Source organism: Euphorbia lathyris, chromosome 1, assembly GCF_963576675.1.
Source record: "Euphorbia lathyris chromosome 1, ddEupLath1.1, whole genome shotgun sequence".
NCBI classification, from domain to species: Eukaryota; Viridiplantae; Streptophyta; class Magnoliopsida; order Malpighiales; family Euphorbiaceae; genus Euphorbia; species Euphorbia lathyris.
Window position 1 is genome coordinate 132,780,199 of NC_088910.1, and position 72,089 is coordinate 132,852,287.

The window sequence follows — 72,089 nt, forward strand, 5'->3', positions numbered from 1 at the left end:
CATAATTTATCAAGAAAATAATATGAAACAACATATATTATTAGGAAATAATTTTCTTGATTTCTTTAAAGTCCAGCTAATCAAACCTGAAACCATAAGTCTTTTAACTCCTTGTAATAAATGGATTATCCTTAAGCGCGTCCTACCTTTATATCCACTCACAATACATAATATCAAAACAAACAGAGATACTAATTTAGAACTTTTAAAACAAAAATATTTAGACCATTTAAAGATCAACTTTGGAGAAAACCCTATAACGTTGTGGGAAAAAGAAAAGATATATGCTAAGATAGAACTCATAAACCCTAATGATGTTGTTCGCACTAGACCAATAAGATATAGTCCTGATGATCAAAAGGAATTTGAAATACAAATAAAAGAATTATTAGACTTAAAATTAATTCAAGAAAGTAAAAGCCCTCATAGTAGCCCGGCATTCTTAGTAAGAAAACATAGCGAACAAAAGAGAGGCAAAGCAAGAATGGTAATAGATTATCGAGAACTAAATAAGAAAACGATTTTTGATGGATATTTTTTACCTTATAAGAGAAATTTAATTAATAGATTATCAGGAAAAAAGTGGTTTAGTAAATTTGATTGTAAAAGTGGCTTTTGGCAAATTAAGCTTACTAAAGAATCAAGACCTTTAACAGCATTTAGTGCACCACAAGGACATTATGAATGGATTGTGTTACCTTTTGGTTTGAAAAATGCACCCCAGATATTTCAACGACGAATGGATACGATATTTAGAAAATTAAATGACTTCTGTGTAGTTTATGTCGATGATATATTAATCTATAGCAATAATATAGCAGACCATTTACAGCACCTAGATGCATTTATAAAAACAGTACGACAATATGGAATCCTTTTATCTGAAAAGAAATCAGAAATCTTTAAAAATAAAATAGAATATTTAGGATATATAATAGATAGTGAAGGATTACAACTACAAGATCATATCGTAACTAGAATCGAAAATTTTAAAGAAAAATTAGATACTAAGAAAGAAGTCCAACAATTTCTAGGAATAATAAATTATGCATCAGATTATATAAAAGACTTACCAAAATTACGACAACCCTTGCAAGAGCTAATTAAGAAACATAAAGTATTTGAATGGACGACAACTCACACTGATACTATAAGAAAAATAAAAGAAGCAGTAAAAGTTCTCCCAAAATTAAGACTACCTAAAGATAATGATCAATTAGAATTATATACAGATGCTAGTGATATCGGGTGGGGAGCAGTACTCATCGCATATAGAAAAGAAGATATAGACAAAGAAACTCCTTTAATATGTGGCTATAGATCAGGAACTTGGAAACCCTCAGAGAAAAATTATCATATCAATGAAAAAGAATTACTAGCTGTTAAAAATGGAATTAAAGGATTTAGGTATCATTTGTTACCCATAGAATTTATCATAAGAACAGATAATACACAAGTAGGAGCATTTATCAGAAATAAAATAGATCCCCTACCAGAATTGAACAAAAGAAGGCATTGGCAAAGTTTTTTCAATTGCTATAATTTTGTTGTTAAACCTATCTCTGGAAAACGAAATATCTTAGCTGATTTTTTGAGCAGGAATGGAGATAATGATCCAGCGAATATCAGAAATCAGAAATCAGAACCGCCAGATGCTGGCAATGATCAGAAATCATGAGAACTTTCTGGACAACCTTGAGGAAGAACTCAAGAAACTCCAGTCTCAGAACAATCAGAATATACGAACCATGACTCCTAGATCATCTTATGAGTTGTTAGGAGATCTTCATAAGAAGCCAATTGAGCTGCCAACTTCATCTAGTGGACTCTCAGGAGCCACCACCTTGAACCATTCTAAGCTGATTAATCAGAACTCATCAGAAATCACAACCTCCCAGGTTATACAATTCCCTCCAGAAATGACAGAAGCATATAAGAATATCATGAAATTTTTTACATATAAGAAGAGTCAAACCGTATATAGAACCATTAAGATGACCAAATACCCTAGGTATATATGCTCAGAAGACTGCAGTCCAGATGTTGTTCAGAAACTATTTCGATATGGATTTCTAGACAAAGTCATGACTGATGAGAGCCTTAATAGTGTTTCAAAACTCCCATCTATCATACCCAGATCCATTGACGAACTTGGATTAAGATTTGGAAGAGGAATATTTTGTGTTCAAATTTTTGATGCTGCTATGGACTTAGAAGGGAAACCGATAATAATTGCTCAGATTTTTAAGACTGGTAGAAACACTAAGATTGATGTAGATAATTCCGACCATCAATGGGACATTCCATGCAAATTAGAAAATTTTAAATCTTGGTTAGGAGAAAAACGAGCACATGGAATCCATACGATCAAATGTAGACTCGAAGACTATATTAGAAATAAAAAGGTGGCTATAATAGCCAGATCGAATCATGGAGAAGTTGAAGAAATGATAACTATCAACTATTTAATGGAAATGGGTGATGAAACGAGTCAACAAATTTTGATAGAAATGCATACGAAATTGATGGATAAGAAATATAAACATAGTTCAGATACATTAGCCCATTATGAATCTATATATGGCCCAAGAAAATCTTGTTTAATTAGAATTGAGCCCATAAGACCTGAGCCCATGAATATTGACTCCATAAGGCCCAAAGAAGAAGCCCATCCAAGAAAAGAGGAGGATCCATTTATTTAGAAAATGAGATAAAAATGGATAAGAAAAATAAGAAATATAAGAACGAGGTGTCAATACCTAAAGAAAAGGTGGCAATAAGATCAACACGTGGCAAGACATGAAGATATGAAGAGACATGTGTCCAAAGAAGAAGCATGAGGTGGAAACATTAGAGATTAGTGGCAAGATGTAAAGCTTGAGGTGGAAGAGCAAAATAAGAAGCATTCGACACGTGTAACCTAAAAGTTTGTACTTTTAACTTTTGTGATGATGTAATCTCCTTTTTGGTAATTTCACCTTTGATCTTCTACCTATATAAGGAGAAGACATATGATGTATGAGACATAACTTGCTTTGAGCAATAAAAGCTTTCTTTCTCTCTATATCCATGGCTTTCTAAACTTCCCCTTTTAGCATCCATAGTTGTTAACTACTTAAGTTTAACTTCCGTATAGCATATTAGTTTAAAAAGATCCAGAGTTATAAAGCAACAATAGTTAGCCTTCAGACGAATCCAAGAGGTGTGTAGAGATGCTGGAACACAGCCATAACCCATGATGATGATGAGAGGGTGTCAGGCAGAGTTCAGAAGTCTCCACTGAGGATTGCTTTGAAAGGTATACTAGAGTTCCTCTATAACTCTTGTTCTAATTAAATTAATTTGTTATCATTAGTTACACTTAAAGGTTTAATATATTATGGATGTTAAATTTCATTTAACAATGTTTACTTCAGCAGTCGTTTGTCTTCCTACCCTTTTTAGGGTCATAAGAGCGATCCTGCACACATTATACACATCAGAAAAAACGGTCCACATAATCCGAAAATATAGACGATATATGTGGATTCACGGAAAAACGGTTAGTTTTTGGTTGTGATGATAAAATTAGGAGAAAATATAGACGATATACTCCTAATCGCACTTATAGACATAATCCGACATATAAGAAGTCTTATACTAACAAGTATGATAATGGACGATTTCGACGAAAACGATTTAGACGATATAAAAATAATCCCGAAAATCGGAACAGATTTAGATATAAACGAAAATTTAGGAAAAGACGAGAAAGACCACTAAGGGATAAAAATACTAAACTTACAGAATGTAAATGTTGGAATTGTAATGAGAAAGGACATTATGCTAATAAATGCCCTAAATTAAAACAAAAAGGTGTCAAATATATAGGAACAACAGAATTTATAATGAGTCTAGAACAAATAAGAGCCAGCGATGATAAATGGCATAAAGAAGATGAATTTTATATTACTGAAACAGAAGGTGAGAACTCAGAAGAATTAGAACCAATAGAATATGAAGATAGTGAAACTAATAACTAATGGTAGCCATATATGTAGAAGCACCGGTAGAATATAAACCTAATAAGATTATAAAACGCCGCATATTTATAGATAGTGGAGCTGATATATGTTTAGCGAAGCAAGATGTACTAGTTCCCCATAAATGGAAAAGATCTAAAGGACATAAGGTCAGAGTTACAGGATTTAATGAACAAATGAAAGAATTAGATATTATAGCCGAAAATATGAGATTAATACTTAACAAGACAATCTTTCGATTACCCATAATTTATCAAGAAAATAATATGAAACAACATATATTATTAGGAAATAATTTTCTTGATTTCTTTAAAGTCCAGCTAATCAAACCTGAAACCATAAGTCTTTTAACTCCTTGTAATAAATGGATTATCCTTAAGCGCGTCCTACCTTTATATCCACTCACAATACATAATATCAAAACAAACAGAGATACTAATTTAGAACTTTTAAAACAAAAATATTTAGACCATTTAAAGATCAACTTTGGAGAAAACCCTATAACGTTGTGGGAAAAAGAAAAGATATATGCTAAGATAGAACTCATAAACCCTAATGATGTTGTTCGCACTAGACCAATAAGATATAGTCCTGATGATCAAAAGGAATTTGAAATACAAATAAAAGAATTATTAGACTTAAAATTAATTCAAGAAAGTAAAAGCCCTCATAGTAGCCCGGCATTCTTAGTAAGAAAACATAGCGAACAAAAGAGAGGCAAAGCAAGAATGGTAATAGATTATCGAGAACTAAATAAGAAAACGATTTTTGATGGATATTTTTTACCTTATAAGAGAAATTTAATTAATAGATTATCAGGAAAAAAGTGGTTTAGTAAATTTGATTGTAAAAGTGGCTTTTGGCAAATTAAGCTTACTAAAGAATCAAGACCTTTAACAGCATTTAGTGCACCACAAGGACATTATGAATGGATTGTGTTACCTTTTGGTTTGAAAAATGCACCCCAGATATTTCAACGACGAATGGATACGATATTTAGAAAATTAAATGACTTCTGTGTAGTTTATGTCGATGATATATTAATCTATAGCAATAATATAGCAGACCATTTACAGCACCTAGATGCATTTATAAAAACAGTACGACAACATGGAATCCTTTTATCTGAAAAGAAATCAGAAATCTTTAAAAATAAAATAGAATATTTAGGATATATAATAGATAGTGAAGGATTACAACTACAAGATCATATCGTAACTAGAATCGAAAATTTTAAAGAAAAATTAGATACTAAGAAAGAAGTCCAACAATTTCTAGGAATAATAAATTATGCATCAGATTATATAAAAGACTTACCAAAATTACGACAACCCTTGCAAGAGCTAATTAAGAAACATAAAGTATTTGAATGGACGACAACTCACACTGATACTATAAGAAAAATAAAAGAAGCAGTAAAAGTTCTCCCAAAATTAAGACTACCTAAAGATAATGATCAATTAGAATTATATACAGATGCTAGTGATATCGGGTGGGGAGCAGTACTCATCGCATATAGAAAAGAAGATATAGACAAAGAAACTCCTTTAATATGTGGCTATAGATCAGGAACTTGGAAACCCTCAGAGAAAAATTATCATATCAATGAAAAAGAATTACTAGCTGTTAAAAATGGAATTAAAGGATTTAGGTATCATTTGTTACCCATAGAATTTATCATAAGAACAGATAATACACAAGTAGGAGCATTTATCAGAAATAAAATAGATCCCCTACCAGAATTGAACAAAAGAAGGCATTGGCAAAGTTTTTTCAATTGCTATAATTTTGTTGTTAAACCTATCTCTGGAAAACGAAATATCTTAGCTGATTTTTTGAGCAGGAATGGAGATAATGATCCAGCGAATATCAGAAATCAGAAATCAGAACCGCCAGATGCTGGCAATGATCAGAAATCATGAGAACTTTCTGGACAACCTTGAGGAAGAACTCAAGAAACTCCAGTCTCAGAACAATCAGAATATACGAACCATGACTCCTAGATCATCTTATGAGTTGTTAGGAGATCTTCATAAGAAGCCAATTGAGCTGCCAACTTCATCTAGTGGACTCTCAGGAGCCACCACCTTGAACCATTCTAAGCTGATTAATCAGAACTCATCAGAAATCACAACCTCCCAGGTTATACAATTCCCTCCAGAAATGACAGAAGCATATAAGAATATCATGAAATTTTTTACATATAAGAAGAGTCAAACCGTATATAGAACCATTAAGATGACCAAATACCCTAGGTATATATGCTCAGAAGACTGCAGTCCAGATGTTGTTCAGAAACTATTTCGATATGGATTTCTAGACAAAGTCATGACTGATGAGAGCCTTAATAGTGTTTCAAAACTCCCATCTATCATACCCAGATCCATTGACGAACTTGGATTAAGATTTGGAAGAGGAATATTTTGTGTTCAAATTTTTGATGCTGCTATGGACTTAGAAGGGAAACCGATAATAATTGCTCAGATTTTTAAGACTGGTAGAAACACTAAGATTGATGTAGATAATTCCGACCATCAATGGGACATTCCATGCAAATTAGAAAATTTTAAATCTTGGTTAGGAGAAAAACGAGCACATGGAATCCATACGATCAAATGTAGACTCGAAGACTATATTAGAAATAAAAAGGTGGCTATAATAGCCAGATCGAATCATGGAGAAGTTGAAGAAATGATAACTATCAACTATTTAATGGAAATGGGTGATGAAACGAGTCAACAAATTTTGATAGAAATGCATACGAAATTGATGGATAAGAAATATAAACATAGTTCAGATACATTAGCCCATTATGAATCTATATATGGCCCAAGAAAATCTTGTTTAATTAGAATTGAGCCCATAAGACCTGAGCCCATGAATATTGACTCCATAAGGCCCAAAGAAGAAGCCCATCCAAGAAAAGAGGAGGATCCATTTATTTAGAAAATGAGATAAAAATGGATAAGAAAAATAAGAAATATAAGAACGAGGTGTCAATACCTAAAGAAAAGGTGGCAATAAGATCAACACGTGGCAAGACATGAAGATATGAAGAGACATGTGTCCAAAGAAGAAGCATGAGGTGGAAACATTAGAGATTAGTGGCAAGATGTAAAGCTTGAGGTGGAAGAGCAAAATAAGAAGCATTCGACACGTGTAACCTAAAAGTTTGTACTTTTTAACTTTTGTGATGATGTAATCTCCTTTTTGGTAATTTCACCTTTGATCTTCTACCTATATAAGGAGAAGACATATGATGTATGAGACATAACTTGCTTTGAGCAATAAAAGCTTTCTTTCTCTCTATATCCATGGCTTTCTAAACTTCCCCTTTTAGCATCCATAGTTGTTAACTACTTAAGTTTAACTTCCGTATAGCATATTAGTTTAAAAAGATCCAGAGTTATAAAGCAACAATAGTTAGCCTTCAGACGAATCCAAGAGGTGTGTAGAGATGCTGGAACACAGCCATAACCCATGATGATGATGAGAGGGTGTCAGGCAGAGTTCAGAAGTCTCCACTGAGGATTGCTTTGAAAGGTATACTAGAGTTCCTCTATAACTCTTGTTCTAATTAAATTAATTTGTTATCATTAGTTACACTTAAAGGTTTAATATATTATGGATGTTAAATTTCATTTAACAATGTTTACTTCAGCAGTCGTTTGTCTTCCTACCCTTTTTAGGGTCATAAGAGCGATCCTGCACACATTATACACATCAGAAAAAACGGTCCACATAAAATGGTATCAGAGCTTTCAAAGGATCTCACAAATAGTTAGAACTTTTTGAAATCACTATGTCATCTTCATATACCAGTATGTTTGCATCACAGCTTAATATTCATAGGAAAGCAGTTGATAAAATTACAAGCGGCATAATTGAATTAGATTTAAGCAATAGTTTAGAAATTTCTATTCTATTAGGCAAATTAATTATATTATTAGAATATTACCAACATCTCCTTAATATAGGAACTAGTGATCTAAATAGGCATATAATGTTAATAAGAAAAGTAGAAATGATTAAATGCCTAATTAATTTCACAATCGTGATTTTTCAGAATTATACACACTAGATAATGGATATACCAGTTGAAAGTCTTAGGATTATTGCTGAAAAACCATTAATTTATAATCAGGATATCAATCAACATATTATAAGTTGTAGAAGAGCATTACAAATTATGGAATTAAAAGATAGACAATTAGAAGTAGCACAAGGTGCTTTAGATGCTAAGCGTATTGAAAAGATAAAATTACAAAAAAGAGTTTTTGACTTAGAAGATGAAGTAAAACGATTAGAAGAAAAACATAGAGAGCAAGAAGAGACAATAGAAATTCAAAAACAAATAATTACTGAAAGTTACAGACATATTCAAGCTTTAATCAATGGAAGAGAATAAAGAAATAACAGAACAAACCCATACAGAAAATACTAATATCTACTATCAAATGGATACTTATGAAGGTGGTATAACTCAAACTTTAAGTTTTAAACCAGATATTTATCAGAAAATACAAGATGAAACTGAAGAGCTATCTGTAAATAAGATATTTAAAACAAAATGGTTTGAGAGAAATAAAAATATACGATATATTGTTCAGAAGCATGAGAATATTATAGATACAACTACTATAAATGGTAGAGCAAGGATAAATTTAATAACAAATGACGTAATAAAAAGAGAATTATCCAAATTATCACATAAAGAAGCAAAGAAATATAGGAATATTTACTTTGGAGGAATAGAATTCACTATAAAAGCATATTTTCAGAAAAATATCGATACTCCTATTCAAATATATGTATTAGATGATAGAATATTAGATAATATCCAAGATGCCTTAATAGCAGTAGTAAGAGGAAACTTAATTTATCAGAAACTTAAATTCACAATTCAACCAGATTTTAGTATCTCATTAGAAGATAAACATAAAGATCTAGCTTTAACACTCTATTATAAATTAGAAGGAATAAGAATGCCCCCAGGAAGTAAAGTAATTAGTATAGAAACAAAAATGATATATGCCCTTACAGGTAATCATCATATCAGAAAACAAAATGATAGGGATATATTAGTACCAAAATTATATCAGGAAATATTAGAACCACTAGAACATAAGGAAAATTCCATCATAACAATACCAGACGAAATATGTATAGATTTTAATTCTAGAAAACTACAACCAATCCAGAAATTATTACCTAGGATAGAAGGAGGAAGGTTAAGTTTTAAGAAAGACATAATAAGACAACCGAGAACATTAGATTTATTACATACATATTATGAAGATAAGTTACGAATAAAAGTAATATTATTTAATGAGCTACGAGCAACTGACTGTATAGCTGAAATTAATACAGGAACCAAAAGTTTAGTACATATTAGCCAAATAAATGAGAATAAATGTGAACTAATCGAACCACAAACTTATAACTGTCCAAATAGTACAAGAGAAATAATCATAACTAAAAGCATAAGAATTCGATTTAAAATTCAAGATCTAGAATATGAGATAATTGTAGGAGTAACAGAATATGATAGTACGTATGCACTATTATTAGGATACGACTTTTTAAATAAAATAAAATATAAGATAAATAATGAAGGAATTACGATAGAGGACCAAAACAAAATACGGTATATAAATAAAATATGAACATACGACAACAACTTGATAAAAAAGAGAAAAAATTACAAATAATAAAAACTATTATGGCAGAGACAATCATAGAATCTCAAATAAAATATTTAGAAATTGAATCTAAACAACAGAGACTAGAATGTGAAATCAAACAATTAAACTCTTTATTAGAACCACCTAAGAAAGAATGGATCAAACTTGAAGACGGATGGATAAAAAGAATCTACAAAGATGAGTGATCCTAACCAAAAATTGGACCAAATATGGATAGAGATTGTAGCAAAAGAACAATTAAAGAATACTCTTAGTTTAATACAAGAAAACCATATTCAAATCCAAGAAATGATAACACATGAATTAACAAAACTGTGGAATACATCGGAAATACCAACGTTTAAGATAATTTTGGAAAAATTAAACATGTTAGTAGCTAATATAGACAAAAGAAAAAGACCCATAGAAGAAAGCTGTAGCATTACCTCAGGAGAAAATCTAAACATTACTATAACACAAACTAAAACTCCAGAAATAGTACCCATAGATGCTTGGAGACGAAGCAAGGACCCAATAATGATGGATATAAGTGAAATAAAACCTAAAATCCCTACAACCGTAAATAAAACCTTAGATCTGTTAACCGATTTACACAAAAAAGGACAATTCTAATCTAATGGCCGAACAAGAACATAGTGTAATAACATTTCTTAAAAATCACGCCCAAGAAATTATTGAAAAGGAAAAATACAAATATGAACCACTAAAAAACAGCAAACTCAAAGACAATGATGCTAAACCATCCAATGTAGACGTAAGCACCGAAGCCGAATACCTTCAACTAAAAATCGAAAAACAACATAAAGAAATCAAAGACCTACAAAAAGAAAACATAAAATTAGTCATAAATTCGAGTACAGAATGGGTCGAAAAATATAAAAAATATAAACACAAATTTAAAAATACTAAAAAAGAATTAAAAGAAACAAAGCTAGAATTAAAACAAACAAAAACAGAGCTAATCCACATTACAGATGAATTAAAAGAATTAAAGGAAGAAGTAAGAGTCTTAAGAACAATGGTTAAAGAAGTAAAAGGGAAAACTATTCACATCAGTAACAGTAGTAGTGATAGTTCAGATAGTGCAGATATTCAAAGTGAAAATAAACTAAAAATCATTGGGTATATAGAAGAAGAAAATAAAGATGAAACAAAATTAATAGAAGAAAATCATCAAATAATGAAAGCATTAGAACAAATGAAGAACATTAATGCAATAATAGAAGAAGAACCAGAAAGTGATATAGAAAACAACGAATACAACAACAAATACACTAGGTATGAAGAATCAGATATAGGATCAGAAAATATAGTAAACGAAGATGCCGATAATTATCCAGAAGAAGAAATGATAGACCCCAATTTAGACGTAGTAACTAAAAGAGTACCTACGATTCCACAACATATACCTATAGGCCAACAAGGAGACTTTAAAGAATTTATAGGATCTATGTCTCAAGGATTAAATCCAAATGGATATTTTTTAGACTTAGATAATGTCTATGATGAACAAGAAATAAGTAGACGAATAAATGATTGGAATTTAGGAATGTACATAGCCTTAATGAATTCATCTCACACTGAAAATTTAGATTATATGTATGACCTAATCTCTAAAACAATGATAGGAAAAGTAGGATTTTGGATGGAATCTATAACTCATCAGTTAAGACCACAAATAGAAGCTTGTGCTCATGATTGGAAATCAATGTTATTATTATTCGATATGGTATTAAAAAGAGAATTTTTAGGAGAAAGATGGTTAGTGGCTAGAGAAACAGTATTTGCTGAAAGAAAAGCTGAAATAATAATGAATTTGAATAACATGAAATGTTGTAAAATTAGTAAATTACCAGAATATACTATCGGTTTTACTAAGTTCTTTTATGAAGCTAGGTTTTTACCACAAGAAGGATTGATATACCAACAACTATATTATGACCACTTACCAAACCCATACAACGTAGAAGTTTCAAAAGAATATACTCAATTAGAACCAAAAGAAAATACATTAGGAGAAAGAATTAGAGTACTACGAGCTTATCTTATGCGAAAATGTGAAGAATATAGAGTTCAACAAAAGGTTAAAAAGGATAAGAAACTCGGGTTACGAGAAATATGTGGATTCACGGAAAAACGGTTAGTTTTTGGTTGTGATGATAAAATTAGGAGAAAATATAGACGATATACTCCTAATCGCACTTATAGACATAATCCGACATATAAGAAGTCTTATACTAACAAGTATGATAATGGACGATTTCGACGAAAACGATTTAGACGATATAAAAATAATCCCGAAAATCGGAACAGATTTAGATATAAACGAAAATTTAGGAAAAGACGAGAAAGACCACTAAGGGATAAAAATACTAAACTTACAGAATGTAAATGTTGGAATTGTAATGAGAAAGGACATTATGCTAATAAATGCCCTAAATTAAAACAAAAAGGTGTCAAATATATAGGAACAACAGAATTTATAATGAGTCTAGAACAAATAAGAGCCAGCGATGATAAATGGCATAAAGAAGATGAATTTTATATTACTGAAACAGAAGGTGAGAACTCAGAAGAATTAGAACCAATAGAATATGAAGATAGTGAAACTAATAACTAATGGTAGCCATATATGTAGAAGCACCGGTAGAATATAAACCTAATAAGATTATAAAACGCCGCATATTTATAGATAGTGGAGCTGATATATGTTTAGCGAAGCAAGATGTACTAGTTCCCCATAAATGGAAAAGATCTAAAGGACATAAGGTCAGAGTTACAGGATTTAATGAACAAATGAAAGAATTAGATATTATAGCCGAAAATATGAGATTAATACTTAACAAGACAATCTTTCGATTACCCATAATTTATCAAGAAAATAATATGAAACAACATATATTATTAGGAAATAATTTTCTTGATTTCTTTAAAGTCCAGCTAATCAAACCTGAAACCATAAGTCTTTTAACTCCTTGTAATAAATGGATTATCCTTAAGCGCGTCCTACCTTTATATCCACTCACAATACATAATATCAAAACAAACAGAGATACTAATTTAGAACTTTTAAAACAAAAATATTTAGACCATTTAAAGATCAACTTTGGAGAAAACCCTATAACGTTGTGGGAAAAAGAAAAGATATATGCTAAGATAGAACTCATAAACCCTAATGATGTTGTTCGCACTAGACCAATAAGATATAGTCCTGATGATCAAAAGGAATTTGAAATACAAATAAAAGAATTATTAGACTTAAAATTAATTCAAGAAAGTAAAAGCCCTCATAGTAGCCCGGCATTCTTAGTAAGAAAACATAGCGAACAAAAGAGAGGCAAAGCAAGAATGGTAATAGATTATCGAGAACTAAATAAGAAAACGATTTTTGATGGATATTTTTTACCTTATAAGAGAAATTTAATTAATAGATTATCAGGAAAAAAGTGGTTTAGTAAATTTGATTGTAAAAGTGGCTTTTGGCAAATTAAGCTTACTAAAGAATCAAGACCTTTAACAGCATTTAGTGCACCACAAGGACATTATGAATGGATTGTGTTACCTTTTGGTTTGAAAAATGCACCCCAGATATTTCAACGACGAATGGATACGATATTTAGAAAATTAAATGACTTCTGTGTAGTTTATGTCGATGATATATTAATCTATAGCAATAATATAGCAGACCATTTACAGCACCTAGATGCATTTATAAAAACAGTACGACAACATGGAATCCTTTTATCTGAAAAGAAATCAGAAATCTTTAAAAATAAAATAGAATATTTAGGATATATAATAGATAGTGAAGGATTACAACTACAAGATCATATCGTAACTAGAATCGAAAATTTTAAAGAAAAATTAGATACTAAGAAAGAAGTCCAACAATTTCTAGGAATAATAAATTATGCATCAGATTATATAAAAGACTTACCAAAATTACGACAACCCTTGCAAGAGCTAATTAAGAAACATAAAGTATTTGAATGGACGACAACTCACACTGATACTATAAGAAAAATAAAAGAAGCAGTAAAAGTTCTCCCAAAATTAAGACTACCTAAAGATAATGATCAATTAGAATTATATACAGATGCTAGTGATATCGGGTGGGGAGCAGTACTCATCGCATATAGAAAAGAAGATATAGACAAAGAAACTCCTTTAATATGTGGCTATAGATCAGGAACTTGGAAACCCTCAGAGAAAAATTATCATATCAATGAAAAAGAATTACTAGCTGTTAAAAATGGAATTAAAGGATTTAGGTATCATTTGTTATAACTTCCGTATAGCATATTAGTTTAAAAAGATCCAGAGTTATAAAGCAACAATAGTTAGCCTTCAGACGAATCCAAGAGGTGTGTAGAGATGCTGGAACACAGCCATAACCCATGATGATGATGAGAGGGTGTCAGGCAGAGTTCAGAAGTCTCCACTGAGGATTGCTTTGAAAGGTATACTAGAGTTCCTCTATAACTCTTGTTCTAATTAAATTAATTTGTTATCATTAGTTACACTTAAAGGTTTAATATATTATGGATGTTAAATTTCATTTAACAATGTTTACTTCAGCAGTCGTTTGTCTTCCTACCCTTTTTAGGGTCATAAGAGCGATCCTGCACACATTATACACATCAGAAAAAACGGTCCACATAAAATGGTATCAGAGCTTTCAAAGGATCTCACAAATAGTTAGAACTTTTTGAAATCACTATGTCATCTTCATATACCAGTATGTTTGCATCACAGCTTAATATTCATAGGAAAGCAGTTGATAAAATTACAAGCGGGCATAATTGAATTAGATTTAAGCAATAGTTTAGAAATGTCTATTCTATTAGGCAAATTAATTATATTATTAGAATATTACCAACATCTCCTTAATATAGGAACTAGTGATCTAAATAGGCATATAATGTTAATAAGAAAAGTAGAAATGATTAAATGCCTAATTAATTTCACAATCGTGATTTTTCAGAATTATACACACTAGATAATGGATATACCAGTTGAAAGTCTTAGGATTATTGCTGAAAAACCATTAATTTATAATCAGGATATCAATCAACATATTATAAGTTGTAGAAGAGCATTACAAATTATGGAATTAAAAGATAGACAATTAGAAGTAGCACAAGGTGCTTTAGATGCTAAGCGTATTGAAAAGATAAAATTACAAAAAAGAGTTTTTGACTTAGAAGATGAAGTAAAACGATTAGAAGAAAAACATAGAGAGCAAGAAGAGACAATAGAAATTCAAAAACAAATAATTACTGAAAGTTACAGACATATTCAAGCTTTAATCAATGGAAGAGAATAAAGAAATAACAGAACAAACCCATACAGAAAATACTAATATCTACTATCAAATGGATACTTATGAAGGTGGTATAACTCAAACTTTAAGTTTTAAACCAGATATTTATCAGAAAATACAAGATGAAACTGAAGAGCTATCTGTAAATAAGATATTTAAAACAAAATGGTTTGAGAGAAATAAAAATATACGATATATTGTTCAGAAGCATGAGAATATTATAGATACAACTACTATAAATGGTAGAGCAAGGATAAATTTAATAACAAATGACGTAATAAAAAGAGAATTATCCAAATTATCACATAAAGAAGCAAAGAAATATAGGAATATTTACTTTGGAGGAATAGAATTCACTATAAAAGCATATTTTCAGAAAAATATCGATACTCCTATTCAAATATATGTATTAGATGATAGAATATTAGATAATATCCAAGATGCCTTAATAGCAGTAGTAAGAGGAAACTTAATTTATCAGAAACTTAAATTCACAATTCAACCAGATTTTAGTATCTCATTAGAAGATAAACATAAAGATCTAGCTTTAACACTCTATTATAAATTAGAAGGAATAAGAATGCCCCCAGGAAGTAAAGTAATTAGTATAGAAACAAAAATGATATATGCCCTTACAGGTAATCATCATATCAGAAAACAAAATGATAGGGATATATTAGTACCAAAATTATATCAGGAAATATTAGAACCACTAGAACATAAGGAAAATTCCATCATAACAATACCAGACGAAATATGTATAGATTTTAATTCTAGAAAACTACAACCAATCCAGAAATTATTACCTAGGATAGAAGGAGGAAGGTTAAGTTTTAAGAAAGACATAATAAGACAACCGAGAACATTAGATTTATTACATACATATTATGAAGATAAGTTACGAATAAAAGTAATATTATTTAATGAGCTACGAGCAACTGACTGTATAGCTGAAATTAATACAGGAACCAAAAGTTTAGTACATATTAGCCAAATAAATGAGAATAAATGTGAACTAATCGAACCACAAACTTATAACTGTCCAAATAGTACAAGAGAAATAATCATAACTAAAAGCATAAGAATTCGATTTAAAATTCAAGATCTAGAATATGAGATAATTGTAGGAGTAACAGAATATGATAGTACGTATGCACTATTATTAGGATACGACTTTTTAAATAAAATAAAATATAAGATAAATAATGAAGGAATTACGATAGAGGACCAAAACAAAATACGGTATATAAATAAAATATGAACATACGACAACAACTTGATAAAAAAGAGAAAAAATTACAAATAATAAAAACTATTATGGCAGAGACAATCATAGAATCTCAAATAAAATATTTAGAAATTGAATCTAAACAACAGAGACTAGAATGTGAAATCAAACAATTAAACTCTTTATTAGAACCACCTAAGAAAGAATGGATCAAACTTGAAGACGGATGGATAAAAAGAATCTACAAAGATGAGTGATCCTAACCAAAAATTGGACCAAATATGGATAGAGATTGTAGCAAAAGAACAATTAAAGAATACTCTTAGTTTAATACAAGAAAACCATATTCAAATCCAAGAAATGATAACACATGAATTAACAAAACTGTGGAATACATCGGAAATACCAACGTTTAAGATAATTTTGGAAAAATTAAACATGTTAGTAGCTAATATAGACAAAAGAAAAAGACCCATAGAAGAAAGCTGTAGCATTACCTCAGGAGAAAATCTAAACATTACTATAACACAAACTAAAACTCCAGAAATAGTACCCATAGATGCTTGGAGACGAAGCAAGGACCCAATAATGATGGATATAAGTGAAATAAAACCTAAAATCCCTACAACCGTAAATAAAACCTTAGATCTGTTAACCGATTTACACAAAAAAGGACAATTCTAATCTAATGGCCGAACAAGAACATAGTGTAATAACATTTCTTAAAAATCACGCCCAAGAAATTATTGAAAAGGAAAAATACAAATATGAACCACTAAAAAACAGCAAACTCAAAGACAATGATGCTAAACCATCCAATGTAGACGTAAGCACCGAAGCCGAATACCTTCAACTAAAAATCGAAAAACAACATAAAGAAATCAAAGACCTACAAAAAGAAAACATAAAATTAGTCATAAATTCGAGTACAGAATGGGTCGAAAAATATAAAAAATATAAACACAAATTTAAAAATACTAAAAAAGAATTAAAAGAAACAAAGCTAGAATTAAAACAAACAAAAACAGAGCTAATCCACATTACAGATGAATTAAAAGAATTAAAGGAAGAAGTAAGAGTCTTAAGAACAATGGTTAAAGAAGTAAAAGGGAAAACTATTCACATCAGTAACAGTAGTAGTGATAGTTCAGATAGTGCAGATATTCAAAGTGAAAATAAACTAAAAATCATTGGGTATATAGAAGAAGAAAATAAAGATGAAACAAAATTAATAGAAGAAAATCATCAAATAATGAAAGCATTAGAACAAATGAAGAACATTAATGCAATAATAGAAGAAGAACCAGAAAGTGATATAGAAAACAACGAATACAACAACAAATACACTAGGTATGAAGAATCAGATATAGGATCAGAAAATATAGTAAACGAAGATGCCGATAATTATCCAGAAGAAGAAATGATAGACCCCAATTTAGACGTAGTAACTAAAAGAGTACCTACGATTCCACAACATATACCTATAGGCCAACAAGGAGACTTTAAAGAATTTATAGGATCTATGTCTCAAGGATTAAATCCAAATGGATATTTTTTAGACTTAGATAATGTCTATGATGAACAAGAAATAAGTAGACGAATAAATGATTGGAATTTAGGAATGTACATAGCCTTAATGAATTCATCTCACACTGAAAATTTAGATTATATGTATGACCTAATCTCTAAAACAATGATAGGAAAAGTAGGATTTTGGATGGAATCTATAACTCATCAGTTAAGACCACAAATAGAAGCTTGTGCTCATGATTGGAAATCAATGTTATTATTATTCGATATGGTATTAAAAAGAGAATTTTTAGGAGAAAGATGGTTAGTGGCTAGAGAAACAGTATTTGCTGAAAGAAAAGCTGAAATAATAATGAATTTGAATAACATGAAATGTTGTAAAATTAGTAAATTACCAGAATATACTATCGGTTTTACTAAGTTCTTTTATGAAGCTAGGTTTTTACCACAAGAAGGATTGATATACCAACAACTATATTATGACCACTTACCAAACCCATACAACGTAGAAGTTTCAAAAGAATATACTCAATTAGAACCAAAAGAAAATACATTAGGAGAAAGAATTAGAGTACTACGAGCTTATCTTATGCGAAAATGTGAAGAATATAGAGTTCAACAAAAGGTTAAAAAGGATAAGAAACTCGGGTTACGAGAAATATGTGGATTCACGGAAAAACGGTTAGTTTTTGGTTGTGATGATAAAATTAGGAGAAAATATAGACGATATACTCCTAATCGCACTTATAGACATAATCCGACATATAAGAAGTCTTATACTAACAAGTATGATAATGGACGATTTCGACGAAAACGATTTAGACGATATAAAAATAATCCCGAAAATCGGAACAGATTTAGATATAAACGAAAATTTAGGAAAAGACGAGAAAGACCACTAAGGGATAAAAATACTAAACTTACAGAATGTAAATGTTGGAATTGTAATGAGAAAGGACATTATGCTAATAAATGCCCTAAATTAAAACAAAAAGGTGTCAAATATATAGGAACAACAGAATTTATAATGAGTCTAGAACAAATAAGAGCCAGCGATGATAAATGGCATAAAGAAGATGAATTTTATATTACTGAAACAGAAGGTGAGAACTCAGAAGAATTAGAACCAATAGAATATGAAGATAGTGAAACTAATAACTAATGGTAGCCATATATGTAGAAGCACCGGTAGAATATAAACCTAATAAGATTATAAAACGCCGCATATTTATAGATAGTGGAGCTGATATATGTTTAGCGAAGCAAGATGTACTAGTTCCCCATAAATGGAAAAGATCTAAAGGACATAAGGTCAGAGTTACAGGATTTAATGAACAAATGAAAGAATTAGATATTATAGCCGAAAATATGAGATTAATACTTAACAAGACAATCTTTCGATTACCCATAATTTATCAAGAAAATAATATGAAACAACATATATTATTAGGAAATAATTTTCTTGATTTCTTTAAAGTCCAGCTAATCAAACCTGAAACCATAAGTCTTTTAACTCCTTGTAATAAATGGATTATCCTTAAGCGCGTCCTACCTTTATATCCACTCACAATACATAATATCAAAACAAACAGAGATACTAATTTAGAACTTTTAAAACAAAAATATTTAGACCATTTAAAGATCAACTTTGGAGAAAACCCTATAACGTTGTGGGAAAAAGAAAAGATATATGCTAAGATAGAACTCATAAACCCTAATGATGTTGTTCGCACTAGACCAATAAGATATAGTCCTGATGATCAAAAGGAATTTGAAATACAAATAAAAGAATTATTAGACTTAAAATTAATTCAAGAAAGTAAAAGCCCTCATAGTAGCCCGGCATTCTTAGTAAGAAAACATAGCGAACAAAAGAGAGGCAAAGCAAGAATGGTAATAGATTATCGAGAACTAAATAAGAAAACGATTTTTGATGGATATTTTTTACCTTATAAGAGAAATTTAATTAATAGATTATCAGGAAAAAAGTGGTTTAGTAAATTTGATTGTAAAAGTGGCTTTTGGCAAATTAAGCTTACTAAAGAATCAAGACCTTTAACAGCATTTAGTGCACCACAAGGACATTATGAATGGATTGTGTTACCTTTTGGTTTGAAAAATGCACCCCAGATATTTCAACGACGAATGGATACGATATTTAGAAAATTAAATGACTTCTGTGTAGTTTATGTCGATGATATATTAATCTATAGCAATAATATAGCAGACCATTTACAGCACCTAGATGCATTTATAAAAACAGTACGACAACATGGAATCCTTTTATCTGAAAAGAAATCAGAAATCTTTAAAAATAAAATAGAATATTTAGGATATATAATAGAGTAGATTAAATTTAGAGATAAAGTACAAAAATGCCCTTAACGTTGGAATCAGGAACAAATATTTTTCTCATAAAAAAAAGAACAATTATTCTCCCAATGTTTAAAACTGTATAATTTTATCCCTAATCTAAGCAGCAAAGAGCAATTTTATCGTAACATTGGAAAGTTGAGTTAATTTGAGAAGTAATTCATCAAATAGTCTTTTCAATCACGAATTATATCATCCACACTTCATATGTTTATAATTTTATCACTATTTAGTAACATATCACAATCACATGAATAGACGCGAAAAAATAAAAGCAAAATAAAATAATTATACCTTTTTGTATGACTTGACAAACAAAATAAATCAAATATTTCAGTCGAATTTAAAAATATTAATCTCCAATAGTATTATTAAATTACAAAAAAAATGTGATTTTTTTTAGAATTTGCCAACGTTAGAGGTATTAAAACGTTATTTTATGATAGGATTAATTTTATAAAAAAATTGGAGCTGCAAGGAATCGAACCCTGTGCCTCTCGCATGCAAAGCGAGCACTCTACCATATGAGCTACAACCCCATGTTTTGTTGGATTAATTTTTTATATAAAGAAATTATAATTCGTATATGAATTAGGTATGTTTAAAGGCCCATTGGCCGGTCTAAGTTCGTTCTTTGTGGATTGGGTTTGGATATGTATATTTTATATTTGGTCCGATCCGATCCAACTCCGTTCAAGCCCGTATATAAATAGGATGGGTTTGGGATTTATCTCAAAGTCAAAACCCGATACAATGCATAATAATTTGTTTAAATATTTACAAATGTCTCATACTTGAAAAGAATTTCAGAATGTCAAATTCATGTAATTTAAAACTGAAACTAACATGTAGCCGTAAAAATGTGTTTTTTTTTTAAATAATAAAAAATCAATTTCTTCTAATTTGTGACGAATAAAGGTTCAAATTGGCTCTTTGAGTTGGCATAGAGGATCAATTTAACCCAAATCGATCTTTGGATATCAATTTAGCCCTTAAAGTTTGTCGAAAAGGTCAAATTAACCCAAGATCAAATCAATTCTGAAAATATAATATATTTTTGATACCTGAACTTTATCATGTTTACATTTTGATACCTAAAATCTATTTTTATACTTAAAAACTATTATATTCTGCGATCCGCATAAAGTTTTGGCTTTAATGTATTACTTTATGTATCAGTGCAGAATATCTAGTTTTGGATAAAAATCAATTGAATCTAGAATTTTAGTTATACTATATTATATTTTAATTTTTTTTGTTAATGTAATAATTAGTGGTAAAGGCTATGCTTACTTTGTTTTTTACAAAATAAGCCTTACTTTGTGTGTTTTCACCATTAGATTAATTTTATACTCCATCATCTAATGGTGAAAACACACCAAGTAATGATACTTTGTCAAAAACCAAGTAACCATAGAAGGCACCGTAATAATTATATTAAGTAATAAAATGTGAGAAAAATAAACAGAGGTAAAAATTGCACTGACAAAAATTCTCTCAAAGTAGGAGTATGAGCCACGAACAATTAATTCATAGAGACATAAAAAACTTCATTGAATCCCTCAAAATAGTATTAATGCATTGATATTCTGTATTGACGCATAAAGTAATGTACCGACACCAAAGCGTTCTGCGGCTGCGCAGATATAATATTTTTTAAGTATAAAAATAGATTTCAAACACAGTAAAGTTCAAGTATAAAAAATATATTATATTTTTAGAGCAAATTTGATTTTGGGTTAATTTGACCTTTCCGACCAACTTTAAAAACTGGGTTGATACCCAAAAATTAATTTGAACTTAATTGACCCTCCATACCAACTTTAAAAGCGAATTTGAACCTTTATTCCATTCTAAACTAACCCAACATTTACCGGTCATTTGCATTGCATATACTCTCTATTTTGTTCCACAAATGGCTATTTGAGGCTCAACTTGATAATCCTAAGCAATGTTATTCATTTTCTCTTGTTCAAGGTACTACAAATATTCTCTGGATTGATTTTGTCATTTTAGTTTTTATTTTTGCAGCAATTCATAGTAAAATATCTAGAAAAATACCATTAAAAAAATTTAATTGTGTTCAAAATATCTCATGTTTTATTACGAGAACAAGAAAAATTCATATAGAAATAAATATATTTTCTCTATTTTTTCAGTTTTTTCCTTATTCCTACTTCATCAGTCGAAACTTCTCGAGCCATTCACTGATGGAATGAAAAGAAAATTGTTGATGGTAATGGTGATGGCCATGGAAAGAAACATGAACTCTATGTTATAGCAGAATCTTCTATGCAATATACGTACGTTGAGTTTGAATCTGATGCTAAGTTGGTTGTTGATTTCACTCATGCAAAAAAGATATCTCAGAGTTTGGTTCGCTAATTCATGATTGTAGAGTCATTATTAAATCCAACCCCACTTTTAATTTAGTTTTTGTTCCTCGTTTAGCGAATAGGGCTGCACATTTGGTAGCTAGACAGACATATTCCAATGCTAGCGATTTTTTTATCTACTGTAGTGCCGGAATGGCTGTCAAATGTTATTGTTGAGGATGCTAATCCTATTTTGGTATGAAATAACTATTTCAGGTTAAAAAAAAAACTTTTAAAATTCTGATATATTTATAGAATATGATTGTTATCTATAAATTAAAGTTTTTTTTGTGAATATAAAATAAAGTTTAAATCTGTTTTTTTAATAAAGTTTTTAGTCTAGTGGTTGAGACCGGGAATGTTAATTTTATATTTGATATATTATTTTTCTTACCTATTTCTTTTATTTTTTTTTAAAGGAATGCTAATTTTATATTTGATGTATTATAGATTAAATACACCATATATGATAGAGTAAAAAGTGCATATACATTATTATTTTTGTTATTTTTTTTTAAGGATGAGTTCCAACACATGAGTTCTAACATCTAAAATGGTGCAATTTTACCTTTAATGTTGACAGCCAAATCAATTTTACCCATAACGTTGACAGCCAAGATCAATTTACTCCTAATATTGTCAAGTTGGATCAATTTGACAAATAATTCGTCAAACTGTCTTATTAGTCATGAATATTGTCATCTACATTTCACATGTGAGTCATTTTATCACTAATTAGTAACAGATCATAAACATATGATTAGACGTGAATTTTTTAAAAAAAAAATTAAAAAACATACTGTCTATTGTATGAGTTGGACAAAAAAAATTCAAATATTTTGCCAAATTTATAAATATTAATCTCCAATTCTATTATTAAGTCAGAGAAAATATGATTTTTTTTTTTAAAGAATTGATATGCAATTGGTGTAGAATAAGGAGCAAAATATTTGTGTTTTATAATAATGTCTGAAATTGACCCAACTTGACAATGTTAGGGGTAAAAATTTGATCTTGGCTGCCAATGTTAGGGGTAAAATTGCACCGTTTTTAGACGTCAGAGATTAAAATTGCTCCTAATTGTAAATGTTAGAGGTATTTTTGCACATTATCCCTATTTACAATTATAGTATAATTTTTAAGTTTAATTTTAGTTTTTAAAAAGTTATAAATATCTTAAATGAGCGGGTTAGGCTTGAGAATTAATTCTTTTAGCCTGATCCAGCCGGATCCAAGCTCGATGTGAAAATAATGCGAGCTAGGTTAGATTTGAATGAAATAATTATATATTGAGTCCAGTTAGGTCCGACCCGACCTAGTCTATTAACAGGTCTAATAGGAATTAATGACTCGATCCTTATAAAATATGATTTCCCATTTAATCGAGCGTGTTAGATAAGTAATGGTAACGTAAGAAATGAGAATATTGAACTTGTTATCAATAATAAGATGAATTCTATAATTAATATGTAAATTTTGTATTTTGGGTAGAAAGATTTAGTAATAATTAAGATAATCTTGTAATTAAACAATAATAATTGAGAAAAAGAACAAAAAAGAAATAGAGATTTAGAAAATGAGAGAGCTTATTTTAAATGCGTCCGATCATACTAGCATTAATGAACCGGATCCTATTAGAATTTCGAGTTGTACTAAAATGGTGACCTATTAAAAAGTTTCCCTTGTTGTACCCAAAACTTTAACCAGCAAAAAAAGAGAGCTTATTTGATAAAAAAAATAAAATAAGGGATAAAATACAAAAATGCCACTAACGTTGATAGTCAAGAATAATTTTATCTTTAACGTATAAAATAGTGCAATTTTACTCACAACATTGATAAGTTGAGTCAATTTGAGAAATTATTCATCAAACTGTCTTCTCCGTCATGAATCATATCATTTACACTTCACGTTTGCATAATTTTATCAGTAACAAATCATAACTATACAAATGTAAGAGAATTTTTTTGAAAAAATTTAAAAAATTACATTGTATTTTGTATGAGTTAAATAAAAAAATTAAACATTTTGTTGAATTTGAAAATATTAATCTCAAAATTTATTATTAAATAACAAAAAAAATGTTAAATCTATTATTTAGATCCAACTTATAGATAACTAGTGCAAAATATCACAAAATATCTATATTTTATAACCATTATTTGAAATTGATTCAATTTACCCATGTTAAGAGTAAAATTGCTTTCCGTTGTCAAAATTAGTGGTAAAATTATATCATTTTAGACATTAAAGCTAAAATTGATTCTAAATATCAATGTTCGAAGTATTTCTTAACCCAAAAAATAATTATTTGGTTTGTATGTTTGGAAAAAAAGAAAGAGTATTTTTGACATTTTCATTCAAATCTTTCTTACAAAACTTGAGATACACAAGGGTATTCACGAAACAATAGTCAGAACCTGACGGGTTAGTAACCTTGATATAATTGTAACTAGTTTTTTAAAATTGAATTTCAATATAAATTTGAAAAAAGACCTAATATATCATGAGCTCTTCAAAATTGGATAAAAAAAATTGCCCTCTGAATTTACAAAAAGTTTCGTTATTTATTTAAAGTGACATATTTGACTTTCTAAATTCACATGACAGAATAAAAGAGAATTTATATAAATTGAAATATATATTATTATTTTAAAATAATTTTTTTTTAGAAAACTTTAAACAAATTTAAGTGGTCAATAAATTTACTGTAAACAAATCTAGGACAACTTTAAGTAGTTAATAGATCATAATAAACAAGTTCAAAAGTTAACGAGATATTTTATAAGTTCAGGAACCCCTGATATATTGGGTAATTAGCGTGTTGGCGGTCGCTAAAATTTGGAGTGATGAGGGCATCTTGCACTCATACGCGGGGCGTAAGATAGAACACGCGGAGCGTGAATCCGGAGCCGAGAGAAAGGAAGAAAACCACGCGGAAGGGGAATCACTAGGGCATTCTATGCGGAGCGTGTTGTCCAGTACGCGGAGCGCGGATCGAGCCTTCAGGGAGAACCAGTTCCAGGAGGACATGTATGCGAGGCATACTCCCAAGGACGCGGAGCGTACAGACCACCTTCATGAGCCTTTAAGTCCAGAGACGCACTCACGCGGAGCGTGAGAAGATATACGCGGGGCGTGCTTCATCCGAAGGATACTTCCTCCCCAAGTTCTTCATGATATGGACCACCCCTTAATTACACCTTTGCCACTCCCTAATTACAACTCTACCACTCCTATATTTACAATCATGCCACCCCTTTACCATTAACCCAAGTTACCCTCATCTTTATCATTTTAATTAGTTATTTGATTTACCCTTTTATGTAATTTGTTTTAGGGTTTTGAGATTGTATAAATACATCTCTTTCTTTGTAATTGAACTTAACTTTTTATCAATCAAAATTATATCATCTTCTTCAAGAAGTGTTTGTTAAGGTTTTCACCTTCAACAATGGGGAATCATTGATTTCCTACAGATTTAGTCCGTGAAACCCAGGATTCACTCCTTCTAGTTTAGCTAGAGAAGAACATCTTTGTTAGTTTACGATTAAAACTAACACGTCCCGAAACTGATCCGTATCAGTTGGTATCAGAGCCGATCGTTTTCCTTGAACGGAGACTTCTTTCGACTATGGTTCAACCAAATTTATCCCCAAGATATGAAGAAACCTTCAACAAGGGGTTGGAAAATCTCGAAGCCATCGTGAGGAGGTATAGAGAAAGTACTAAGGAGGATTTTCGAGTGATACACGAGCTAACGAGGAAGCTTGCGACATCCGTAAAGAGTCTCAAGCAAGAATGCCGAAATAGCTCCCAACCAACCATGGAAGTCCCTCCTAAAGATCCATCACCAACCTTTTCTCCATCACACATGGTAAAGGTAAATCCCAAACTTCCAATTTCTAATGTTGAAGTTATGGAAATTGGTTGTTTGTGATGTTGTTTGTGATGATGAAGTAGATTTAAATTCTCATTGTGGGGTTGTTGATAATGAATTTGTGAATGAGGATTTAAATGTATGTGTGGATGAGGAAGAGAGGTTGTTTATAGGTGAGGATGTTGGGGAAACCCATGTTGCAAGGGATGCTTCCTATGTGTTTGATAAAATACCCCTTCATCATAACTTTACTTGTGTGTGTGAGGAAAGTGGGGGTATTATTCTTGAGGAAGGGGAGAGTGACCTTGGGCTTATTAATCTCTTTGAGGAGAATGAAGAAATTTCATTATGTGTGGAGATTGATGATTATGGAGATGGGAGAGATGTTGGTGGGTCAACCATGTTGGGTGGTTGCATGTCTTTGGAGTCAAGCGGCTTAACACGTGAGTTAGTCGACTTGAACTATAGAGAGAAGCCAATAGGAACGATAGGTCATAGGAGAGAACGGATTGAGGACGAAGAGGGAAGCAAAATGGCAAATGGTCAAAAAGAAGAAGATGAGCTAGGAGAGGAGATTGATGGGGAAGGGAACCTCGACATTGAGCCCGTTAACGATGATGAACTTGACTATTATAAGCGAGAGTTCCAGAATGGAATGGAGGAAAGTGGTGGTGTGAGACCAACGTCCAAAGATGGGAACTATGTGTTCTTCAATGGACAACCACGGGGCATTCTACCTTTGGAAAAAATACCACGTGACATTGCATGGGATCCCGGAGGTCGTGTGCTATTTCTTCCTCATAGTCACTTGGGGTTCAAGGAAGCGGATAAAGAGTACGTTGTGACGCCTCTAGGAAGAAATGAGATTCCTAGCAGATGCACACTAGGAATGAACCGAGCCTCCCACTTGGTAAATTCGGAACTTGTTATTTTGTTCTTGATTGAGATGTATGTGTTGGGATATATGTTGTGTTTGTTGAGGGGACATCAACCCTATGAGGATTCAATGAGGAGTGATTTTATGGTGAAGAGAGTGAGCTTCATAGAGTATTTGGTGAATGGGAATGGCCATCCGGGTAATGTAGAGAAAATTGGGGGGGGGGGGGGGAAATTCAAGAATGGCGGGATAGTGGCCAAGTTAGTGAAGCGGCAACTCTAGAAGCCGGGAGATTGTTAATCCAAGGCAAAGAAAGAGTTGATACAAGTGCCCTTGGGGTCACTATGGAGTGGGTTGACAAGTGCCGTCGGGATATTCCATTTGATATCCGCAATGAGCGAAGGAAAGTTGTGACCAATGTCCATGTTCGTGAAGTGGAGATTAAGGAGGCCCGGGGTTGGTCGGGTCAACATGTCGTGGGAGTGTGGGGGAGCTTCCAAGACATTGTGGAGGATTGGTTTGACCAACTTCGTCGAGATATTTCGTTCGATATCGGTCGGATATTGAGGCGAGCATTACGGGGGATGAGCACCGGGGGCAAGACACAAGTTGAGGTGTGGGAAGAGTTCATAAAGAGAAGGAGAAACCAACAACATATGGAGTGGATAGTACCTACCAAGCACCATTCTTATCCTATAGTTGAGTTGGGGACCAACTCTTTTGAAGAAGAGGAGTATGATGAGGGCATCTTGCACTCATATGCGGGGCGTAAGATAGAACACGCGGAGCGTGAATCCGGAGCCGAGAGAAAGGAAGAAAACCACGCGGAAGGGGAATCACTAGGGCATTCTACGCGGAGCGTGTTGTCCAGTACACGGAGCGCGGATTGAGCCTTCAGGGAGAACCAGTTCTAAGAGGACATGTACGCGGGGCGTACTCCCAAGGGCGCGGAGCGTATAGACCACCTTCGTGAGCCTTTAAGTCCAGAGACGCACTCACGCGAAGCGTGAGAAGATATACGCGGGGCGTGCTTCATCCGAAGGATACTTCCTCCCCAAGTTCTTCATGATATGGACCACCCCTTAATTACACCTTTGCCACTCCCTAATTACAACTCTACCACTCCTATATTTACAATCATGCCACCCCTTTACCATTAACTCAAGTTACTCTCATCTTTATCATTTTAATTAGTTATTTGATTTACCCTTTTATGTAATTTGTTTTAGGGGTTTTGAGATTGTATAAATACATCTCTTTCTTTGTAATTGAACTCAACTTTTTATCAATCAAAATTATATCATCTTCTTCAAGAAGTGTTTGTTAAGGTTTTCACCTTCAACAATGGGGAATCATTGATTTCCTACGGATTTAGTCCGTAAAACCCGGGATTCACTCCTTCTAGTTTAGCTAGAGAAAAACATCTTTGTTAGTTTACGATTAAAACTAACACGTCCCGAAACCGATCCGTATCATGGACAATATCCTCGAAAGGTCACAAAAATTTAATTTATCTCAATAAAATCACTTAAGTTTGTTTTTATTCCAATAAAGTCAATTTGATCATTTTTCAGTCATCTTTTCACTGAAATTACTGACGTGACATCTCAATATCGCATTAGTGCCACTGGTATATTAAAAAAATTGCAACTATATATTTTAATTGACAATCGATATGCCACATACGTTAATTTGTGATTAAAATTTTAATTGACAGTCCGTTTATTTTTGGGTTATTTTTTTTATTATATCACATAGCGTTGATATGTGATTAGAAGTCACTTAATCAATTTCAATATTGAAAATGATTGGAAAACATTCAAAATGATTTTATTCGGAAAAACAAACTTAAATAATTTTATCCACACAAAATAAGCTTTTTTAAGACATTGTGAATCACCATTGATGACGGTAATTACCTTCATATATATAATTTTAAGCAAAAAAAAAGTTAGGAGTTAGAGAATACAAAGTAATCTATCTATTTCTAATAAATGTAATTTTAGAATTATTAATTTGTTGTTTTTATATAATGTTTTATATTAATTAATTTTGACAAAAAAAATTCAAAATGATTTGCTTTTATTTATAATAAAAAGGAAAATCAGTAGTATTACAGATAATTTTAGTAAAATAATAGTATTGAGAGAAAGCAGAATCTTTGGAGTCCTATATTAAAGATAAATTAATAATTTTAATAGTATAATTAATATTTATATAGTTTGTCTATTTATATAGTCTGTCTGAGACTTAGATGAATTCTTTTCTAATTAAAACTTTCTACATACATTTAGGATCAATAGCGAATATAAGATTAGTCGGTTGAAAGAGCCAATTTTGCACGTGTGTATTTTTCTTTTTACTAAATCAAACTTGCTCAAATTTTTCTTTTTGTATATATACGTATTATAATCTGAGTGGTCAAGAACTAATTTTTAGATATAAATGCAAAACTTCTCAAAATTAAACTAGATTGTGTCTAAGATTTTTAACAGGTCAACAAAAATAATTTGAAATTTAGATTTGAGAGGGGCTAATAGGCAAAAAAAAAAAAAAAAAAAAAAAAAAAAAAAAAAAATTTAGAAGGGCCTAATAGACAAAAAGAATACTCAATAAAAGTTATAGGTCAAATACCTAATCAAAGTTTAATCAAATCATCAATTTAGTATCCTAATTCTTATAAATTTTGTGGAAACAGAATGGTCGAAGTCATGGTGGTTCCGGCAGTCGGAGGGCACCTGAACTCCCATGTATACGCCCCTGATTAGGATTCGAACTCGAACTTGAAATCTCCAGTTTAAACAAACTATTTGACACCACTGACTCCTCAAACCAACCGCAAATTTATTGATTTTGCAAATTTAAACGAACTATATTAAAAACGGAAGTAACTAATTAAGTTGTTTACATAAAAACTAATTAAGTTGCACACAAACTATTAATCTTCATCAATTAATTAAGCAACTAAAGGAAATTAATTCATGATTAACAATATTTAATCATACTTACAACATAAAACATAATATATTTATATATATATAACCTAATTAATTAGTCTCCTGCTCAGGCCAAAGAAATGCATGCACCCATAGCAAACTTCCTCTTCTGATTGACATCTCCGACAAAGGGCAGTCCATAAGCTTTTAGCAGCCAGTCCAGCTGCCATTCCGACATCGTTTCGTAATCGTTTTTCTTGAATCTTGGGTAGTGAAGTGGCATCTGAAAAAAGCTGCTGCTGCCGCCGGAGAAATTATCCGGCGGCCTCTTAATATTCTTCCTTATTTCTTGATTATTATAACCATTTGTAGACATAATAGCATAAGATGTGTTTGAGCAACTAATTATTCCACTCATTTTGATGATATTCATGTGCAGCTCCCAATTTAGACCTCGATAACGAAATTTGACACATTATTCACATTACTCTGTTAAGTTCTATCAATTGTATGTGGAGAGAGAAATCATAACTTGATGGAATAATATGAATTACGTATCAAATTTCGTTATCGAGGTCTAAATTGATACATTTTTTAAACGCTAGGTCTATATTAGTGCTATTTTGTACGTGGAGCCTAAATTGATATTTTGGTACCTTATCCCTATTAATTATATTACACGTGCCACCTCTCAATGACGGATCCAGGATTCATTGACATAGAGTGTTTTGTAGTAGTCTCTCGTGATTTATGTGTGTTATAAATTGATATTGTTTTTTGGATGTTTTTACGTAGAAAATTCAAATTCCGTACACAATTTCCATGAAATTTTTGATAACCAGTAAGTGCTCAAGCCTCCCTAACTAACTCATCTAGATCCGTCCCCTTCCTCAAAAGAAACCACTGAAACCACGCGAACCACTCAAAAGAGACTTCAAGGTCATGCACATTAATACCCGCGTTCAATGTCGTGATTCACGGGACCACAGATACAACCGTTACAACTGTTTCTGATTGACAACAAGCTCTCACTACGACTCCACCACATGGACCTCGACTCTCATTTAGGACTCACAACCTGATTCTTCTATAAATATGTACATTAAAAGGTACTCAATTCATTCCACTTGCTCACCTAAGTTTAAAACTACACAGTACTTTTTTTTTTTTATCATTTTTCTGTTTTATTTGAGGCACTTAAAGGGTCTCGACAAGCTCAATAGAGTTTAAATTACACCACATTAGTTGTCAGTTAATTTGAATTATACATATTTAGAATTAGTTGTGCACATTAAATTCCGTTAAAAATATCGAATGACAGATCCAAGTGGGGTTAAGAGGGCATGGGCACCCTCTCGTTATCGGAAAAATCCATAGAAACTATGTATGAATCTGTAATTTTTTCCTTCAAAAACACAAAAAAAAAAAAAAAAAAAATCAATTGGACACTCACATAAATCATTAAAAAGCACCCTAAACATCTCTATCATTGAATCATAAATTCATTTGAAAATGCACGATTCACGTGTCAGCATCTTAACTAGCTAGTGATGGTTCATGTCGAGCCGACCAAGACAGATAGTTAATTGTCAATCCATGACTGCTCCATCGAGAGAATTAATTTTACACATGCATATATAATTTTCTTTTTTGCACTATATAAAATCTAACTACACCTTTCCGAGCCAAATTTTTATTTGTCTCATTTGAGGGGCCATCCTGCGCCCCTAACTCCCAATCTTTTGGAGACAAGGGGTCAGAACCAATTCTGATAGGTGGTGGTTCCGGAGACCGGAGAATTTGATGTTTACAACGTCTAATTTCTATCGTAACTAATGTGTGCTGCTATAATTGTAACGATCTAGTCTGAAGTGTGTGGCGCCGGAGTAGAAGGTCTGAGCAAGGAGCGACCTTAAGGGATGGCGATAAGGACATAAATGAATTGAATCCCGCATCAGAAATGGAGGAGAGTGACTGAGGCTTATTAGTAGGGTTGTAATCGAGCCGAGCCGAGCTTTGGCCTGCTCAAGCTCTGCTCGCTATAAAATTAAGAAGCTCGAGCTTGAGCCGAGATTTGACTTGCTCAAGCTCGGCTCAGCTCATTAGAAAATAAACGAGCTCGAGCCGAGCTTCGAGCTTGTTCGAACGCAAAACCCGATTTGAATTTGGTTCATTAATAAAATTATCTAACCATAAATTGTTTGTGCGTAAATCGTTAATTATATTTATAAAGTTTGCTTGCAAATAGCTCTTTAATTGTGTACGTAAACATAATCACAAGCAAAGTTCGTGAATAAATAAACAAGATGCTAATAAATAGTTCGTCTATTACTCATTTATTATATTTGTGAACGAACTCATCTAATAACGAATGAAATAATATTAAGTTTAAATATTTGTGAACTAACACAAAACTATATAATTTTCTACAAAACTAAAATTTGTTCATAAATGTTCTAATCGAGCTGCTCGCGAGCTTTCGATCCGAGTTTTGTTCCGTTCAAGCTCGGCTCATTAGTAAATCATGCTCACGAGCGGCTCGTATATAAGCCGAGCTTTTATCGAGCCGACCACCGAGCTGCTTATGAGCGGCTCGGCTCATTTACAATCCTAATTAATAAGGTTCAAATCTAATACATCCAAACGCGTTTTAAAATGTTTTAAAATCGTGAAACCCAAAATGTTGAATTTAGATTAAAACGGATAATATCTATATGATATTGGATCATGATGTTATAATAATTCAGCGAAAAGATTACGGTTCTCAAGATGTTTTTTTCTTTAGTAGAATACGACAAGAAAATGAACCATCTACAACTAGGTAATTTGTGATTGTGATGGTTGTTGCTATTTTCATTGAGTTTTAATGTTAAGGATTTAGGGACAATGCATCTTGCTTATATTGGAGGCTATATGTCTCAATCCAAATTAAATGACAAAAGAATTATGTGGTTGGGAATTTATTTAATGGCCATGCTATATCATTGGCCTATATATCTACCATACCAAAAATTCTAAATATGTTCTATCTAGTTACATGTCAAGTACGGCATTGTCATGTATTAATACTATGGCGGCCGCCTGGATCGTTTAGGTACTATCGTAATATCAAGTTTTACAATGGGGGAGAGTGAATATATGCAATGGGGAGAGTATAGATGTAAAGTGGGGGAGAGTATCTAGGCAATTGGGACATTGGCGAATGAGACATTATAACGACTACTATCCCTAGGTCTCGAGTTGGTGTAAGAAATGCTATAGGGGAGTGACTGGTGTCTTCGGAACTTGTCACTTGGATTGGCCAAAGTTCTGCACATCTTTAGTAGTGCCCCTGTAACACCCTGGTCCAATACCATGTAGATATTGTCCGCTCTGGCCCAATTCCAACACATTGGGCCTCACGGCTTTAAAACGCGTCTGCATGTATTGGATTCACATCTTACTAATAAGCCCCAATCACTCCCTCTCCATTTCCGATGTGGGATTCAGTTCATTCCTGCCCCCATCGCCATCCATAAGGCCGCTCCTTGCTCAGGCCTTCTTACCCCGGCGCCACCCACTCCGGACCAGGTCGTTATAGGCCCACCAGCTTCCGCCTGGTTCGTCCCCGAACCACACATCGTACGTGGAGAACCTGGCTCTGATACCAATTCTAACACCCTGGTCCAATACCATATAGATATTGTCCGCTCTAGCCCAATTCCAACACATTGGGTCTCACGGCTTTAAAACGCGTCTGCATGTATTGGATTCACATCTTACTAATAAGCCCCAATCACTCCCTCTCCATTTCCGATGTGGGATTCAGTTCATTCCTGCCCCCATCGTCATCCCTTAGGACCGCTCCTTGCTCAGGCCTTCTTACCCCGACGCCACCCACTCCGGACCGGGTCGTTACAGCCCCCCTATTACTACTGATGAGGGGCATTGGGGGTGTATTATTGGTGTCGTTATATTAATAAAATAATTAGTGCATTATGCATATCTCGTGCCCATTTTGTGTTGTTGTTGTTTATTGATATGTGTGATTGGTATGGATTGCTTGTATGTTATTAATGTGAATGTTTGCCCCTTATTTAGTCTGATTTATAAATTGTCCCTAATCCATATATGTGCCTCTTGCAGATATTGTGAGGTATAATTCTTGGATGGGGTATCTCCAGAGAGAAAAGTAAGTGTCACACAATGTCAACGAGTTGGTCCCGTTAAGCGCTTGAAATCGAGAATCCGTCCTGATTTTTTCCGATTAGTCATTCTGGGCGTTTTTTGACGCCTATGTGATTTTTAGCCTTCTGGGCTCCGTCTAGACGCCGCTTAAGCAACAATGAATCGAAGCTTCTTTTTTTGCTTTATTATAATTAACTTTTGAGTGTTGTTGATGGTTATTCGTGAATTGTGTTTATTATTTTCAGATATATTTTTGTTTAATTATGTTCTCTATGTGTTTTAATGATATGAATTAAGACATTAAAGACATTATATTTTAGTGAATTATATTACTTGTGAACACTATATTTTATTTATTTGAGTTGTTTCGATCATATTATTGTTGGAATGTTGATGTTTGCACATTTTTAGAGATATATGTTACAAGTATAAATGTTTTTCTATATTAAATAATTTTTAGATAATATAATACGTATTTTAATTGAATTTATATGATAATTTTAATTAACAAATAAAAAATATAAAATACAAATCTGATTAATCCTCGATTAATCATAATTAATTCTCAAGTGTCATGTCCGCTCGACTAGCACCTAACATTTTTACGATCTTAATAGGAAAAAAATAAAAGGGTAATTACATCCATGGCCACTGAACTTTACTCATTTTCACGGTATGACCATTAAACTTCAAAACGTAACATAGAAACCGCTCAACTTTACAATTTTTAATATCATGACCACTAAATTTCAATCATCGGCTCAAAATGACTTTTGATGGTTTAAAATAAAAAATTTCAAGAATTGATGATATTCTAAGCAACTTTAATTCTTTAAACTTTTCGTTTTAAAGTTATTTAGGTGTTGTTTGGTTAGGAGTAAGAAAGTGAATTTTTAGAAAGAGAACTCCATAAATGGTGATTTTGGAAAATAAAAAAAAATTGATTTCATGGTAAATGTCGTTCTAAAAAGTTTTAATTCTTGAATATTTCCATTTTGAGGTCGTTAACACTCACTCTATCCATCTCTTGTGTATTCTTATTAAACATAAGTGAAGGTTTCTGAAAACTAATACTTTGTCTTGATGCCTTTTCATAGATTTGCAAGCATCACTAAATAGTCTCAACTTCATCGCTTGAAGCACGGAAAAATAAATAACTATCATTGGTAATTTGGTCGGATGACATCATAAATAATATAATATGACATTAATCGAATTGGTCTAATAACATTAATCAATTGATTAACTCGGATTGGTTGAACCAGATGATGTCAACCAGATCGATCCAATTACCGATTCTGAAAAAGATATACCACATAAATCGAATCACTTCAAGCTAAAGATTGCGCATAGTATTCTCCCAAACTTTTTGGACTACAAAAATTATGTAATATCGGTAAAATAATAAATACATCTCATACATTCATTATAGTAAACTATACTTGTTTCCTTCCCAAGATTTATTTGATGGGATAAGCTCTAAATTTTTCCTATCGTTTTTTAGGAAATACATCTCATGGGGTGTAGTTGACGCACCATCAGATAAGGGGCACACTTGCATAACATGAGCAATGAGAATACCGTATTGAAATGAGGTCGTTGGGCTGACTTACTTTTACTAGAATATGTATAATCTCTAATTTTATTTTTTTGTAGTTTTAATTAAAAAAATTAGCTAAAAGAAACAGATTTATAATCTCTAGTACTTTTTTTTTTGGTAGTTTTAATTAATTTTTTTACCAAAAAAAAACCGTTTTAAAACATATTTAATACAAATTTTTTTAATAAATTGCCAAAAAAACCCGGAGTTCCACTAGTTCCCGGTCTGACCTCCGGTCCCTGGTTCAACCCCAATTCGAGTTTTATAACATTATTTGTAATTTTTTTTATTTAATACCACATTATAGTTTTCTTAAATTAAAAACAAAAATTTTGGACTTGCAGGGAACCGAAAAACCATTTTAAAACATATTTAATACAATTTTTTTTTAATAAATTGCCAAAAAACCCGGAGTTGCACTAGCTCCCGGTCCGACCTCCGGTCCCCGGTTCAACCCCAATTCGAGTTTTATAACATTATTTAATATCACCGTAATTTTTTTTATTTAATACCACATTATATTTTGGGTAAATAATTTATTAGTCCCTTAGTTTTTACAGGTTCATATCTTTTGTCAATATTAACCTACCCATGTATTTTTCTTAAATTAAAAACAAAAAATTTGGAGCTGCAGGGAATCGAACCCTGTGCCTCTCGCATGCAAAGCGAGCGCTCTACCATATGAGCTACAACCCCTTATTTGGGAGAATTAATTTTCATATCTAAATACCGATTCTATGCAGGAATTAATGACTGGATCCTTATTACTCTCCTCATTCCATTTTATAAGTCATTTTAGCAAATTAGTTTTTTTTTCAAAATATAAGTGGTTCTACTTTTCCAAGAATTTTAGTTTAGTTTTTCGGTCCAAACATCAAATTTTTATCTTGGTCCATTTAATTTTGGACATTCCATGGTTTATTTCCCGACCATAAAATATATGAGAGAATTGTTTTTTAGTTAACCAATATAAATTCATTAATTTGATTCTATGTATTTCTTAAATTGTATGAAATGCCCTAGAATGACTTATGTAATAGAATGGATGAATATAAAATATGATTTTCTATTTAATCGAGCGTGTTAGATAAGTAATGGTAACACAGTGTCACGTCAGGAATGGGCATACTGGGAATATTGAGCTTGTTATCAATGATAAGATAAAGGGTTTTTTACATGATCATATTTGATTATAAAATTACAATTAAATCATATTATCAGAATTAATTTTAAATATGTCGTTATTTTCTATATATCATAAATAAAATATGATTTTATATCATAATTTAAGAATTGTAAACCCCAATTCATAATCCTAAAACCTAAAAATAAATCTTAGACCACTAGTTTATAAACCTTAATCTTTAAAATATATTAAAATAATAATTTATTTAGTTTGCCATAATTGAATTTCTTACTTGATTTAATTGTAAATAATTTTTAAAAAATGAATTTGCATGTAAATTTCCTAAGATAAATTCTATAATTAATATGTAAATTTATAACTTTTTTTTTTAAAATTTTGGCGCACAATGCGCTTACATTAAAGAAGAAAGAAAAATCCCCACCAGACCCAGATGTGATTCGAACCCATGACCTCTCACGCATAGGTAAGCTCTCAACCACTAGACTAAGAGCTTCACCACTATGTAAATTTATAACTTGAGAGACCTCACTTGATTAAAAAATTATTTGGTTTGTATGTTTGGAGTAGATCTGTACATGGGCTGGATCGAGTCTAACGAGATTTTATTCAAAAATATTCAGTCCAAACTCAGTACAATCTGATATTATTAATCAACTTTATAGTAATATAGTATTTTAGTAAATTTATCTTTTATACAATATCTATTTTACATGGTATTTGTTATATATGCACTATTTTAAAAATATATAATCAGATAATATCCATTTTACGTGGTATTTTGTATTTTCTCGGTTGACACCCTTTAAGTGGCTACTCTTCCAATTAAAGTTTTTTTTTATGTAAACTAGGACTCGAACTCGAGATTTCTAATTTAAGTGACTTGAGGTCTTTAACTACTCAAGCCAATATTAATTGATTTAGTAAAAAATAGTTAAATGCTACATTATTAGTTTTTAAATATATTGATTTATTGAATATAAAACATTAAGCATAATTTGTAGATTTATCATTTTGTTTATAATTATATATTAAAATAATTTTTTTGATATATTACTTGATTATTTATATAATGGTACATCAATTAAAAACATCACAATATATGAAAAAAATTCACTATTATTTAAATTAAAATATTCTATTATTAAAAAATGGATTGATTATTTTTAATTAAAATATACTAAATAATAATATAATATTATAAATAGTATTAATTTTAAATTTGTATTAATATAATAATTTTTTATATAAAAATAATTAAAAAACATCTATATAGGCTCTTCCCAAAAAGTATATATATATTAATATTAAAAGGATAAACTTATGATTTATATAAAATTTATGGATGGAAAGATCGAGTAGTTAGTTATATCAAAACTAAGAAACTTTATAAACATAAAAACTAACTAGTGTAATAAGAACTAATAAATTATTTACCATTCTTTAATTGAAATTAGGCAATATTTAACTGCCCCCTAGATTTTGGGCCTTGGTTGAATTCTGTTTGGGCCTATTCAATAAAAACCAAGCCCATATGATATTAGTTCAAGAAGTAGATTAAATTTAGAGATACAAAAAATGTTCCAAACGTTGATAATCAGGAACAATTATTCTCCTAACGTCTAAAATTATATAATTTTATCCCTAATATAAGTAGTTAAGAGAAATTTTATCATAACATTAGCAAATTGGGTTAATTTGCGAAGTAATTCATCAAATAGTCTTCTCAGTCACGAATTATGTCATCTACACTTCATAGTTTTATTATTTTATCACTATTTAGTAACAGATCATAGTGACATGAATAGACGTGAAAAAAATAAAAATAAAAATAAAAAATTATACCTTTTTGTATGAGTTGACAAAAAAATCCAATATTTCATCGAATTTAAAAATATTAATCTCCAATAGTATTATTAAATTATAAAAGAATGTGATTTTTTTTTAAGAATTTGCCAACGTTAGATATAATATTGCACCATTTAAAACGTTAGCTTATAATAGGATTATTCTGGAAAAAAATGGAGCTGCAGGGAATCGAACCTTGTGCCTCTCGCATGCAAAGCGAGCGCTCTACCATATGAGCTACAACCCCATATTGTTGGATCAAGTTTTTATATATAGGAATTAAAAATTGTATATGAATTAGGTATGTTTAAAGGCCCATTGGTCCATCTAAATTCGTTTTTTATGGATTGAGTTTGGACATGTATATTTTATATTTGGTCCGATCCAGTCTAAGTCCGTTCAAATCCATATATAAATGGGATGAGTTTAGGATTTATCTCAAAGTTGGAACCTGACGCAATGGTCATAATTGGTCTAAATATTTACAAATATCTCATACTTAAAAAGAATTTCTTAAAATGTCAAATTCATATAATTTAAAACTGAAATTAATATGTAGTAGTAAAACATGTGTTTTTTTAAATAATAAAAAATTAATTTCATAACCATTGCGATTCCAAACTAATCCAACATTTACCAATCATTTGCATCGAATGCATTCTATCTTTTGTTCCATAAATGCCTATTTGAGGCCCACAGTTGCGTTCACATGGATCCTGATGACCACGTAAATTTAGTCTTTCACCATGGAATAATTCGGTCGGTTCGGTTCGGTTATTTATTATTTGATTAGGTTCGGTTTTTATTTTTGAGGCTATTCGGTTTTTGGTTATTTCGGTTCGGTTCGATTTTCAGACCGAACCGACCGATGAACAGCCCTACCATTAACTCCATAAAAGTGGTATTTCTTACTCATTTATAGTGCAAAATTAATAGCACTTATTCAAATGAGTTTAAAAATATATATTTTTGATATCAACTTTTTATTTTGTTTTAATTTGATAATCATATCGATCTTTCATGTGTTTATTATAATAATATTGTATTACAATAATTAGATAATCAAAATTTAACTAGCAAAAAAAGTTGAAAAAAGAAAGAATGAATAAAAGATGCAAATAACAAAAACATTTTTTTTTATAAAAAAACAAGAACATTAATATAAACGACATTATATGTAGGGAAAATGTACCAAAATAGGCCTATGATTTTGGGGAAGTATCAATTTAGGTTCCACGTACAAAATAGCACCAATATATGTTTAACGTTTAAAAAATGTATCAATTTAGGCATCGATGACGGATTGTAAATGGTGAGAAATACCACTTTTATGGAGTTAAGGGGGTAAATAAGACATTCTATGAGTTGGGGAGGGGGTAAATGGACAAGTTGAGGGGGTAAGAAATACCACTTTTATGAAGTTAAAGGGGTAAATAGGATATTCGATAAGTTGAGGGGGTAAAATGACCAATTTAGACAAGTTAAGGGGACTGGAGGAGTATTAGGCCTTAAGAAAAAGAACAAAAATAGAAATTTAGGGAAAAAAATCTGCTATTCTGTGAAACAACTACAGTTCAGTTTCAATGCACTATACCACATGTGATTGTTACCACTTCTTTTATTTGTAACCATTAGATCTCAACTATCAATTTCATTCATTGATTCATAACAGAAAGATAACAGCTTCTGTTATCAATTCTTCATGTATATAACCTTGCTCCTTTGCTTTACTGTATGATATAATAAGATTGATATTTCTCCATTTTATTCTCTTCAATCTAAGCTTTAGTTTTCACATGGTATCAGAGCTTTTGTAATCAACAAAATGCCACCACGAAATCGAAATCGTTTCCGCAAATTAAGAGAAGAAGAAGTATTTTCTGATGGAGAACCTGAAGCTGTGAATGCAGAAAATGTTGCTGCTCAGCAACGATCGGCCACCAATAATAATGGTGATAATCCTGGTCTCATCATCAACAATGTCGTCTTGAACGGAAATAACTACATGTCCTGGAGTAGGTCCATGATTAGAGCTCTCAAGGTCAAGGAGGTTGATGATTATGCCCTAGAAAATCCAGAGATTCCTGAAAAAGGGACTCCGGCATACAAGAAATGGTCAAAAATGGACTGTTTGGTTACTTCTTGGATTCTTAATTGCATTTCTAAAGAAATCGCAGAGGGTTTTCAGTATGTGACAACCGCTCGGGAACTCTGGCTGGATCTTTCTCATAGATTTGGAGAAAGTAACGGTCCACAAATCTTCAAGATCAAGAAGGATTTAACCCTAGCTTCTCAAGGTAATTCTTCCATTTTAGTCTATTTCAGTAAACTCAAAAGGCTATGGGATGAATTAGCCTTCTTGAGGCCAACGCCTTCATGTCAATGTGGAGCAGCACAGAATTGTGACTGCAATGCTTTTAAAAGAATTACTGATATCGGAGAAGAAGATAAAATATATCAGTTTTTGATGGGATTAAGTGATCAATATGATCATGTCAAGAATCAAATAACCTTGATGGAGTCTTTGCCCAATCTAAACAAAGCCTATTCCATGGTTTTGCAAGTTGAGAAGCAGTTTGAGATTTCAGGAGATCAAACAGTTGAAATTGCAAATTTCACCAGGATTGACAAGAAAGGGAAGCACAAGAAGAAAGATAATGAAGATAAGTTCTGTGATCACTGTGATATGACAGGACATACGAGAGCTAGCTGCTTCAAAATCATCGGGTATCCAGACTGGTGGAAGGAAACCAAAGAGGCTAAAAAGAAAGAAGTCAAGGGTAAAAACAGGGCAAATGCTTCCACACACAAGAAGGCGTCTTCTCAAATTGATTCTGAAGAAAGTGACTCAGGGGCAGATGTCAAATGTGATAAAAACATGAATTACATGATGAGGGAAATGTACAAATTAATAAAAGGGAAAGCAGTTGCTGAATCGCCAATTGACTTTACCGCATTTGCAGGATGTACTGGTAAGTCTTCTATCAACATTTCTGATGAAAATTGTTGGATTGTAGATAGTGGTGCCACTTCACATATGTGTCCTAGAAAAGATTTTGTTATAAAAAATAGTACAGTGAATTGTCATCAAACTGTTATTTTACCTGATGGTAGTTCTCAAGTTATAAAGCAAATGGGCAATGTGCCATTATCAGGGAAGTTAGAATTAATGAATGTGCTTATCATACCTAGTTTCAAGTACAATCTTTTGTCAGTAAGCCAGTTGTTGAAAGAGAACAATGTCACGGTTGCTTTTTATCAAGAGTATTGTTGCTTGAAAGATCTAAAAACTGCAGAAGTAATTGCTGTAGCATGGTTGGTGAATGGTTTGTACTTGTTGGATCCTATGTCTTTTACTAGAGATGTTATAAAGAAAGTTGAAATGTGTTGTAAAGCTGCAACTTCAAATCATGAGGCTTCCAAAATCTGGCATTATAGACTTGGTCACGCATCAATTGATGTGTTAAGTCATATACAAGATGCACAAGTAAATTGCAGCAGTGGAGACTGTGACGTTTGCCATAGCGCAAAACAACATAGAATGCCTTTTAACAGAAGTGTTACTTCAACTTTTTCCAAGTTTGATTTGCTCCATGTTGATCTCTGGGGGCCATATAGGAAGTATTCATTAACCGGAGCTAAGTATTTCATAACTGTGGTAGAAGATTTCTCAAGAGTTACATGGATAGTCTTGTTAAGGCACAAATCACAAACTTGTTCCACATTGCAGATTTTTTTCTATATGATTCAAGCACAGCATCAGGTCAGAGTAAAAGCTATCAAGACTGACAATGGAACAGAATTTGTGAACAAAACATGTCAGGCCTTATTCAGTCAGTTGGGCATTCAACACCAGAGAACATGCATATATACCCCTCAGCAAAATGGGACAGCTGAAAGGAAGCATAGGCACTTACTAGAGGTAGCAAGGGCACTCTTATTTCAGGCAGGATTACCAAGTACGTTTTGGGGTGAAGCAATACAAATGGCTGTCGCCATAATCAACGTTCTTCCAACTAGGGTCCTGAAGTGGAAAACTCCTCATACAGTTCTGTACGACAAGGAACCAGATTACAGTATGTTCAAAATTTTTGGTTGTCAATGCTTCTATACAGATGTTCATCCCAACAAGGATAAGTTTCGTCCTCGAGCTTACAAGGCCTTATTTTTGGGCTTTGCTCACGGTCATAAGGCGTATAAGGTGCTGGACATTGCCTCAAACAAAGTCATCATAAGCAGGGATGTTAGTTTTCAGGAACACATTTTTCCCTATAAGAGGGATATCAGTTCTAGTGTTTCAGACGATTCTATAGTACTGACAGAAACGCTTGCAACTTCAGCAGATCCATCTACAACTCAAGTTGCACAGATTCCATCAATTATGCACACGGTTGAAGGAAGTGTTCGACGGTCTACTAGAAAAACAGCAAAACCAGTATGGATGCAAGATTTTGTTGCAAACTTTGTACAAACAAACCCAAGTCAACTGAACATCGTTTTCTTATCAGTTGAACAAGTCGCTTTTTTGACAAATATTCAGAAAGAGAAAGAGCCACTTCACTACTATAAAGCTTGCACTAATCCAAACTAGATTGCAGCTATGCAAAGTGAGTTGGAAGCACTAGAAAAGAACCATACCTGGGATGTAGTTACATTGCCTGAAGGAATGAAGCCATTGCCTACTAAGTGGGTGTTTAGAATCAAATATAAACCAACTGGGGAAATTGAAAGATATAAAGCAAGACTGGTGGTTAAAGGGTATAACCAGGAGTTTGGAGTTGACTACCATGAGAGTTTCAGCCCTGTAGTAAAGTCAGTAACAGTCAAGGTTTTTTTTGCAATCGGAGCAGCCATGAATTGGCATATACACCAAGTGGATGTGAATAATGCGTATTTGCATGGAACTTTAGATGAAGAAATTTACTTACAGATACCATTGGGGTATTCAAAAGCAGGAAAAGGGAAAGCGTGTAAACTTGTTAAATCCTTGTATGGTCTTAAACAAGCCGGGAGACAATGGCACAAAGAAATTTCTTCCAAGCTCATCTGTTACGGTTTTAAAAGATCAAAGAGTGACCATTGTTTGTTTATTATGGCAGACAATCCGAAATCACGATTTATCGCTTTGCTAATGTATGTGGATGACATTTTGATAATGGGGGAAGATGAGAAGGACATTGAAGAAGTTAAAATCCATTTGCATCAGTTGTTTACCATTAAAAACCTTGGTTTTGCAAAATACTTCCTTGGTATAGAGATTGCTAGATCAAATTCTGGTCTTTTGCTGAGCCAGACAAAGTATATCACTGATATTCTAAGAGATGCAGGTATGTGTGAAGCTACTATAGTAGCAAATCCTATGACACATGGGATAGTTTTGACTGATCCAGGAGTTCTATTGAAGGAACCTGCAATTTTCAGAAGGTTGATTGGAAGACTCTTGTATTTACAGTTCACCAGGCCAGACTTGACTTTTGTAACACAACAGTTAAGCCAGTTTATGCAGGCACCATGTGAACATCACTTGAAGGCTGCAATCCATGTTCTAAGATATCTAAAAGGCACATTACGTTATGGACTGCTGTATTCAAATAGTTCAAATATACATCAGATCACTGCATACTGTGATGCAGATTGGGGTAAATGCAAGGAAACAGGGAGATCTCTAACAGGATACTGTGTTTTTCTCGGGGATTCTCTTGTATCATGGAAAACCAAGAAACAAACTACAGTAAGCAGATCATCCACAGAATCCGAGTATAGAAGTATGGCTTATACAAGCTGTGAGTTAAAATGGTTGCAGTTCATTTTGGAGGATTTTGGTATTATAGTTGATTTACCAATTAAGATGCACTGTGATAGTAAGTCCGCCATAGCTCTGGCACAAAATCCAGTCTCACATGACAGCACCAAACACATTGCTATTGATTGCCATCTTATCAGAGAGCATATTGAGAATGGATTCATCGAAACACCACACATTGATACAAAACTGCAACTTGCAGATATGTTTACCAAATCTCTCAGCCTTGAACACATGTTGCCAGCTTTAGCCAAAATGAAACTAACAGATACTCAAACAGCTAACTAAGCTTCATTTTGAGGAGGGGGTGTGAAACAACTACAGTTCAGTTTCAATGCACTATACCACATGTGATTGTTACCACTTCTTTTATTTGTAACCATTAGATCTCAACTATCAATTTCATTCATTGATTCATAACAGAAAGATAACAGCTTCTGTTATCAATTCTTCATGTATATAACCTTGCTCCTTTGCTTTACTGTATGATATAATAAGATTGATATTTCTCCATTTTATTCTCTTCAATCTAAGCTTTAGTTTTCACATATTCCCTGAATGATGTCCCCTTCCCTGTCTCCTAATCAATAAATTACATGTGTCTAATTTATCCTAATCAGTATTTAGATTCATTAAATTTGTTAACCACAATTAACTCTGGTTAACGAGTTCTTATATTAAGCACTGGGTCTTCCATGTCATCCAGAAGACCCCAATTCACATTTAGACACGTGTATTATGCCCCACGTAATAATTAAAATAGTGGAGTCTCTTATAATATGTGTAGCTATATTAACCGGGTGCTTCTAATAATTTGCCCTGATTAACCATGTTTTCTTAACTCCATTTCTAACCAAATTTTACGATCAACGCTCTCTCTCTCTCTGTCGGTAGAGTCTTCTTCTTCTTCGTTCGGTTGTTTGAATTATGCAAACACGATTTTGCTTTGATTGAAAACAGAGGCACCCATTTTTCTTCTGCTCCCAAAATCAGTAATAGGAAAAAAGATTAAACACTTATAATATTCAACGCTTCAAATTCAGTACTTATTTTGTCAGCACTTAATTTTCAATTTTATCAAACGACACCTGTCTTCTTCTTCTTCGTCGGTTGTTTGAATTATGCAAACACTTTGCTTTGATTGAAAACAGATGCATGTGCCATTTTTCTTCTGCTCCCAAAATCAGTAATGGGAAAAAAGAATTGAAGACCTAATTCTGAATTCCAACAGAAATTGGGTATTATCGATAATTTTATTCATGAAGCTGCATTTCTGGATTATATATATTCAGTTTTCATCTTCAGTTGCCAAATCCTGTATTGCAAGTGATACCCCAACTCGTGAGAGCATTTCTGTAGACTGTATAAAAGGTAATTTCTAACCTAATTTTCTTCCTTATTTTATGTTTGTTTGTTGGGTTAAGGTGTAAAAATACCCCCAACGTTTTAGGTCAGGAGCAATTTTACCCCTAACGTCTAAAATGGTGCAATTTTACCCCTAATATTGGAAGCCAAGAGCAATTTTACCCCTAACGTTAATAAATTGGGTCAATTTGAGAAATAATTCATCAAACTGTCTTCTTGGTCATATATCTTGTCATCTACACTTCATACGTGTGTCATTTTATCAGTAACAAATCATAAACATATGTTGGGATGCGAAAAAAACAAAAAAATATACTGTCTGTTTTGTACGAATTAGACAAAATAAATTCAAAAAATTCACCAAATTTATAAATATTAATCTCAAATTCTATTATTAAATTATAAAAAACATGAAATCCTTTTTTTCAGAACGAATTGTTATGCAATTGGTGCTGAATAAGGAACAAAAATATATGTGTTTTATAATAGGGTCTGAAATTAACCCAATGTATTAACGTTAGGGGTAAAATTGCTATTGACTTCCAACGTTAGGGGCAAAATTGCACCATTTTAGACGTTAGGGGTAAAATTGCTCCTGACCCAAAACATTAGAGGTATTTTTGCACCTTAACCCTTGATTGTTTGTTGAGAAAAGGAGGATAGAAGAAGGAAAAATTATCTTGTAGATGTTGTAATCCAAAGAGATTAAAAAAATAAGACGGGGAAATGTTTGGACTGATATTCTTACTTTTACATTAGTTTTAAATTTTTGTTCATCTTGTGAAATTTAATCATATTGAAAAACTAAAGTTTATATCTGTATTCTAATCCATGTCTTTGGTTTAATGATTAAGTTTATCCTATTAACTCTAATTACTTTTATTCCTTCTCTCCTTTTCTAGAATTGCAGTTGCAGACAATTAGCAATTAACCAAGCTGTACACAAAATCTTTGAATAATGCAGCTAAGCATGTGTCTATTTCTTACCAAAAAAAAACTGAAATTGGAATTGTCATTTTAATCTTAGTTTTCCATACTATGATGCTCAATTTATGTTCATGTAATTCATGGAATACAGCTTGAATATCTCATAAAAGAAGAATCAACCTCATCACCAAAAACTTCTTGCCAAATTACATCTAATGTTTGAAAAGATTTTCTCAAATATTTAATTTATGTATCAAAATTGGCTAGATACAGTATGGGTTCAACTCTGCTAAATGCAATTTGGCTCTGTATATTTCTGTCAAAGTTAATTAATAGAATAAACATTTTACGCTAAGCAAACTATTGTCACTTAGTTTTTGTAATTTATTAGTTTAAACTATTATCACTCAAGTAAAGTTTGGCCTAATGCATACCCAGCCACCTAAAGTTATCCGTTTTGTTCATTTAACCCCCTCACCTTACGGGACAACCCTTTAACCCCCTAAACTCCAAAAAAACGCTACTTTTTACCCCATATCGTCTGACGTGGCATTGACCTAGTCAACGTTTGTGTCTCAAACACAGGAGGCACGTGGGAGGATTTTGTTCTTGCCTCCAACGGTAAAAAATGCATACCCAGCCCCCTAAAGTTGTCCATTTTGTTCATTTAACCCCCTCACCTCACGGGACAACCCTTTAACCCCCTAAACTCCAAAAATACTCCTAGTTCTAACTCAAGTACGTGCATTGGAGATAAAGAAGATTTAATTGGTGTCTTTCTAATTTTTAATTGGTGTTTTTTTTGGTCTCAATCCACGTTGGAATTGTAAAAAATGTCTTAACTTTGTATGAATTATGACCACATTGTATATAGATACAGTGGAAGGCAATACAAAGGAAGAGTTAAAATCTGATTTGACATGAAGTATAGAATACAGTGGAAGAGAAGTGATGACTAAATGATATTTATAGAAAATTTTCAATATTAAGGACTTTCAAAAGAAGAAAGTAGGAAAGAAAAGAGCAAATCAAGTTTATTTCATCATATTAAAAAAAGGCAGCCATTACACAATATAATGCATACAAGAAAGGTATCTATTACACAAGATAATGCATACACAAGATAAGAACACCAGCAAACAAAAAAGGTAGCCATTACACAATATAATGCATACAAGAAAGGTAGCTCTTGCTCGCCGAGCACATATGCTCTTGCTCGCCGAGCAGAAGTCCTAATTCGCTTGGTCGATGTCCTAAGTGCCTGATGAAGTGGGGAAATCGATTTCCCCAAGGTGCTCGCTGAGCACACCCATTCTTGCTCGCCGAGCATGTGAGGGAATATCGCGTTACACACGTGCGCGTGATACACACGGACAACATTATATCTCGGCAGTCTAAAATATGGGGTTAAAAGTAGCATTTTTTTTGGAGTTTAGGGGGTTAAATGAACAAAATGGACAACTTTAGGGGGCTGGGTAATGCGGGATACACACGTGTCATGCGCGTGATACACACAGACAACATTATATCTTGGCAATCTAAAATATGGGGTTAAAAGTAGCGTTTTTTTGGAGTTTAGGGGGTTAAAGGGTTGTCCCGTGAGGTGATGGGGTTAAATGAATAAAATGGACAACTTTAGGGGGCTGGGTATGCATTAGGCCTAGTTTCTAACACTTTATAGCCTCACTACTGTAAAGAAGTTTCTAAATTTATCATCAATGGATTTGAACAGAACTTTAAAAAGAATGGAAATTTTCATCCAAAACACTTGAACACTATACAAGAAATAGATAATGAATTCGACTTTACCAATAAAAGACAAACATTTTGCGGCCCAAGAATCGATTTTATTTGTAAGTTTTTACACCAATACAAACCAATGTCTCTTAGATAGCCTTAATAGGAACGCCCAAATAGTAAATAGCCAAATATCCCACGGTGCCAAACAATCTTCCCCAAATCAAGTGGAATCTAATTTGGAACCTACAGGTGGCACCAAAAGTGAAGAACCGTCTTTGGAGAATTTTTAGCAATTGTCTACCTACATTGCATAATTTAGCACTGCGGCATAGTACTTTACCTAACTGTTGTCCGGTCTGTGGTGCATACAACGAGACAATTCTCCATGTCTTTATCGAGTGCCCCCGGGCGTCTCTAGTATGGCTAATCTTTTACAATGACAGGAGAATGGATCAGGTTCAAAGCTTTACGTCATGGATGATCAGTCAGTTGGAGGGGTCTGCAGAGGAAGCAGGAAGCATAGCCATGATTTGTTGGAATATTTGGCAAGCTCGTAATGCCAAGGTCTGGGAGGATAAAGATATTCATGCACAGGAAATATGTCGATCAGCAGCAGTAGACCTCAAGCCGAGCAGCGCAAGTGCAGAAACTAGGCTCAGGAATATCAGCAGTTCAGACACAGGCGAAATGGAAGAAACCGCTAGCAGGTAGCTTTATCTGCAACGTCGACGCAGAAATTACAAGCAACCAAAACTTCTGCTCTTACGGGTTCCTTTTAAGGGATCATAACGGGAGGTGTTTTGCTGCGCGTATGGGCCCTTTGGCGGACATCACAGACCCACCCTTACCGGAAGCACTATCAATCCGAGAAGCTTTGTCGTGGGTGAAGGATCTCGGGCTCAGCCATGTAGAATTTCAGTCGGATTGCTTAGTCGTAGTAAGAGCAATACAACATCAAGATTTCCAACTATCCTATCTTTACGATGTTATTAGAGACTATTGTGAGTTATTACGAGACATGAACTTTTGTTCTATCTCATTTGTTAAGCGTTCAACGAATTTAGCAGCCCATAGCGTAGCTAAAGCTGTTACTTCTAGTTCTGTTCGGAGGAAAGTGGGCATGTCCACCTCCCTTTATTAGTGATGTTCTATCTTCTGATTTAATTTAATACAAAATTCTTTATTTTTTCAAAAAAAAAAAAAAACTGAATGATATCCTTGTTTTCCATGTTAGACACTTAACTCTTCATATCCAGAGAAAAATGGCTTTTCAAACTTAAAAGAGAAGAAGAAGACTCGACTAAAGAGAGAGAAAGACGTGGATTGTAAAATTTAAAAAAAACATGGTTAACAGATATAATGAATCTAAATTCTGATTATAATAAATTTTCCACATGTAATTTATTGATTGGGGAGACAGGGAAGGAGACACCATTTAAGGGACAGTCATGCAAGCACTAATGCACTGATTTTATCAGAATTTCGAAGATAAACGTGTTTAAGCAGAGTTATCCTAACATTAACAGTCAAGAGCAATTTTATCACTAACATATAAAATGGTGTAATTTTACCTAATTTTTAAGTTTTATGGAGACAGGAGGGACGGAACTACCTTTAGTGGGCGGCTGGAGGGATCCGGGTCAGGGGCGGAGCCAGCTTAGGGCTCGGGGTGGCCGGAGCCCCTTGGCTACCAGCTCCGCCCTTAAGTACTGGTCGATTTGTCCGGATTAAACAGCTAATTTGCAATTATGGGGTATTCTGTCGGGTATTAAACTCGCCATTCGCATGGGTGTTAAAAGGCTTTCGGTGGAGTCTGATAATTTGGAGGCTATTAACAGGATTTCGGATAGCCAGGTTGTTTGTCTTAAGAGCCAGAATCTCATCAAAGCGATTTTGAGGCTTCGTCCTGCCTTTGAGACTCTTATTTTCTCCCATATTTATAGGGAGCAAAACCGCGTGGCGGATCGCTTGGCAGCTGCTGGGCATGGGGGAATGTTAGGTGTTTCTACCCTCTCTGTTCCTCCTTCTTTTCTTTTGTCATCTCTCCTAGAAGATAGGGTTGGGGTCAGCCTTCCTAGACTGATCCCGGTGTAGGCTTTTGGTTATTTGTTTTTCCTTTCCTTTCTTACCAAAAAAAAAAAAAACAGCTAATAACAAACAGCTTACTGTAACTGCAACCGCAACAACTATTAGCTAACAGCTGAACCAAACAGGCCCTAAATATTTAACCGTAACATTTCAAGCGAAGTGCAGATTTAGCCCTAATGTATGAAATTGTGCAAATTTAGCACTAACATTTCTAAGGAAGATCAATTTTAACCATACGCTACCGAAATTTTGAACAAAATTTGTTTGACAAATTTTTTGCCACGTCAGACCTTCTAAACCAGTTTGTCAATAAATTGAATCAATTTTATACATTTTTTTTCATAACTATGTTAATAATATAGTAAAATATTTTAGACTGTTTCAAAAAACTAAATCTGTTACATATAAATTAATCGCAATTTCTTTAAAAATGTCTAAAATATTTTACTTTGTTATTAATATACTAAATTCTTTTTTGTTAGTAATGCATTAAATATTTAACCGTAACGTTTCAAGCGAAGTACAGATTTAACCATAACGTATGAAATGTGCAAATTTAATTCTAACATTTCCAAACAAAATTAAATTTAAATTTAATCAAACTTTTATAAAATAAAAATTCAATAACATCATTATACTATATAATTTTATTTTTATAAAATGATAAATTGATTTTTTTCTTTATAATTGTTTTATAAATTGTTTTTTAATTTTTTTTTAATATTTATTGGCCTGTCCACTAGTTGAGTAAAAAAAAATCAAAAAAATACAATATTTAACCATAGTTAAAAAACAGCCACTTTGGCGAAAATAAATTTCAACTATAACCAACAATGTAATAATTTCTACTTTTGACCCCAAACAAAGGTTTAATCCGATTTGTCCCCTGTAGCCCCACTAAAACTAGTATATATTGACTCTATGTAGAATGATTTCAATGTTTAAAGGTCGATGAGATAATTAAGAATGCATACTAATATTTGGGAGGTCTTGTGATCAACTAACATGTTACCATTATTAATTAATTTAAATGGAGTTTTTATTTTGATAATACTTTTGAATTCATTTTTATTATTTCTTTACCATTAAAAAGAGTAAACATATTTAATTTTCTATTAGTTCAATATGCTAGTTTCTAAAAAATGATAACATTTTTACAGTTTTAACGTGTTGGAGGCTAAAAAAAATTTACCTAGCCCTAACGGGCTGGACTTTCAAAATTTATCCTCAACCGTACAATTAAGTTTAGCCCCCCAAGTCTAAATTCCTGGCTCCACCACTACCGGGTCCCTTGGATTCCCATGTATACGTTCCTGACTAGGACTCGAATTCGAAATCTCTAGTTTAAACGACTCAACATCCTTAACTACTCAAACCAACCTTAATATTTATATTAATATTTATTGATTTTGATGAAAAAATTTGAACCAACTATATTAAAAACCGAAGTACCTAATTTAGTTGTACACAGTGGCGGAGCTAGGAGGTAGGGGAGGGTCTCCCGACCCTCCGACCCTCCGGAACACCCTTGACGAATAGTGGTTCAGTCCCAAGCAGCCCTCAAAATAGTTAAAATTAGTACTTATAATGTAGAATGTGATTATACGACATAAAACTAAGTTTGCATAGTTGGTTGTAGTGATAATTAAATGAATCTCTACATCCAATTGGTTGTAATGATAATATAAGGGTAAAATTGCACTTTTATATGTCAGAGGTAAAATTGTTCTTAGACGTAAATATTATAGTATTTTTGCACTTTATCCTTACTTTATATTAAATCTCAATTGTTTTGTACCTTAATATTTCCAATTATGATCAAATTTACCCTTATATTATCAAAATTTGAAAATTTTGATTTGACTACTATGAATCAAAGCCTTAAGTCGTTATTAAGAAAAAAAAAAAAACTTCATGCAATGGAGCCGCTCCGGACTTGAGCTCTGGCTCCGCCACTGGGTGTACATATATTAATCTTCATCACTTAACTAAAGGAAATTAATTCATGATTAACAATATTGAATCATACTTACAACATAAAGCATAATATATTTATATATAAAACATAATTAATTAGTCTCCTCCTCAGGCCAAAGAAATGCTCCCATAGCAAACTTCCTCTTCTGATTGACATCTCCGACGACGGGCAGTCCATAAGCTTTAAGCAGCCAGTCCAGCTTCCATTCCGGCATCGTTTCATAATCGTTTTTCTTGAATCTTGGGTAGTGAAGTGGCATCTGAAAAAAGCTGCTGCTGCCGCCGAAGAAATAATCCGGCGGCCTCATATTCTTCCTTATTTCTTGATTATTATAACCATTTGTAGACATAGCATAATAAGATGTGTTTGAGCTACTAATTATTCCACTCATTTTGATGATCATGTGCACCTCCCAAGTTTGCCTTTTATATGCATAATAGAGCTATCTAGAAGATGTTTGAATTTACTAGAAGAAAAAAAAAAAAGACATCCTTAGGCCCTCAATGTTTTTGTTTTTCTTGATTAAGTCTACGAAGGATTAACAACAATTAATCCATTTGAGATATACAGGTTTGAGTATACCTTATTAAATAGCAGAACTTGTAGATCTTTCAGAGTAGCAGAAGTGGTAGCGGAAGCGGATCTTAGCACCACGATTTTGTACCACCGGTGACAGGCAACCACACAACGTTAGTCAGGGAAGACTGAATAATCCACAGACTAGAGTGAAGAAGAAGAGAGAGAGAGAGAGAGAGGAGGCGCATGAGAGGAGGAGGAGGCAACATTTTTCTTATGTTGTGTGGTGATTAGGGTTATTTTTCAATTTGATACATTATGATATTACACTATTAATTATATTACACGTGGACTATTGAGGCCTCCAATGACGGATCGAGGATTCATTAACATAAGGTGTTTTTGGAAGTCTTTCGTGATTTATGTGTGTTAAATTGATATTTTTATATAAAAAATTCAAAGTTTGTACACAATTTCCATAGAATTTTCGGTAACTGGTAAGTGCTTAAGTCTCCCTAGTTCCCCTAGATCTGTCCCCTTCCTATAAAGAAACCATGTGAACCGTTCAAAAGAGACTTCAAGATCATGCACATTAACACTCGCGTTGCACGTCGTGATTCACGGAACCACAGGTACAACCATTACAAATGTTTCTGGTTGACAACAAGCTCTCACTACGACTCCACCACATGGACCTCGGCTCTCATTTAGGGCTCACAACCTGATTCTCCAATAAATATAAGGTACGAGTGCACTAAAAGGTACTCAATTCATTCCACTTGCTCACCTAAGTTTAAAACTACACAATATATTTTTTATCATTTTTCTGTCTTATTTGAGGCACTTAAAAGGTCTCGACAAGCTCAGTGGAGTGGAGTTTATATTAGAATTAGTTTAGAATTAGTTGTGCACATTAAATTCTGTTAAAAATATCGAATGACAGATCCAAGTGGGATTAAAGAGTCTGGACGCCCCCGGGAAGAACGTGAATGTAAAGTGGGGTGAATGTAAAGTGGGGAGAGTGTCCAGATAATCGGGGCAACGACGAATAAAATATTGTAAAGTTTACTGTCTCCGAGTCTCGAGTTGGCTTAAGAAATACTATAAGGGGTGGCTAGTCTATCCGGAACTTGTTACTAGGATTGGTCAAAGTTCTCTCCATCTTTAGTAGTGTCCCCCCTACTACTACTGATAGGGGCATTGGAGGGTGTATTATTGGTATCTTTATGTTAATAAAATCATCCGTGCATTATGTATATCTCGTGCCCCTTTCTGTGTTGCTGTTGCTTGTTGATATGTGTGATTGGTGTGGATTGTTTGTATGTTATTAATATGAATGTTTGCCCCTTATTTAGCCTAGCTTATTTTTTTTTTTATTAAAGATTGGTTAGCGAGGAAGGGTAAGCGGCGGACATCCCAGCTATGCTGGCACCCCCACCACAGACCCAAAATATTTAGCCTAGCTTATAAATTGTCCATAATCCATATATGTGCCTCTTGCAGATATTGTGAGGTATAATTTTGTGTTGGCTTACCTCCAGGGGAAAAAGTAAGCGCCACACGGTGTCAACGAGTTACCCCATTAGGCGTTTGAAATCGAGAATCCGCCTTGATTTTCTCCGATTAGTTCCTTTGGGCGTTTTTTTAGCCTTGTGCGCTCCGCCTAGACACCGCTTAAGCGACGATGAGCAAAAGCTTTTTTTATTTTAATATAATTAACTTTTGACTGTTGCATGATTATTTGTGTATTGTGTTTATTATTTTTGGATATATTTTTGTTTAATTGCGTTCTCTATTTGTTTTAATGATATGTATTAAGACTTTAAGAACATTATATTTTGGTGAATTCTATTACTTGCATGGTTGTCAAAACCGGACCGGTCAAACAACCGGAAAAGACAAAGGGTCAAGGGTTTGAGGTTTAACCGGGATCCAACCAGGGTTCAACCGGTATTCAAAAATCATGTGCAAATTATATTTTTATTCATATTTTAATCTTATAACATAGTATAATATCAACTATATTCATAAAAATTATACTAATATAATAACATTTATTTAGTATCAAAACATGATATCAAAACATGATATCAAATTAATAAATTTAACATGACAAATAAATATAAAAATTAAAGAATATATATACTTTTAAAATTAATAGTGATTATTTTTTATTAATAATCAACATGTAAATATGCTAATAGGATATGTATTTTATAATTCAACTTAAATTTAAATTTATTAGATTTTTAAAATTTATTTGTATATATTTAAAATCTAAATGCTAATTAAACTGTATTAATATTGAGAAAATATAATAGTTTTTTAATGATATTTATCTAAATAGAAAAAAATAATACTAAATTATATTTTAATTATTTAAGTTATAACATTATTATTTATTCTTAAATAGTTAATAATAGACATAAGTGAAATGGTAGTGTAGTTGTGAGTATTAGACTCTATAGACCAAAAGTCCAAGGTTTGAATCCTACCTTTGTCAAAAAATTTATATTTAATTGTGACTGATTCTGGTCGAACCGGGTTGGACCGGCCGGACCGGTCCGGGTTTGATAACCTTGATTACTTGTGAACATTATATTTTATTTGTTTGAGTTGTTTCAATGATATTATTGTTGAAATGTTGATGTGTTTGCATATTTTTAGAGATATATGTTACAAATATACGTGTTTTTCTATAATAAATAATTTTATATTATAAAAAATGCAAAAATACAAATCCGATTAATCATCGACTAATCCATAATTAATCCTCAAGTGTTATGTCCGCTCGACTTATTAGAAAAAAAGTAAAAGAGTAATTACATCGATCTGTGGCCACTAAATTTTACACATTTTCACGGTATGACCATTAAACTTCAAATATAACATAAAAGTCACTCAACTTTATAATTTCAAACATCATTACTACTAAATTTCAATCATCGGCTGAAAAGACTTTTGACGACACAAAATAAAAAATTCCAAGAATTGATAATATTTTAAGCAACTTTAATTCTTTAATATTTTTTTTTAAAGTTATTTAGATGTTGTTTGGTTAGAAGAGAGAAAGTGAATTTGTAGAGAGAAAAAGCTCCAGAAATTGTGGTTTTGGAAAATAAAAAATTTGATTTCATAGTAAATGTCGTTATAAAAAACTTTAATTCTTTAACATTTCCATTTTAAGATCGTTAACACTCACTCTATCCCTCTCTTGTGTATTGTTACTAAACAGAAGTGAAGGTTTCTGAAAATTGATACTTTGTCATAATGTCTTTTCATAGATTTGCAAGCATCGCTAAATAGTCTCAACTTCACTGCTAGAAGCACGGAAAAATAAATAACTATCATCGGTAATTTGGAATCGAAAAACGTTATAAATAATATAATATGACATTAATCGAACCGGTCCAATGACATTAATCAATTGGTTAATTCAAATTGGTTGAACCAGATGATGTCAACCAAATCGATCCAATTAGTGATTGTAAAAGAGATCCACCACATTAATCGAATCACATTTAAGCCATAGATTGCGCAGAGTATTCTCCCAAGCTTTTTGGACTACAAAAATTATGTAATATCGGTAAAATAATAAATACATCTTATGGATTCATTCCAGTAAACTATACTTGTTTCCTTCCCAAGATTTATTTGACGGGATAAGCTCTAAATTTTTCCTATCGTTTTTTGGGAAATACATCTCATTGGTTGTAGTTGACGCGCCATTGGATTATGGATACACTTACACAACGTGAGCAATGCAAATACCGTATTGAAATGAGGTACATTGGACTGACTTACTTTTACTAGAATTAGGGCTGGGCACAGTTCGGTCCAAGTCGGGGATTCATGAATCTCCAGTATTGGATTGAAATTCGGAGATTAATAAAATGAAATCTCCAGGATTGGATTGAAAGAATATATCTCCAGAATTGAATTGCCCCAAAATTTCAGTCCAGTCCAGTTCGGGGATTCGGAGATTCAGTTCCGGTCCAATCCAATATAATTTTTCGGTGATTCGGATAAATATCTAATAGTTTAAGTCCTAAAAAATAAATTAAAAATTTAATTTACAAGATAATAAAATATAAAATTTTATTATCTTACATAACTTGAAATAAATGATATACAGCCTCAACTTAGGGGACAACCTCTCAACCCCCTCAACTCTCTAAAAACATCACATACAGCCCCTTACACCAAACATTCTTCAAGTGACTGATATCTCCCTTCTCTTATATGCATAATTTCACGAAGATTTCCTCCATTTTTTGTAGCTTTACAGGTCCCTTATATTGATGTTTATATTAGAAAGTGTAGGTAACGTTTGAAGTTTATTGCTTAGCTATAAGACCCCATAATACCTGATTGAATAAGAGGTGATGAGATGGGAAAGGTGGGAGTGGCTGTCTAGAAAATTTTCCATGGCTGAAAAACCAGGTGAAGAAAATTTTCCTAATTGATTTTTCATGAGAGGAAGCTTCTATGAATTAATTAAGAACTATATCTAATACCCTAACATATAAAACTTCAAATATAACACAGAACATATAAAACTTCAAATCTACACAATGTACGCAACACAGAGTTTAGAAATTGAAATATAAAAGTTCAGAGTTTAGAAAACTTACCAGAGTTTAGATCGGTAAAAGGTGGAGGTGGAGGTGGCGGTGTGCAAGGTGGGGGTGGCGGCGTGCGAGGTGGTAGCAGCGATGGCAGCGACGATGGAGTGCAGTGGAGGAGATAGAACCCTAGAAAAAAATCGAAGTAGAGAGAATGGGGTAAAGAAGCACGAGATTCTATTTTATAAAATGTTTAAAAAATTTAATATTTAAAACTTCTAATATTTGTTACTTAATTAAATGGTTAACAAGAAGTAGAATTGGTTCAGATGGTTAAGGCGATTTCCATTTGATTAGGTGTTCGATTCTCCATGTCTACATTTTAGGTAAATATTTTTTATTTCATTTTATAAACGGGAACTAATCGGGATAATTTTTTTGACTATATAATAATGTTATACCTTATTAATAAATTATAAATTTATATTATTGTAATTAGTTTACCAAACCTTACAAAATATATAACTATATATTATATAATATTTCTCTTTATATAAAGTTAATATATGAAATATAAATTTATTATGAGGAAATTACACCATTAGTCATATATTAGATATATTTTATAATTAAGGTTGATCTTTTGTTATATCAATCCTTTATTTTCTATTAATCAAAATATCAAAACCCCAATTTTTTTTTATTCTTTTGTCACATTTAACAGTTATTAATAAAAGTAAACTGTTCCATAAAAAAAAATAAACTGATCATGAATTAAATTTTAAAAAATCGAATGCTAAAATATGGAAGTTTTGAATAAGTTTCAGAATTAAATTTTTACAGTCATAGAAATAAATAACAAGTTTTCTAATGCTATTAAATCTTAAATATTAGATGAGGATTTACGAATTATTATCTAATATTTTCATTTTCTATTTCTATTGGAGTTGCAGGTTTTCTTTCAATGGAGGGTTTTCTATTTTTTTTAAGGAATAAGTTTCCTACAAAGTAGGAAAATGTTATTTCAATAATAGTTTATCAGTATTTGACACAATTGGAATTAGTTTTCATGTTATGAGTCTTATGTATTATTTAATAAGATTAATGAGTTTTATGTAAAGAACCCATTTATTATTGCTAAACTTTCGGTTATTTTAGTTCGGTCCAATCCAATCCAATCCAATCCGGTTATCGGTCCGGTCCTGGATAAATTTCGGTCCAGTTCGGTCCAGTTCTTTGACGAAAAGTCAACGGTCCAATCCAGTTCGGTTCTTCAAAAAAAGTCAACGGTCCGGTCCAATTCCAGAGTTTTTTCCTCGAATATTCGGTCCGGTCCAGTATCTCCAGGATCCGTGCCCAGCCCTAACTAGAATATGTATAATCTCTAATTTTATTTTTTTGTAGTGTTAATTAAAAAAAATTAGCTAAAAGAAACAGATTTATAATCTCTAGTACTTTTTTCTTGGTAGTTTTAATTAATTTTTTTACCCAAAAAAAAAAACCGTTTTAAAACATATTTAATACAAATTTTTTTAATAAATTGCCAAAAAACCCGGAGTTGCACTAGTTCCTGGTCTGACCTCCGGTCCCCGGTTCAACCCCAATTCGAGTTTTATAACATTATTTAATATCGCTGTAAATTTTTTTTATTTAATACCACATTATAGTTTTCTTAAATTAAAAACAAAAATTTTGGAGCTGCAGGGAACCAAAAAACCGTTTTAAAACATATTTAATACCATTTTTTTAATAAATTGCCAAAAAACCCGGAGTTGCACTAGTTCCCGGTCCGACCTCCGGTCCCCGGTTCAATCCCAATTCGAGTTTTATAACATTATTTAATATCACCGTAATTTTTTTTAGGGTAAAGTTCAAATAAAACCCATGTGGTTTCACTAATTTTTAAATAAAGGACTGTGGTTTACTTTTTGTCAAAACAATGACTGAGATTTTCAAATTTAGCAAAATAAAGACTTTTTCGATTGATACTATTAAAATCACCATTGATGACTTCAAAAATGACATATTTTAAAAACTACTAATATTCTAAGCAACTTTAATTCTTCAACTTTTTTATTTCGAGATTATTTAGATGATATTTGGTAAAGAGAGAGAAAGTTAATGTTTAGAGAGAGAAAGTTCCAAAAAAGATGATTTTCTAAAATCGAAAATGTAGTTCCATAGAAAATATGGCATTGAACAACTTTAATTCTTGAAAATTTTCATTTTCAGATTGTTAAAGATAGTTTTAATAGCATGATAACAAGGGAGAAATTTCTGATCGGAGCTCGTCCCTGTGGGGGGCGTCGTTGGGTTCGACGGGGGAAACTCCGATGCCAAAGTCAGTAGAGAATATGAAGAATAAACTGTATTGACGAAGCTTAGAGAATATAGAAAAGTGTGAGTACCTTGATAGCCTAGAATGGTAGGCTATATATAGTTGAGAAGTTCGTAACCTCTAGGTAACTAGAAAGTCTCCATTAATGCTCATTTAATGGCGGTTACAAGTTACTCTTAACCTGGCGGGTAAGACAGTTAATGATCCATTTAATGACCCTTTATGGCCGAGCCGGCGGCCAGCCGTTACCAAGGTGAATGGAGAGATTCGCCTTAGAGATCCGCCAGCGGATCTCCTAGAGCTAATCCAGTGAGATTCGCCAGCCGACTTCCTTTGCTACGTGGCATACTTAAAGGCGAATATCTCTTTTGGTTCTCATGATAATATCTCGATGTTATCAGAAGCCCCCCCTAAAATGCCTTTAAAGTCCTTTAGGGCTTTTGGACTTCTGCGCGCCGTCATACGCTCCCTCATTAATGTGCACTCTGTTTAACGCCATTTGATGGCCGACACGTGTGGTGGCACACTGCCCTAGGAAGGTTCAAAAGAAAACCCTTTTTTCCTTTTAATTTCTATTTCTTCCTTATTTCTTCATCTCTTCTTGCCCTCGAAGCGTTTTCCCAGAAATTTTCCAGAGATCCTACTCAAGCTTCTACATTTCCATGTAAGTGCATTTTCCTTTTATCTTCTGGGTCGACTTCTGAACTTTTTAACTCGACATCTCCTCCTAAGATTGAAGTAGATTTTAGTTGGACCACTTCATCATCGGAAAACTCCCAATCTTCTGTAGGTGTGATTAATTCTGGTTTAGCTGAGTTCAATAACTCGGCGCGTAACCATTACCAGACTCGTTCCACCAGAAATCCCTCTTTCTTTTCCTCTGTTTCCGGTGCCGTTCCGGCCAGTGCTCGTAATCGGTTTCTAGGTTCAATGGCCACTTCTTCCTTCCCTGTTAGGAAAAAGAATCCTCGAGCGGAGTCCACTCCATCCCGTATGAATGATGTGGATCTGGCGAATCTGGCGGATCGCTTTCCGTGGATCAAAAATTACGAGACCCAACTCGCTGCTTCTCATCAACGTCCCTCCAATCCGCCTAACGGCTTCCTTACTGTATTTTGTAGTCATATGGAGAGAGGGTTTCGTCTTCCTCTTCCCAAGATGATGGCGGATATTCTCTCATACTTTGACATTACCGTCAGTCAGCTACATCCTAATGGCTGGCTCGACATGGCCCTAGACTGCTATCTCGCTTCAAATTTAGGCATTGTTTATACGGGTCGTATCTTTAGAACCTTTCATAAACCTTCCAAGAGGAAGTCGGAATCCTATCTTACATTTGCCAAATTTGGTGTCTACTCGCCCTTTTACGACAAAATGTCCAACGTTCATAGCTGGGATGAGAGTTTCTTCTATGTGAAGATAAAGGATGATGAACCGTTAGGTTTCCCTTCAGTTTGGAATTCTCGTCCGCTACATATGGCGGGTGACATGCGAATCTTAACAAACAGTGATGAAGAGGTGGCGAATCTCATGAAGCAGATCAAGGCGGATGCATGGACTTATGCGGATGCCTTAGCCTTCATGATGAGTGACATTCCATTGATTCGTCGAGAAGAGGATCAATTTATTTATTCAAAAATTACTCAGTTTGATCAAGGTACCTTTCTGTTACTTTCAGGAGTCTTGATTATTTTGATGTCTTCTTTGGCAGGGGTGTATCTAAGGCCAATCACGCTCTTGCAGAGATGCGCAGGAAGCTTTTGGAAGATGAAGCGCGCAAGAAAAGTCAAGCGGCTAATCCTCAAGCTGATACGGGCAAACGTCCTGCAGAGACAGTTGTTGATCCGCCACTGAAGAAGAGGTGGCCCAACACTATTGGTAGTACTAAGATTATGGCGGACGCGATACGATCCGCCAAACCTGTTGAGAAGATTGTTCAGGTAATCCATCTCTTGATTACCTTTTTTGCTCATCCGATTCTAAAGCGGCATATGGTTCTTTTCTGTTTGTGCAGACTGCGAAGCCCGATATTGGAGGATACTGGTCCGCCAAATTGGGGGCCCAAGGTTCTTTTGAGAATGAATCCCTTCTGAATGATCTGGATGAAGCCTTGGGTCAGGTGGGAGAGGTACAAAGGAACTATAACCAAATCCCTGGACCAATTCACGTCCACAAGGGGAAATCAGAGCTTCTTTCGGTGAGTTCAAAAAAAATAATGTAGATAGTGGTAATTCCTTCACTCCCTTTTCACCCTTGGACTAAATCATTTTGTCTTTTATAGCTGTATGCCCGTCTGCGTACTTTGGAAAATGGGCTTCTTCAGAACGTGGCGGACAGAGCAACTATTGAAAAGTTAGAAAAAGAGATAGCGAATGCCAATTCCACCATTGCTTCAGCAAACGCGAATCTAGCTTCCGCCACAGCTGCTTTAGTTCTTCGGGATGAGGAGATTAAAAATTTAAAGGCAAAGATGGCTTCTGATGCCAAAAGCCATGAGGATGCTCTCGGAGAAGCCGAATACACGGCGGGTGTACATGCGTTTTATTATGGCGAGATGCTTATGGCGTACTTCTCCCTGGCCTATCCTGAAGTTGACTTCATAGATCCCCAGTTCGCCGTCCCCAAACCAGAAGACGTGGCGAGGTTTAATAAAATGCCAGATGTCAGGGAATACCTCCGCAATTATGTACGGAGATGGATGAAGGGACCCATGCAGGAAACCAAACCTTCTACCATAGCTGTGGCGGATGATTCCGAAGAGATGCCGCCCAAGGCAGGTACAGAACCAATTCTTGATTCTGTCCTTCCACCGGGTCCTGTTCCTTCGAAGGATAAGGAGGTATCTCCTGATGGCGGATCTGTGACTGTGGTGAAGAAGGATCCTCAAGCAAGCATCGTAGGCGAAGGAAGCACAAAAGAGGATGCCCCTATTATTATTTAGCTTTTGCTAGAGATTTTTTTGTAAAAACCTTCTAAGTACAATTTGGTTAATCCTTTACGCTGCTATCTATTTATTTTACTCTTACATTTGCGCAAAGAAGTATTTTAAATATAAGCATGTTTAGGATTTATGTTTGGAGTAGGTGGCCAGCCATACTCCATGGTATGAACCTTTGCGAAGGTTTGAAGCTGTTCTATTCCTTCTTGGAGGAAGTAAAGCTGCCCAGGGGTTCAATTTGCTACCTATCTTTAAGGTGAAATGATCCGCCCGTAGGACTTGTGAATCCTTCTCTGGGAGGGATAAGAGAGTGTAAAGACCTTGCGTGCAAGGATCGTTTTAACTCTATCGGTGATCAGGATCCGCCAAGTGGCGGATCTACTGTGAATGTGGAGAGCGTTGGATGCCCCCCTTCTTTTTAAGACTGGAATATTGATATTGCAGTAGTAAACTATAAAAAGAACATAGATAATAAAACCAACAATGTTTATTAATGGGAGAAACACCTTATTACAGCGAATAGGTCTTTATAAATGAGCCTCGTTAAAACCTTTAACAAGAAAAACCACATGGGAAAAAGCTTGTTAAAAGAGTACTCAAGACCATGAACATACTTCATTTTTTAACAAAGTATTTGCGGAGGTTTTGGAGATTCCACGTGCGTGGCAGTGTATTGCCCTCCATATCTTGTATTTTGAATGTGGCCGGTCCAACCTTGTCTACTATCTGGTATGGACCTGTCCAGTTGAGCCCCAACTTGCCCTTGCCTTCTCGAGATTGGACTTTGTCAGTTTTGCGAAGCACAAGATCTCCTATCTTTAGATCTACAAGCTTGGCATTTTTATCATGGTAAGCCGCGATCCGCTGTTTGTATGTTGCCATGCGTACATAGGATTGGTTCCTGCGATCCTCAACCTGATCCAAACGCTCCCTTAGTCGTTTGTTGTTGTCCTCTTCACAATAAAAGGCTACCCGATCACTGGGGACTTGTATTTCAACTGGGATCACGACCTCCACTCCATGAGAAAGGGCGAATGGTGTTTCCCTTGTAGCTGTTCTTGGGGTGGTACGATAAGCCCATAAAACACTTGTAAGCTGATCCGCCCCCTTCTTGTCATGCTCTCCCAACCTCTTCTTTATCCCCTTAACAATTGTCCGATTGGTAACTTCGGTCATTCCATTGGACTGAGGATAATAAACGGAGGCGAATCTGTTCAGGATGCCCAACCCCTCACAGAAAGCCTTGAATTTGCCACAGTTAAACTGTGTTCCGTTGTCAGTGATGATGGTATGTGGAATGCCATATCTTCCCACGATGTTGTCCTTGACAAACTCCACCATCTGTTCTGCTATAATAGAGGAAATAGCCTCGGCTTCTACCCATTTGGTGAAATGGTCTACTACCACTATTACGTACCTCTTTTTCCGGCGAGTTGAGGGAAATGGCCAACGATGTCTATTCCCTAGAGGGTGAATGGACGTCCCTCAATGATTGGCTTTTGGATATGTTTGATAGTATGTGACTCATTTGCGTGAATCTGACAATTGTGACAAGATTCTACCAAACTCTGGGCATCTAATTCAGCTGTGAGCCAGTAGAAACCTGCTAACCTGGATTTCTTCAAGATCGTGGCGGATGCTTCATGCGACCCGCAAGATCCCTCGTGTAGCTCCTTGAGAATCTGCTGCCCTTCTTCTGGTAGAATGCATTTTAGCCAAGGATGACTAAAGGATTTTCTATAAAGACCATCATTGATCAAGGAGAAATAAGCTGATCTCCTGACTATCCTCCGTGCCTCTTCCTTGTCTTCAGGTAATGTTCCATTTAGCAGATATTGGCGGATGACTGACCTCCAATCATCTTCCACCGTTTTGAGTAGGGACACTTCTTCAGGGGCAAATGTTGGAGCCATTTTTACTTCAAAGGGACAATCCGGGTCCGCCCATTTTTCCTCACAAGAAGCCAGTTTGGCCAATTGATCAGCCTCTGTATTGGATTCCCTTGGTATGTGAATCAATTCCCACTTAGTTTCTTTAACTTCAATATGATCCAGCAACTTTTTGACTTCTGCTACATATTTGGCCAGAACCTCGTCTTTCACCTCGTAATTCTTGATTACTTGGTTGACCATTAGTTTTGAATCGCTATATATCACGATCCGCTCTGGGGTGATTTCTTGAAGTAGACGTAATCCCAGTATCAGAGCTTCGTACTCAGCAGCGTTATTAGTGGCATGGAAATTTAATTTTGCTGCGTATCACAATCTTATGTAGTGGGGACCTTTGATCACAACTCCCACACCTGCTCCATCCGCCGAGGAAGCTCCATCAGTGTACATCGACCATTCTTCTAACGGAGGCTTGGGATGAGATATCCCTTCGTCAGTGAATTCATTCACGAAGTCCGCCAGGACCTGACTTTTCAAAGATGATCTGCTTTCATATCTTACATCAAATTCGCCCAGGCGAATCGCCCATTCCATCAACCTTCCTAAAGTGTCCAGCTTCTGCAATACCTTTCTCATTGGTATATTGGTTCGAACTATTACAGTATGCGCCTGAAAATATGGCCTAAGGCGAACTGCCGTGGTTACAACAGCCAGTGCCATTTTATCCAGTTTTGAATATCTGGTTTCAGCGTCTTTCAAAACTTTGTTCACGTAATAAATTGGGAATTGTTGGCCATCTTCTTCTCGTATCATGATCGTGCATACGGCTTTATCCGTGACCGATACATACATGTATAGATCCTCCCCTTTCAAAGGTCGGTTCATCATGGGTGGCTCTGTGAGGAACCGCTTGATTCCTTCGAAGGCATTTTGACAATCCTCATTCCACTCGAATGCTTTTTGTTTCTTGATGACTTCGAAAAAAGGCTGACATCTACGAGCTGAGCAAGAGATAAACCTGCCCAAGGCTATGATACGCCCGTTGAGGCGTTGTACTTCTCTGATATTCTGGGGCGCTTGCATTTCTAGGACTGCTTTGACCTTGTCAGGATTTGGGCTAACTCCTTTTTCGCTGATCATGAATCCTAAAAACTTCCCATATGTTGCCCCGAAAGTGCATTTCTCTGGATTCAACTTGATGTTGTGGTGCCGAAGTACGCCCAATACCTCCTTTATATCATCTGCATGCCTTTCTACAGTTGTGCTTTTAATGATCATATCATCTACATAGACAGAATAATTACCGCTCTTATTGTCCGCGAATATCTTGTTCATCATCCTCTGATAGGTAGCACCTGCGTTCTTAAGCCCGAAGGGCATGACTTTAAAATAATAAGTAGCTTGATGCGTCACGAACGAGGTCTTGATTCTATCTGAGGGTTCCATGGGGATTTGATGATAGCTTGACTTCACGTCGGTAAAGGAATACATTGCGTGATCGGCAGTTCCATCTACAAGCATGTCTATGCATGGCAAAGGATAGTTATCCTTGGGGCAAGCTTTATTGAGATCTGTAAAGTCAATGCACATGCGGTAAGATCCGCCAGCTTTCTTGACTAGCACGACGTTCGCCAGCTACTGGGTGTAAAGTACCTCCTCAATGGCATCCGCCTTTTGGAGCTTGGTGATTTCTTCCTCTATCACCTTTTGCCTTTCCGGACCATGGTTTCTCCGCTTCTGAGCCACAGGAACTGCATCTTTATCGATGTTGAGTTTATGGGTGATCACGTCCGGGCTAATTCCGGGGAGAACTTCATCCTTCCATGCGAAGACATCTTCAGCTTCACAAAGTACTTTGGTGATTGCATCTCTGATCTTGCCTTGTAGCCCCTTAGCTATCCGCACCTGCTTCTCCTCTGCCATAAAGTACATTTCGGTTTCGCCTAAGGCCATTGTGACACGCTCCTCTTTGTCTTCTTCCTTAGATTGAGGGCGAATCATTAAGGATGCCGAATATGTTTCTTGGGCCACTTTTTGACAACCTTTGACCATCACACCTCCCTTGACCGTGGGAATGTAAAGTGTCAAATGGCGAATAGAGATAAGAGTTGCGACTTCGGAGATAAAAGGTCGTCTGAGGATAATATTGTAAGCTAATTGTCCATCCAAGACCGAGAATTCCAAATCTCCTCTCCAAACTTGATCATTGTCAGTAAGCTCACAATCCAAAGTAACTTGGCCTTTCGTCTGAATGGTATGACCTGTTACTCCCAAAATGTCGACCACCATCGGCTCCACTTGGATGGGATCAATCCTGAGTTTGGCGAATGCTCCTCGGGTAATGACATTACATGAACTTCCCGTATCAATCATTACCCTCTTCATTTCCCAACCTTCAACCATCATGGTGACAACCAGTGCATCCGCATGGGGTGGAATCTCAAGACATGCGTCTGAGAAAGGGCGGTTTAATGATGTCCTATCAAGGGCGGTTGTCTTCGCCTTTTTCAATGCTGGCTGATAACCAGACCCGCCTGCTATGACATTGATGGTACCCTTTCCTTTCTTCTTTGGGTCCTCCTTGGATCTATCATCTTCTTTTCCTTCCGCTTGGATGAACCGATCCAATTTACCTCTTTCAATGAGTCGTTCAATTTCTCGAGCTAACTCCCAGCAAGCATATGTATCATGGCCATTTTTCCTGTGATACTTAGAATAATTTTTGGGATTTTTACCTTTATTGGTGTACTCTCCCCCTTTTGGCTCGGGGTATGAAATGCTCCGCTTGTGCTGGCTGTTCTCAATCCACATAAGAACGTCACTTTTAGAAGCATTGAGAGGTGTGAAGGAGGTGACAAACGTCGATTTGTTCCGAGAATCCCTTCATTTGTTTCGAGAGGAAGAATCCTGACGTTTGTCCTTGTCCCGGTCCCGAGGACGAGATTCGCCTCTGTCCTTTTTTGGCGATGATGGCGAACCTCGGCGGATGTCATCTACCTCTATAAAGTCTTTGCAACGCTCCATTAACTCTGCCATGCTAGTGGGCTTTTTACGAATGAGATCCTCTTGCAAACTTTTACAAGTAGTGTTTCTCACAAAACACTCCACAGCTACGGAGATATCTACATCAACGATTTGTATACACAATTGGTTGAAAGTGTCCACATAGTCTCGGAGGGGTTCATTCGCCTTCTGCTTAAATTCAAAAAGCTTTCCAGATTTCACCACTGTAGGAATACAACCAGCAAATTTAGCACAAAATTCCCTGCTTAATTGATCAAAGCTGTTTATTGATCCTGGAGGTAGAGATTGAAACCACAAATAAGCTGGACCTCCCAGCGTGGTGACAAACATTTTGCAGAGCACGGGTTCGGTGGCTCGATTGAGCCTGGCCAAGATTCGATACTTTCGAACATGAGCCTCTGGATTATCTTTGCCTGTGTATATTGCGAGATTAGGAATCTTGAAAGCTCTGTCGGTTTCCTCTGCCTCGATCCAAGCTGCAAAAGGCGAATCCCTATTAGCGAATGGATTGTGCCTAGCATTTTCTTCGTTCATTTGGAGTACTAGGGCCCTCACTCTATCATCAAAATTCTCCGGATCTGCTCTAGGGCGACCCCTTCGTGGCGATCTGCTTGGAGAAGAAGAAGAGGAAGAACTTGACTCAGACGATGGATCTGATGGCGAATGTCTTCCTGCATTACCACGTTCGCCCCCTCCTCTCCCTCCACCATCTCCTCCACCACTTCCTCTGCCTGGGGGAGTCGGACCATTTCCTCCTTGTTGACCTCCAGACGAGGTGTGTCCAACAGTTCCTAAAGATGGAAGTGGCGGTGGTTCGCCTACATGAGATGTTTTTTCTGGCCTTTTGCTTCTTCTACGACTAGTAGATGGAGGTGATCTGCCATGGCGTGGAGATTCTTGCTCGCTTATTTTTATCCTTTTTATGCTTTTTACGAATGGGCTCCTTAAATCCGCCAAGAGACGAATTTGTCCGTGGGCGCCTAGGTACATTTGGTCCATCAAGATTAAACCTTGGAACCTCTGATCCGCCAGGAGGGACCGTATCATTCCTTCGACTTCCTTCACCAGGAAATAACTCCCTGATAACCGGTCGTCCGCCACCCGATGCCGTAGTAGTTATCATGGAATCAATGTTGTGAGCTTGAAGGAATGAAGAGCTATGGGCACCTGGTCCCAGACCAAAGTTTAATGGAGGTAAAGATGAGACAGCTGACGTAGATACCGTACTCCAACGAGGAGGAAGAGTCATGAACGCCCGAAGGCGGTTCCCAATTTCAAGCCCATACCGTGCCTCGATATCCCGAGCACACATATCGATGAAAGAAGCAGTGGGCATATTTCCATCGATATTTGTTATAGGAGCAGTTGTGTTAGTGCGACCAGCACTAGATGGTGTAATTATCGGTGATTCAATCCCAGAGGAGGGATTTTGTCCTCCATCGGTCATGATGTTTCAGTGTGAACGAAAAACCCTTTATTTGATCAAGGATTCCACGTTCACCGCACCAATTGATAACAAGGGAGAAATTTCTGATCGAAGCTCGTCCCTGTGGGGGGCGTCGTTGGGTTCGACGGGGGAAACTCCGATGCCAAAGTCAGTAGAGAATATGAAGAATAAACTGTATTGACGAAGCTTAGAGAATATAGAAAAGTGTGAGTACCTTGATAGCCTAGAATGGTAGGCTATATATAGTTGAGAAGTTCGTAACCTCTAGGTAACTAGAAAGTCTCCATTAATGCTCATTTAATGGTGGTTACAAGTTACTCTTAACCTGGCGGGTAAGATAGTTAATGATCTATTTAATGACCCTTTATGGCCGAGCCGGCGGCCAGCCGTTACCAAGGTGAATGGAGAGATTCGCCTTAGAGATCCGCCATCGGATCTCCTAGAGCTAATCCAGGGAGATTCGCCAGCCGACTTCCTTTGCTATGTGGCATACTTAAAGGCGAATATCTCTTTTGGTCCTCATGATAATATCTCGATGTTATCATAGCATTATTAAAAGTGTGAAACCTCAATCCTCGTTTTGACAAAAAGTAAACCATAGTCCTTTATCTGAAAATTAGTGAAACCACAGGGGTTTTATTTGAACTTTACCCTTTTTTTTATTTAATACCACATTATATTTTTCTTAAATTAAAAACAAAAAATTTGGAGCTGCAGGGAATCGAACCCTGTGCCTCTCGCATGCAAAGCGAGCGCTCTACCATATGAGCTACAACCCCTTGTTTGGAAAAATTAATTTTCATATCTAAATAGCGATTCTATGCAGGAATTAATGATTGGATCCTTATTACTCTCTTCATTCCATTTTATAAGTCATTCTAGCAAATTAGTTTTTTTTTCCAAAATATAAGTAGTTATAGTTTTCCAAGATTTTTAGTTTAGTTTTTCGGTCCAAACATCAAATTTTTGTCTTGTTCTATTTATTTTTTAACATTCCGATGCTTATTCTTCGACCATTACATAAGAGAGAATTGTTTTTTAGTTAACCAATATAAATTCATTAATTTGACTCTATATTAATTGTAATTCTTAACTTGTATGAAATACCATAAAATGACTTATATATAATAAAATTGATGAATATAAAATATGATGTTCTATTTAATCGAGCGTGTTAGATAAGTAATGGTAACGTAGTGTCACGTCAGGAATGGGCATGTTGGGAATATTGAGCTTGTTACCAATGATAAGATAACGAGTTTTCTACATGAAAATCATATTTAATTAAAAAATTACAATTAAATCATATTATCAAAATTAGTTTTGAATATGTCATTATTTTCTATATATCATAAATAAAATATGATTTTATACCATAATTAAAATTTTTAAACCCCAATTCATAAATCCTAAAACCTAAAAATAAATTTTAGACCCCTAGTTTATAAATCTTAATCCTTAAAATATATTAAAATAATGATTTACTTAGTTTGATATAATTGAATTTCTTACTTGATATAATTGTAAATAATTTTTAAAAAATGAATTTCCATGTAAATTTCCCTAAGATAAATTCTATATTGAGAGAGCTCACTTGATTAAAAAAATTATTTGGTTTGTATGTTTGGAGTAGATCTATACATGGTCTGGGGTCGGGTCTAACAAAATTTTATGTAAAAATACTCAGTCCAAACTCAGTACAATCCGCTATTAATTTAGACGGGTTCAGATTTAAAAATCAAATCTCAAACCCAGCAGACATAAGTTCACCTGAAAATGGGTTAATACACATATTTGCCCCTATGTTTTCTCGGAAAAACAGATTTGCCCTTAAATCAAATAAACCCACAAAATTATCCCTGAATTTTTCACAAACCTACAATTATACCCTAATCTAACAGAGCTGTTAAATGACGTTCACATCAAACCTGCTTGTCTCTAGAAAAATTTCAGAAAAGAACAACCAATCACAAACAGAAAAAAATATGGACATTCATTTTCGATTTAAAGCAAGTTAGAAGAACAGATTTGTCAAAATTCATTTTCATAAAAGCTCAATCAACCTAATAAAACGGCGTCTAAACCTCCTAATTAATCCAAAAACAATAGCAATAGAAAACAATAAGAAACCAAATGAATTTTGATTGTCGTCATCCAATTTTTTTAGAGACAAGAAGGTTTGATGTCATCGCCATTTAGCAGCTCTGTTAGATTAGGGTATAATTGCAGGTTTATGGAAAATTCAGGGATAGTTTTGTGGGTTTATTTGATTTAAGGGCAAATCTTTTTTTCGGCGAAAACACAATGGCAAATATGTGTATTAACCCCCTGAAAATATATACATAATTTTTAATTATAAAAAACAAAAATTTGTACTTAAAAGTAAATATTTAATTATAAATTTATTAATTAATATTAATAGACAGATCGGGCTAGACCGACCCGTACTATTTTTATTAATTC

At 33.9% G+C, this 72,089-nt stretch overlaps 4 non-coding genes across 4 annotated transcripts; all 4 read right to left on the minus strand.

The window, feature by feature from the left end:
• Positions 1 to 20,647: 20,647 nt before the first annotated feature.
• Positions 20,648 to 20,720, minus strand: TRNAA-UGC (transfer RNA alanine (anticodon UGC)). Its single transcript has one exon. It is a non-coding gene; the product is annotated as a tRNA-Ala (tRNA).
• Positions 20,721 to 36,639: 15,919 nt separating this feature from the next.
• On the minus strand, positions 36,640 to 36,712 carry TRNAA-UGC (transfer RNA alanine (anticodon UGC)). The gene has a single exon. It is a non-coding gene; the product is annotated as a tRNA-Ala (tRNA).
• Positions 36,713 to 39,182: 2,470 nt separating this feature from the next.
• Positions 39,183 to 39,255, minus strand: TRNAA-UGC (transfer RNA alanine (anticodon UGC)). Its single transcript has one exon. It is a non-coding gene; the product is annotated as a tRNA-Ala (tRNA).
• A 31,077-nt stretch (positions 39,256 to 70,332) lies between these two features.
• TRNAA-UGC (transfer RNA alanine (anticodon UGC)) lies at positions 70,333 to 70,405 on the minus strand. The gene has a single exon. It is a non-coding gene; the product is annotated as a tRNA-Ala (tRNA).
• Positions 70,406 to 72,089: the final 1,684 nt, after the last annotated feature.